The sequence below is a fragment of the Euphorbia lathyris genome, chromosome 3 (assembly GCF_963576675.1).
Source record: "Euphorbia lathyris chromosome 3, ddEupLath1.1, whole genome shotgun sequence".
In the NCBI taxonomy this organism is placed as follows: Eukaryota; Viridiplantae; Streptophyta; class Magnoliopsida; order Malpighiales; family Euphorbiaceae; genus Euphorbia; species Euphorbia lathyris.
The window spans coordinates 76,925,359-76,996,746 of record NC_088912.1 but is presented as its reverse complement, the minus strand read 5'-3'; the positions used below and the strand labels follow the sequence as shown (position 1 = coordinate 76,996,746).

At 34.9% G+C, this 71,388-nt stretch overlaps 6 protein-coding genes across 9 annotated transcripts; 4 read left to right on the top strand and 2 right to left on the bottom strand.

Annotated features, from left to right (window-relative positions):
• Positions 1-26,335: 26,335 nt before the first annotated feature.
• LOC136223392 (uncharacterized) lies at positions 26,336-29,571 on the top strand. Of its 2 annotated transcripts, none has more exons than XM_066011349.1 (9): positions 26,336-26,645; positions 27,551-27,627; positions 27,901-28,129; positions 28,259-28,413; positions 28,505-28,550; positions 28,641-28,732; positions 28,837-28,930; positions 29,006-29,062; positions 29,167-29,571. In XM_066011349.1, exons 1-9 carry the CDS (start codon positions 26,496-26,498, stop codon positions 29,284-29,286), a joined length of 1,020 nt encoding a protein of 339 aa, XP_065867421.1. In that variant the 5' UTR covers positions 26,336-26,495; the 3' UTR covers positions 29,287-29,571. The 2 variants fall into 2 exon arrangements, with proteins under 2 accessions (XP_065867421.1, XP_065867422.1); XM_066011350.1 differs by having other exon boundaries at positions 26,510-26,645; positions 27,546-27,627.
• A 9,020-nt stretch (positions 29,572-38,591) lies between these two features.
• Positions 38,592-46,971, top strand: LOC136222389 (uncharacterized). 2 transcript variants are annotated; one of them, XM_066010107.1, is made up of 7 exons: positions 38,592-38,750; positions 44,243-44,347; positions 44,514-44,695; positions 44,805-45,091; positions 45,300-45,516; positions 45,981-46,185; positions 46,353-46,971. In XM_066010107.1, the coding sequence occupies exons 2-7, from the start codon at positions 44,255-44,257 to the stop codon at positions 46,476-46,478; spliced, it is 1,110 nt and encodes a 369-aa protein (XP_065866179.1). In that variant the 5' UTR covers positions 38,592-38,750; positions 44,243-44,254; the 3' UTR covers positions 46,479-46,971. The 2 variants fall into 2 exon arrangements, with proteins under 2 accessions (XP_065866179.1, XP_065866180.1); XM_066010108.1 differs by lacking the exon at positions 38,592-38,750 and adding an exon at positions 40,837-44,122.
• Positions 38,749-40,755, top strand: LOC136222388 (transcription termination factor MTEF18, mitochondrial-like). Its single transcript, XM_066010106.1, has one exon. The coding sequence runs from the start codon at positions 38,859-38,861 to the stop codon at positions 40,593-40,595; it is 1,737 nt and encodes a 578-aa protein (XP_065866178.1). The 5' UTR covers positions 38,749-38,858; the 3' UTR covers positions 40,596-40,755.
• A 4,931-nt stretch (positions 46,972-51,902) lies between the features above and the next one.
• LOC136224756 (uncharacterized) lies at positions 51,903-52,845 on the bottom strand. The gene is made up of 3 exons (XM_066013178.1): positions 52,770-52,845; positions 52,269-52,679; positions 51,903-52,164 (listed from the first exon to the last, which is right to left on the bottom strand). Exons 1-3 carry the CDS (start codon positions 52,833-52,835, stop codon positions 52,036-52,038), a joined length of 606 nt encoding a protein of 201 aa, XP_065869250.1. The 5' UTR covers positions 52,836-52,845; the 3' UTR covers positions 51,903-52,035.
• A 3,364-nt stretch (positions 52,846-56,209) lies between these two features.
• On the top strand, positions 56,210-62,345 carry LOC136222383 (uncharacterized). 2 transcript variants are annotated; one of them, XM_066010100.1, is made up of 14 exons: positions 56,210-56,365; positions 57,021-57,429; positions 57,668-57,759; positions 58,340-58,498; positions 58,589-58,925; positions 59,223-59,335; positions 59,421-59,493; positions 59,568-59,791; positions 59,896-59,952; positions 60,055-60,193; positions 60,372-60,503; positions 60,585-60,755; positions 61,181-61,240; positions 61,316-62,345. In XM_066010100.1, exons 1-14 carry the CDS (start codon positions 56,319-56,321, stop codon positions 61,460-61,462), a joined length of 2,160 nt encoding a protein of 719 aa, XP_065866172.1. In that variant the 5' UTR covers positions 56,210-56,318; the 3' UTR covers positions 61,463-62,345. The 2 variants fall into 2 exon arrangements, with proteins under 2 accessions (XP_065866172.1, XP_065866173.1); XM_066010101.1 differs by lacking the exon at positions 56,210-56,365 and having other exon boundaries at positions 57,296-57,429; positions 57,572-57,759.
• Positions 62,346-62,390: 45 nt separating this feature from the next.
• On the bottom strand, positions 62,391-69,664 carry LOC136222386 (protein MODIFIED TRANSPORT TO THE VACUOLE 1). Its single transcript, XM_066010102.1, has 5 exons — positions 69,019-69,664; positions 67,613-68,359; positions 67,216-67,371; positions 65,895-66,854; positions 62,391-62,823 (listed from the first exon to the last, which is right to left on the bottom strand). The coding sequence occupies exons 1-5, from the start codon at positions 69,223-69,225 to the stop codon at positions 62,782-62,784; spliced, it is 2,112 nt and encodes a 703-aa protein (XP_065866174.1). The 5' UTR covers positions 69,226-69,664; the 3' UTR covers positions 62,391-62,781.
• Positions 69,665-71,388: the final 1,724 nt, after the last annotated feature.

The window sequence follows — 71,388 nt, the reverse complement described above, 5'->3', positions numbered from 1 at the left end:
AATAGCGAAGTATTCTTACAATGGCTTTCCAGTGAATTTTCCCTAGATTACTTGTGTATCTACTTAAACTCCTGACAGTAAAAGCAATATCGGGCCTTGTATAACTCATGTGATACATTAGACTGCCTATAACTCTTGCGTATTCCACTTGGTCACCACTTTCACCTTTATTTTTAGACAAATGTTGGCTAGTGTGATTGGAGTTCTAGGGGTACCAGAATCATTCTTATTAAACTTGCCAAGAATCTTGTCCACGTAGTATGACTAAGTTAAGATGAGACCATTAGGTGAACGTTTGATTTGGATACCCAATATCACATATGGGAGTCTTATATCTTTTATATCAAACCGCGAGTTTAACATGTCCTTAGTACTCTTTACCATCTTGTCATTACGTCCCACAATAAGTATGTCATCACCATACAAACACAGAATGATATATCATTTATTTGTAGTTTTAACATAAATACATTTGTCACATTCGTTTATTTGATAGTCTTTTTTTGTGACCGTAGAAATGGATTGCACCTTGCAAAATCTTTGATAATGAAATTACTGGGTGGGAGATGTGAAGAATATATATATATATATATAAAGAGAGAGAAAGATATTAGTAATGTTTTAAAAATCGGACCGGATATCGAATTGGCGTGATGATTGGATCAATGGTTCACTAATTCAACCGGTTGAACTGGAATCATTTAACTAGATGATGTCATAAATATATTATATATACAAATTAATAAATATATATAATAAAATTTCATTTAATTAAATATAATATAAAAATTCATAAAATCGAGAAACAAATACTAGCTTCACGCAACACAAATATTAAAGTTGAAGTTAATTAACACAAATCATTCATAATTTATAATTTAATTCAACATAAATATTAAAGTTGAAGTTAATTAACACAAATTTTTCCTATTTATAATTTATGATTTAATTTTTTATCATCAAATCAACTTTTAATTTTTACTTTTTTCTTTAAAAAAATCTTCGAAAAACCGGAGTCAACCCGGTTCATCGATTTGATGATGGTTCCCGATTTGACTCAAGTTTAGTCCGATTTGATATGAATAAATCATATCTATAACTGGATCGGACTCATGGTCAGTTTGCGGTCCAACCGATCAGATTCGGTTTTTAACACATTATGTATAAGTCAATTGGATTTCAACATGCTTTAATGGGCTTGCTCTATAATATGAGTATTGGATGGGTTTAGACAGTTTGAGACCCATCCACATCATTACATATTTTATCATTTATTATTTACATATTTATATTTACATTTAACCTTATAACATACCTACAATATTAATAAAGATTATGCTAATAATAATATTTTTTTAATAAATATTTTGAAATATTAAAATTTAATATTTAGTAAAATTGAAAAAAAAAATAAAACTAAATAGTTATTACTTTTATTAATATTATTACCACATAAGTATAATAAAATAATAGGACATATATTTTATAATTCAATTTAAATTATATAATTTATTCGACTTTTAAATTTTATTTGTATGTATTTAAAGTTTAAATACTAATTGATATCAGACGAATATAACTCTATCATGTGGCGCTTAAAAGAGACGAACAAACTCTCGGAGTAAGAGAACAAATGGTGCCTCCTCAACGAAGTAGAGTAGTACAACTGCGTATTAAAAACCTTGATTCGAGAAATCTCACTAAGACCAAATTAAGGATCCAATCGTTATCATGATCACGCCCGATTCTACTGGGTTTGAGGAATATCAGGCCCCGATATTTGGGCACACATTCACCTGTCAATATGTGATACATAGCACACACCGCTCCTCAACTCATAATCGTTTTATGCAGTTCGATCACAGTATAAATAGAGTAACCTAGCCTAAAAAAAAGGGCGGCCCGGTCGCATTACGCGTCCCCGCTGAGCGAGGGTCCGGGGAGGGGTCCCACCACAAGGGTGTATTGGGAGCAAGCCTTCCCTTGCCAATTTAATTAGCAAGAGGCCGCTCCTAAGACTCGAACCCGTGACCTCAGGTCACACGGCAACAACGTTTTACCGTTGCGCCAAGGCTCGCCCTAGCCTAAAGTACACAAATTCATTCATTCTATTAAGTTTACATTACGACTTTTGTTTACTGATTGTAATCATCTTCCAATCCTTTCAAAAACTAATTTAGGCATCAGAGCAGGTTAGTCGGACAATGCCCCCTCCCCTTTGACCTTGTTTCTATGCAATCGCAGGTTGACAACTGGACTATTAAAATTTGACCATATCATTAATTAAACTTTATTAATATTGAAAAGATAAAATAAATTTTAATAATATTTATTTAAATATAAAACAAAAATAAATAAATAAATCCTAAATAATATTTTAATTATTTAATTTATAACATAATTATATATTTTTAAATAGTTTTTTTAAATGAGCTCATTTATTAACTAGAAGTAATAACATCCTTACAAAGAATAGATGTTAATCAATGTGGTATAACAAGACTCGAAAAATGACTAGCATTGGAATAAGCAAATCTTGCAATTACATGAGCCGCTGTATTCGCTAATCTAGGTGCAAAAATCACACTAGCATCGGGATACTGAGAAACTAAATTTCTACATTCCTGTATAATACTACCAAACTCAGTCATATCACTCTTAGTAGAATTGAAGCTATCCGCTACTAATTTTGCATCAACATCAACGATAATGTTATGAAGGCCTAGAGAAATCACTCATTGGATAGAGGTTCTGAGAGCAATTATCTCTGCAATCTTCGGACTGAACAACCCATCCGCCCATGCACTCATCCACCACACTCCTTCCCCACTGCTGTTTCGTAAGACTGCTCCCACCCCACATCTAGCCACAGCTGTAAAAATAGCCGCGTCCAGATTATACTTCATCGTTCTTTCGACCGGCCGACTCCATTTTTCTCGGCTCCGACCCCTCACAATACGCCCATGCCCGATGCCTTCTTCTCGCAAACGTGCCGCTAAATAATCCGCTAGCATGCTCAACCCGCTAGTGATCGCACAAGCTGTTGGGATATGCTTCTGACCTATAGTTGTTGGTTCCGCTGTTCCCAGATTGTCTAGAGAACGACCGCCACTCTACTAGAGCTTGCTGCTTCATTGCGGCTGCATAGATTCCAGTGACCGATCGGAGGAGCCAAGCCCGCAACCTGCCAACACTCTCTCACGTACAAACAGTCCACAAACAGGTGCCAACCAAATTCGACCTCCGCGTCACAAAATAAACAATTTAACGATACCTCCATATGATGTTCGAACAACCTATACCGTGTAGGTAGACAATTATTCCCCAATCTCCACATAAACATCAGAATCTTAGGCGGTAAATCTAATTTCCACAAAGAACTCCATTCATAATTCTCTTCATGAGCCCTTCTATTATTTTGTAGGACATGGTATCCAGACTTGATGAATAAAAAATAAAATGATGATGCACTGATAAATGATAACTCCGGATTTTCAAATTTTCAAACTCCTTCATAACTTGTTATTATAAAACACTATTACATACTATAAAGAAATTTATAATTATTTATCATTTTTTTTTATATAAACTCAGTTTTTTCGATTTTTAATTTATACTTACCCGTTAATAAATGACTTAAATTGACTTTTTATAATATAAAGATTGGACTTTCAATTGACTCATTTTGTACGTTACAGATAAAATTCAACTTTTTTTTTACCAATCTAGGGATATTTCACTGGAATTGAAGTCTTGTTGGGTTGGGACAATTTCCTAGCTATCACGTGTGATGTTGAATCCGTATGGTTAGGACAATAAATTGTTAGTACATTACATTCACATTAAATAAAGAATAACACAAAAGCTATTTTTTCAATTCAATGAATATTTATTTTTAATTTTTAGGAGAATACATCAAACAAGTTTGAATTTGAATCTTCAATATCATAGATTCTTGTGATATTGAACAATTGTAGACAGTGTTTGAAACTGCTTGTGGCACAACAGCGAGAAACACACTCCACCCATAATCGATCTTATAGTTTTTTCTTGGGTAATTAATTTATTAGTCCCTATATTTTCACAAAACACACTGTTTAGTCCCTGTATTTTTAAAAATACACGGTAAAGTCTCTAACGTTTTTTTCGGTGAACTGTTTAGTCCATAACGTTTTTCTTGGTGAACTGTTTAGTCCCTGCCGTTAGACTCTCATGAAGATTCTGTTAGTCAATTTGAATTTGCATCTGAAATCAACTTTGAGTGTTCTTCTTCTTGATTTTCTTCTTAATCGTTCAAATTCGTAAGCATTGGGTCTGTTCTTTTTCTTGTTCTCTATACAAATAGCTTCTTCTTCTAAATTGGATTTCCTCTTCTGAAGTTTGAAGCTAAATAGTAAAGGGTAATTTAGTCATTTCCGAAGTCATAAACGGTAAAAAATCTAACAAACAGACGGAAGGACTAAACAGTTCACTGAGAAAAAGGTTAAGGACCTTACCATGTGTTTTTGAAAATATAGGAACTAAACAGTGTGTTTTGTCAAAATATAGGGACTAATAAATTAATTACCATTTTTTCTTTAAGATTGACTTTATGATATTTCAATGAGACAAATTTATGTGATGATAGACAAACTCTTATTTTTTTCATGAAAGAAAACAAAATAACACTCATATACGAGACATACCACAATCACCCATAAATAGAGAAAGAACAAAAAATTACAAATAAAAAAGAAACTACCAAATCCAATATAGTAGATTAATAAAAAAATGTATTCAATAATAATAATAATAATAAAAAAGCAAAACAAATTAAAGAAGTGGTTTATCTTTTGACTAAAGTTCGGAAAAAACACCAAAACCTAAATAAAGAACCACAAGTTTCTTGGCAGTTAAGTTACATGAATACGTAGGGCTATAAATGAGCCGAGCCGCTCATGAGCGGCTCGGTGGTCGGCTCCATAAAAACTCGGCTCAACGAGCTGCTCGTAAGCACGATTTACTAGCTCGGTTCGTAAACGAGCGGAGTTTAAGCAGGCCAAAGCTCGGTTCAAAAGCTCGCGAGCAGACTCGATTAGAACATTTATAAACAAATTTTAGTTTTGTGTTAGTTCACAAATATGTAAACTTAATATTATTTCATTTGCTATTAGGTGAGTTCGCTCACAAACATAATAAATGAGTAATAGGCGAACTATTTGTCAAAATTTTGTTTATTTATTCACGAACTTTGCTTGTGAGTTTGTTTATGTACACAATTAAAGAGCTATTTGCGAACAAACTTCATAAAATATAATTAATGATTTACTCACAAACAATTCATGGTTAGATAATTTTCTTAATGGACCAAGTTCAAAGAGAATTTTAGGTTCGAAACAAGCCCGAAGCTCGGCTCGAGCTCGTTTATTTTCTAATGAGCTGAGCCGAGCTTGAGCAAGTCAAAGCCCGGCTCGGGCTCGAGCTCGTTAATTTTACAACGAGTCGAGGTTGAGCATGCCAAAGCTCGGCTCGGCTCGGCTTATGAATATTTTTTTTTTTTTTTTGTATAAATTGGCATTGAAAACAATATCAAAGTAAAAGTTCAATGATTTTTCTTTTTGAAGCAAAACATCATATATGTAATATGTTAGACTAAACTTGAAAGTAAAAATCATTGGTGAGTTTGTATAAAATTAATAAATCAAAATTAAAATAGTTAACAAATTATCATAAATGGGCTTAATTCTTTGCCGCCCTTTAACTTGTTTCATTTTGTCACTTAGTCTCATCTATTTAGTGGTCAATCTATCAGCTCTCTCAACTAAAAGATTGTCATACATCAAGTTTCTTGCATACCTACAGACATTGAATATACCTTCCAAGACACATTCTGCATCTATCCCAATACACATTTTGCATCCTGATATTAACCATTCCTTCATTGCTTTGAGATAGATATAAAAACCTAAGTGGCACAAAGTGTTACATCCAGTGAATTTGAGGGGGCTAATCAAGTCCATGTAGATGTAAATATAAAAAGGGTACGAAATGTTAAATTTGTTGAGTTGATGAGGCTAATAGATTGACCACTGAGTAGCGATGGCTAAGTGACAAAATGAGACAAGTTCAGAAAACGACGGAGTATTAACCCTGATAAATGTTGTTTTGCTTATTTTTTTTATTTTTGGTAAATTTTAGGAATAAGGTGCAAAAATACCCCTAATGTTTACAAGTAGGAAAGTTTTACCTTTAACGTCTAAAACGATGCAATTTTACTTTTAATGTTGGTAGACAAGAGTAATTTTACACATAATGTTTGTAAGTTAGGTCAATTTCAGACAGTATTATAAAATAGTTTGATTCTTATTCTGCACCAATCGATAAGTTAGTTGATTCCAAAAAAAAGATTTCATAATTTTTGTGATTTAATAATAGAATTGAAAGTTAATATTTTTAAATTGCATAAAATATTTGAATTTTTTTGTCCAACTCATACAAAATACAATGTTTTTTTAATTTTATTTACCTTTTTCACGTTTAATCATATGTTTGTGATCTGTTACTAATGAGTATTAAAATGATGCATATTTGAAGTGTAGATAACAAGATTTATAACCGAGAAGACAATTTGATGAATAATTTCTCCAATCGACCCAACTTGTCAACGTTAGATGTAAAATTGCTCTTGACTACCATCGTTAAGAGTAAAATTGCACTATTTTGTTAGTAATAAAATTACACAATATTATGAGTATTTTTATACCTTATCCCTAAATTTTAAAAAATATTAAAATAAAAGTCTTTAATTAAGATTGAAAATTATTTATGTATAGTTATTTATTTTAGAAAAAAAAATCAACTGATTTCTACCCTAAGTAAACATCTTACAACAATTGAAACATACCCTAAAATTATGTATGGAATTAAAAAAAAAAAATCATACTTACAAATAAATAAATGGAAATGAAAAATTGGGAATTAAAGCTCAAAAAGCACGTGCCAAATCAAAAGTAGCACAGAAGGCAATGATGTAGATATTCCAAATAAGTTGTAAAAAAAATATAATAATAATTCCCAATAATCGGGTCGGCACATGCTGGCCTTTCCGGCTTTCCTATCACAATTAAATAGCTAACCGGTTTATGGACCACAGCCATTAAATTCCCATTCAATTAAATTTTTCTTCATATCTATATATAATATAAAACACTAACGATGGAACTGAGGTGTCACTTCTTCCTTTTTTACTGATAAAAAATATAATATAATATATAATATATTAATTTTTATTTTATTATTATATTTATCTTAAAAATATAATATAATATATAATATATTAATTTTTATTTTATTATTATATTTATCTATAAAAATATTATTTAAAGTAAATGTGAAAATCAAATAATAGTATTTAATTTATATAACATATTTATGTCATTAATTGTAATTATTAGATTGTATTTTTATTAATATTTATATATTAAGATGAATCCGTGCATCGCACGGGCCAAAAACTAATTTTCTTCTAAATCATCCCATAACAATCAGATAAATACAGATTATTAATAATTATCTTAAAGATAAAATTGAGTTTTTAATTTAATCGATATGTGGTATTTAAACCAAATGGTCGATAATTCGAGTTCTAAAAACCTCATTAATTTATGAAATTAAAAATTTATCTGTAATCGAAAGATAAAGCTTATTTCTAAGATAATTACTAATAACCTGATATGATATCCACCCGCGGAAGAGAAAAAAAGGGGCTAAAGCAACACTCTATATTTAGGGTTTCATTGGAACAGAGGGGCTTTGGCTCTACAAACACTGAATCATGCATATTTTCATATGGGCAAATAAAATAAAGTAGCATCTGTGAGACCAAAGTCAAAAAAAAAATTAAAATGATGGAAAAAGTGGGTTAATTAGTCAGAGTCGGTCGGGGAACATGAATGGCGATGTTTGTATATGCAAGATATTGGATGGTCATAACTCATAACAACCATATGATACACATTTTCTTTTTTTTAATGAACCAAAGGTCGGAACCATCATTACAAACTATACTTTGACAATCAGGAGAACTAACATCTCATTTTGAACTATATTTACTCAAATACTACCATCTTTCCAAACATACAACACTTTATAATTATAATTAGGCTTAATACATCATTTACCCTCTACTTATTCCAAAAGCTTGATTGGTCATCTGAACTTGCATAAAATATAATCAATTAATCACTCGGTTGCAAAATAGTAAGTTAAATGCGGAAGATGTATTCCACGCATCTTAGAATGTTATTACATAATTCAAAAATAAATTAAAAATGAAGTTATTACTTGCTCAACTATACAACTTGTCTTCTCTAATATTAGAACTGCATACCCCGATTTTGGTCGTTTTACTTTTTTTTAAAGACTCGTGTAATACATCTTCCGTGTTTAACTTACTTTTTTGCAACCGAATGATCAAGTCATTACATTTTATACAAGTTGAGGGGGCTAACTGAACATTTTATGCAAATTCAGGAGTCTATCGGAACACTTTGAAAGTTCAGGGAGCCAATCAAATTTTTTTTGGACAAGTTCAGGGGACAAATGATGTATTAAATCTTATAATTAACATACTTTTTTTTTTAATTTTAAAAATAGCACATCCATATATATATGGTCCACGTTGCCTAATAGCCTACTTCCATTCTATCACAGGTCTAAGTAGGATGTGCAAAGTTGGAGGACCGAAACAATAAAAAATACTCATGAAGAAATAATAGAAAAAAAAAAAAAAACCCCTTGAGAAGATTGTTAACTAGTCTAAGATTGACTGTTCAAAAAAAAAAAAACTAGTCTAAGATTGTTATAGTCTAACTATTGAGACCTAATAAGAGAAATATCTCTTGAGAATCTCACTTGTAGTTAATGTGGAATGGAGGGAGTTATCCCAACAAATCTTCCCTCTACCAACATCCTTGCATATCTCGATAGTTTTAAAAAACCGAACCCTTTTTACAGTATTTTTCCTCTTCATTATGCTAAGAGAACATCCATCCAAATAATAAATATTTTTTTTTCTCATTTCATGTCTTGTAATATTAAACTATCACCATTGAACACTTTACAAAACTTGTCGGTAACAATATACTTGTACTCACGAGAAGCCAACTAACCCAAAGAAATTATATTAACTTTAGTACTAGATACAAATTTCACGTCAGCAACTATTTTGATAATATTATTGTAGAGTTTTAGGTGAAGTTTTACAATACCTTCAATTTTCATCTTTGATTTACTCTCATTACAGATACAGCAAAATATCCATCTAACTGTAAAATATCAAAAAAAAAAAAAAGTTTAATCTCTACAAATATGAATATAAACAACAAAATCCAACACCCAACTAGATTGACCTTAAACATGACTGTTCGCATTAGTTGCCACATTCAACCACATTAGTGGAGAAATCACTAACTTTTTCCTTACTCCTCAGTATTCCTTGTAGACTCTTCAAGTCCTACTTAAATTGTTGACAATGAGATTGCATGTGATCGGGTTATTCACAATAAAAGTATTCAACAGTACTCAAATCTTTTTGACAAGATCTTGATCTTCCATTACAATCACTCTTTCTATGGTTCCTTCTCTTTCTGCATCCTCTGTAACTATGAGTATTTTAGGATTATTATCATCTTCTTATTCTCCTTTAAGACCATCATCACACTATTCCACTACAACGTGTTTTTCTATACTAACATTGTTTATACCAAGGAATCGAAAGACCTAGGTAATGACACTAACAAGAGCAATTACTGCTCTTCCTCCTTGATTTTCTTTCCGCAATTCAACAGATGACAGACCAATCGATTAAAATTATTAATATGGTCATCCGTCCATTATGAGTGTGGACAAGTCCATCTTTAGACACAGTCGGTTAGCCAACGACTTCGACAAATAGGGGCTCTCCAAGTTCTTCTACAAATCTTTATGAGATCACTCATTCAACACATTAATTTTAATCTGAGCAAGAGCTAACTTGATAGTGCTGACAACTTTCCTTTGAATTGTATGTCAGTCTTCATCTTTCTTACCACTAGGCTTCTCATTTTCTAATGCAATGTTAAGACCTTGATGCACCAAAGTCTTGAATCATGATCTACCACATCGTGCAATTGCTCTTTCTGTCAAAGAGGGGAACCTCGGTTTTAAAGGTTGTAGACGACATCTTCTCTATAACTCTGCTTATAATTTTCCTTTATTATCCTCCCTAGACTCGAAGAGGTCACGGGTTCGAGTCTTAGGAGCGGCCTCTTGCCAATTAAATTGGCAAGGGAAGGCTTGCCCCCAATACACCCTTGTGGTGGGACCCCTCCCCGGACCCTCGCTCAGCGGGGACGCGTAATGCGACCGGGCCGCCCTTTTTTTTTTTATCCTCCCTAGACCGAACCATGCTCTGATACTACTTTATTGAGGGGCCAAAAAAATAGCATGAAAAACCTCTTCACAATAGTAAAAACCACGGGACCCTTAGCCACTTAAAATATCTACGGTTTACAATTTTTGGATGGACCAAAAAAATAAGCCTCACTTTCAAAAGCTTAAAATTAAGTTAAACTCTCTCTAGTTAACTAGTCTAAGATTGTGATATTTTAACTATTGAGGCATGAAAATACCTCCTGAGAATTCCACTTATAGTCATATGAGATTTGAGGAGTTATCCCAACATGTTACGGGAGAAGAAGTTGGACTTGAAAATGCTCCTATGAGATTATTGGTTGAATTCTTGACCATTTGACTAAGTCATTTGATTCATCTTGGTTGGATTCTTAGTGCGGGAAAAGAATGCCCATAATTTCAATGTCATTCTAATCAGCATTTATGTCATTGTTGTACAAAAGATGCAGAGTTCGTGCTATTGCAATGCAAAAATCCTATCTAATATTGTAACCAAATGATTCTAATGGACGATGTCAGAGGGAAATACATGAGCCAAAAGCAAACTTAGAGGATGATTATGAGGGTATGAATGAATTGAATACCACGTGATTATATTAGTAAAATGTTTCTAACATATGTGGACACGTTTAAAAGTTGTAACATCTTAGAGTTGGAAAAAAAAGAAAGACAATATCTATATAATATTAGGCCCTGTTCTTTATCACTTAATTTCAGTAACAATCAGTTCAATTCAGTTCAGTTCAGTTCAATTCAATTCAGTTAAGTTCAGTATTCAGTTTCAGCATCCAGTTTCAGCATTTAGTAATTTATCATTATTTATTATATTATTATTATTATTTATCTATAATTTATCAATATTTATTATTATTATATATTATTATTATTTATACTTTATCATTATCTATAAATTAGATAAAAGTCAAGAAATGATAGTTTATTAAAGTATATCATTTAATAAAAAAATTAAAACTAAAGTGTGCATCCATATTTGAAAATTAGGAATTACATCTATATTATGAATTATTTCTAAAATTTACCGAATTTATCAATGTTAGGAATAAAATTGCACCATTTTAGACGTTAGGGGTAAAATTACTCCTGACCCAAAACGTTATGTTTGCACTTTAACCCTTAATTAGAATAAAAAGTTAAGAGCTTATATTCATATGAAAATTTGTATTTAATTTCATAGGTTTTAAATTATATGTAAATTTGTGTTTGTATGTAATTTGTATTTTTAATTTAAATTAGACTCATTTTTATTTAATTTTATAGACTTTTATCGAGTCAATATTTTATCAACCTAGGCTTTTATTTGATATTCAATTTAGTTTTATCTTTAATAATATACTATTCGAAAACCCGTGCGATGCACGGGGCATGAAACTTTTATATAATTTAGATAAATAAATAACTTGACGGTAAAGGCTATGCTTACTTTGTTTTTAACAAAGTAAGTGTTACTTTGTGTGTTTTCACCATTGGATTAATTTTATACTCCATCATCTAATGGTGAAAACACATCAAGTAATGGTACTTTGTAAAAAACAAAGTAACCATAGAAGGCACCATAAATTGACATATTTATTTTTAAATAATTTTAAATCATGCTATGTAAAAAATTTATATTATGTATATTTAAAATTAATATATATTTTTTAATGATAATTCAAATTAATTTAATTTTAAAAATAATTGACTACTTTTTTATAAAATTTTAATTAAAGATGAATGATTTATTTATTTTTATAAAATTCAATGATTTGTACTTTTTAGGAATTTTAATACGTTTTCATATTTTGGAATTCTGTGAAACAATAATAATAAAATAGCAGATTAATTAAGAAATATATTAGAATATAATGAAAACCCAAATTTTTTATTAAACTATAATTAAAATTAAATATTATATTTACGATATAAAAGAATTACAATATATGTTAAATAAAAATTAAATTAAACTACAATTGAAATTAAATATTATATCTACGATACAAAAAAATTACAATCTATGTTAAAATGGAAGCAACATCAATATATTATTCTATAAACTATTACAATCAATACTTTTCTAATATTGCATATGAAAAAACTTTATCAATTCAATATGTTACTCACAAATTCATCTTGATGATAATTATTTTGGTTGATGGAATTTCATGATCGCCAAGTATTCGAATTCAATTATTCATTCTGCTACAATAACCCAATATATTTAATTGAATTAGTTTAAGATGATGATTTCTCCTATTTTCTTTTAATTAAAGGCTGGTTATCGAGGATGAGCTGAAGACGGACATCCCAGCAAAGCTGGCACCCCCGACCTCAACCCCATTTGATTTCTTCTATTTTCATCTCGTAATATCTCATCAAGACATTCGATAAATTTGTTCTTCATTCTTTCACTATATAGAATATCAGTCATACTCGCAGATATCACTTATTTGACTTCATTAATATTTTCTAATAATTATATATTCTTGAATTTTGTAAGTAAGAAAAACAAAAAAAATAATTGAAAAAAAGGGTTTTTTTTGAAATAAGAGACATAAGCCTATAAAGAGGAGAGTGAAAATATTTTTTGCCCATTAATTAAACATTTTATTTTTTCTTAATGAAGTATTAAGTCCATAAATTAATTTTAGTTAAATAGAATTAAATCGCAATTGTAACCACTCAGTACAAAAAAAAACGTTTTATAATCAATATGTGAAATTAATTATATTAATTAGAATCATTATGCTCAACATTTGAGAATTTGAAGAGATTCAAATAATAATATTTTCTTAATTAATATTTTTCAATAATTTGTCATATGATCATATTTCATTTTCATCTTTTAAAAACTCTTGAAATACTAACAATTTTGTATGAACCATAATATAATAGTTAAAAATTATATAAGCCAATGTTGCAAAAGCAATTATCTCAATATACAAAATCTTTGTTTTAGTCATTTTGAAAAATAAATAAATAAAAAAGAAAACATGGATAAGGTAGCGAGAGGTATGGAATCTCGGTAACGACAGAAATGGAATTTCATCTCTGAAAGATGAAACTATAACAACTATTGTTTAATTAAAATAAAACAACAGCACAATTGAGAAAGCCAAAAATTGAGTTCATATAAAGCCGAAAATCTAAATTTTAGTTAAGAGTTAACAATCGAAACGATAACACTTAACAATATATACTAAAAAAGAATACAAATTTACAAAATCTTTATTTTAGTCATTTTGAAAAAAAAAAGGACAAATAAAAAAGAAAACATGGATAAGGTAGCGAGAGGTATGGAACCTGGGTAACAACAGAAATGGAATTTTCATCTCTGAAAAATGAAACTATAACAACTATTGTTTAATAAAAAGAAAACAACAACACAATTGAGAACAAAAATAACTACAACATATGAAAAAAAAATCGAATAATTAGCTTGAGAAACATAAGAATTTCTTGTAATTTTTGACACTTCCCGGTTTTAGTTGTTCATGCATCTTCTATTTCTATCGGATTTCTTCAATTAAAGCTATCAGTTTGGAAAAAAAAAAGACAAATAAAAAAGAAAACATGGATAAGATAGCGAGAGGTATAGAACCTGGGTAACAACAGAAATGAATCTGAAAGATGAAACTATAACAACTATTGTTTAATAAAAATAAAACAACGACATAATTGAGAACAAAATAACTACAACATATGAAAAAAATCGAATATTTACTTTCAGAAATATAATACTATCTATCGTGACTAGGGATGGCAACGGGTAGTGTACCCGCGGGTATCCGGCACTACCCGACCCTAATGGGACTACCCGTACCCTGTATAAAAGGGTATGGGACGGGTATGGGCGTTAGGGTAATGGGACGGATATGGGAATACCCCCTAGGGTACCTATTACCCGCCATAAAAAAAATTATATTAATATATATCATTGTTTTTTAGATGTAAAACATGAAATTTAAACCCCAACCATTTATTTTTCAACAATTGAGTGATACAACTAAGCTACTTTATTCTTATTAATTAAGATTCAATTTATTCAATTTTTAGATTGATGATTTATTAAATTTATAGTTTGTTAAATTTGTAATATTTTTTTTATTTATTGATTTTTAACGGGTAAGGGTACCAGCGGATACCCACGAATTAAATGGGAAGGGTATGGGATGCAAAAAATATACCCGTTAGGGTAATGGGACGGGTAATTAAAAAATAAAAGGGTAAGGGTTTGGGAATGACATTACCCGCGGGTATCCTACCCGTTGCCATCCCTAATCGTGACCAATGAATATAATGGTGGAATACTATCTATCATGCTTTATATAGAAGTTTATTTGTGACTTTTGGATTTCCGTTGCTTTGTGTTTTTTCATCTTCCCGTAACTCTTGTTTTCTTTTATTATTTTAATTAATAGGCTAGTAATTATTTAATATATTATAAATATAAATTTGTTATTTTTAATTAATTAAATATTTTTAAACTGATTTTTTACTACGTTGACAACTCATCAAAAAGACCTCTAAAACACTTCTCCTCATTTCTCTCTGCTTCCGTAATTATATATATAGTATATATATATATATATTTATTATTGATATTATTAAATTTATTAGAACTATTATTATTATTATTATTATTATTATTATTATTATTATTATAAGTTTATTAATGTCCAATATTATCATTAAAATTATTTTAAATTCTAATATCATCATTATTGTTAAGTTTAGTTAAGTTCAGTAGCATTCAGTTAAGTTTAGTAGCATGCAGTTAAGTTAAGTTCAGTTCAGATCAGTTCAGTATTCAGTAGCATTCAGTTCAGTTCAGTTTAATTCAGTTCAGTTCAATTCAGTTCAGCTTTTTTCAGCGATAAAGAACAGAGCCGTAGACTATATTGTTAACCACACTTAATGCATTGATTTTCGACTTTATTTTCTATGATTTTGGACTTTATTTTGGACTAGGAGATACATCAATATCTGTGATCATTCCACAAGATTGGTTCAAAAACATATGGATTGGCTCTTAAATTTGATTTGATAAAATAAGACATCTCATCCAAATGCATCATTAACTATTTATATGAGCCAAAATCATAGTTAAAAATGTAAAAAGCCTAAAGAATGAGGCTATCACAAGTACATAAAAATGGGGAAATGAATTAAATAAAAAGAAAATATTTAAGACCAATGTGACCGCACCGGAAAACCATGAGATTGCAGTAACCTAAACTCTATCATAAAAATTCAATAATTCACTCATTTTCAATGTTGTCAACATGATATAGAATTGGATTTATCAAAATAGTCTTCTTTTAAAAATAATATAAACAATTGATTTTTATCATATCTAATTATATTTTTCATATTCACTTTTTATTTATTATTTTATTATTAAAATTAATAAGTATTTTTTTAAAAAATTAATATGTATTCTTGTTGTTGTTAATTATTAACGGATTAATTATTAGTATTTGGTAAAATTGGCTAACCGCAAGGACTCTGGTTATTTTTAGTAGCAAAAAAGAAAACCATAAGCATCTATTTATAAATTGGTTAAACCACTAAGTTATATTTAGAATTTCCTAATAAAAAATACAATCCAAATCAATAAAAATTATCTAAATAACTAAATACAAACCAAAAATAAAAAATTTATTGAATCAAACAAAACATTGTTCTTTCGGTAATAATATATAGAAACATGTATAATATTAAAGAATAAATATGTTTGAAAATTAGAACGATAATTTTGTCAACATCAAATATATACAAACAATTTTTCACCGAAAACTTCTATTTGGAGTTTTTGTGAAAAGCTCCAAAACTCTGTAGTTTCCATAAAAAAAATGTTAAACGCTATTGTTGTATAAACCTAACTAAGCGTTATATTTTCTGTGGTTCGGATGGAAACAGTTAATATTCCTCCGAAAAGCTGAAACAAACACCTCCCTACTCGATTTTATCCAAAACTTTAAATTTCCATAGATTGTTGGATTTTGTCTTATAATGATAACACATATTCAAACTATCTCACATGGAAATGCAGGCAAGTGCCTACAAATAGAGACATAGTTGTTCATTGAAACATACTTATCTGAATATCAATAAAACCTATAGCCTAGAGTAGAGTAGTGACCACCACTGCACTTGTTAGGAGGGAGTATACTGGTCTAAGTAACATGATTTTTTTCACTCAAAAAAAAAAAAAAGTAACATGATTTTTATAATAATTTTAAAAAATAAAAAATCGGAGTCACTTCGGTTTTCGATTAGACTGCTAAGTCACGGATTGATCCGATTTTTATTGAATTAGTACATTTTTAAAAACCCAATATGATCTATATAAAAGATATGTCCGATTTTTATTTTTAGTGCGGACCAATCCGACTGGCAAGTGCCATCTGAATAGGATAACACTGACTATTTTCATGCATTATGTTTTCCTCTTTTGTTGAAGCACTTCTTTTTGGTTATTGATTCTTGAATCTTGTTGTGACATCATTTTTCCCAAGTTAGAGGAAGTTGAGCCTCATAGTTTATGAGGTGGCATATATATTCATTATCAAACTAGGAATTGAGTAGGCCTCCTTCAAAACCTTTCTTTCTTTCTTTCATCTCCAAACCTGCAATTTCCATTTTCTTCTTCTTCATCATGGCATAAAACAAGAATTGAGTTCAGCTCAATAAAAGTCTTGGAATAAGTGATAAGTCATAATTTATACTAGACATGTTTATAAGCACTTTGGTCGGTTCAAATTTGTTTTCCATAGATTTGGATTTGAATATACATACTTAATATTTAACCCCGTATTGCAAAAACCTGAACCTAGGCTTGACTCGCTCTTACAGAAAATGTTATGGTTACTTTATTTTTGACAAAGTAACCATTACTTTGTTTATTTTTACCATTGAATTGAATTAATTTTCTACCTCATCATCCAATAATAAAAAAAAACAAAGTAACCATAGTATCTACCCATCTTTCAATATTGTATTATCTTTTTCCCTAACTTTTTTATTATTTAATCATCATTTTAATTTTTAATTTATTTTTACTATAAATATATTAGTTGGACAAAGTGGGTTGAATTTAAAAATGGGAAATTTATATAGAAATTCATTTTTTGAAAAACTATTTACAACTATGTTAAATCATAATTTTGAATTATGTCAAACTAATAAAATTATTATTTTTAAAAATTAAAATTTATAAATTAGGGATCTAGAATCTATTGTCAAAAGTTTAGGATTTATGGATTAGGGTTTAAACTTTTTAAATTAGATGTAAAAGCATATTTTATTTCGTATATTTAGAAAAAAATGATATATTTAAAATTAAGTTCGATGATATGATTTAGTTGTAATTTTGTAGTCAATTATGATATTCATATAAAAAATCCCTTTAAAATTTAATTTTTCTAGAATAAAATGCTGGTTGGACTAGATTTGAATAAGGTAATTAAGTGTCCAATACAATTAGGTCCAACATGAGTCTAGTCTGGTCCGGTCCATGAATATGTACAATTTATACATATATTTTTATCTTAATTCTCTATTTTTTTGGTCTAATTTTATTATTTAAATGTATATTTTACTTTCTTTTGTATTTTACAGGTGTTTTAGATATTCAATTCTATTTTTAAAATTAGAAATTAGAGATTGATCTGCAAATTAGAAATTAAAATGTGTTAGAAAACTTCCAAATTAGAGTTTTTGAAATAATAACTGATAACGTTTGCGGTTCAGCAGGCTCATATCTCTAAGCCTTGTGTGTTCTACAGTTTCCGTTGGGCTTTCACTTAACATTTGCTTCAGCCCATCCACCAAATTAACGTGCCTTCCGTTTTGCCTAACTCCAACCTTGAATTTAATTTAGGGAAATTTACATGGAACTTCAAATTTAAAAAAAAAATCTACAATTTTATCAATGGCTTTTTTGAATTATATCACTCTAGAAATACTATGGCAGTTACAAGCCATTTCCCTATATTTTCTCACCGCCAGTTTATAATATAAACTAATTACTTGACATTTGCAAAATAAAAACTCATATTTTTGATAAAAAAATAATTAAATCTCCAATATTAATAAAACAATAATATTCTTAACATATGTGATTTTCATGTAAGGAACCCTTGAATTTACTTATTTCTTTTCCCAATTTCTTAAATTTCGTTCCTCTTCCTTTATAAATTAATAATGTTGGAAGCATAAAATTTTATTAATTTATAAAAATATTAATTAATCTATAAATTAATAATTATCAATTTATGAAGCTGGTGATGATTCGATATTTTTGGAACCAGTAACAAGAAAGAAAATAATTATAGCATCAATCACTCTACAATTTTTGTTACAATTTGATATAAGTACAACAAAACTTTTGAATGCACTGAGAATAGTCAGAGATGAAATGCAACTAGATTTAAATTTCAAAAAAAAAAGTACTATAGAGTCATATTTTACTAAATTATCCTAAATATATATCTATATATACTTGACATGTGTATTTGAGAAATTATTAATTAATAGAGATAATAAAACAATGTATTTATAAAGGGTTGTTCCAAAAAATTATTATCATATTTTTGAACTGGCCCAAGTCGGAACCAAAACAAATTATTATCCTAAAGAGATTATTAATTTATCGAGTATTGACCGTAATGACTTAAATAAAAAAATCAATGATTTTATTGAAATAAAATAAAGTTAAATAACATATTTTATAGATGTTAACCTTTATTCATCATCATGCAATCTACTTCTTGAAAACTCACTGGTCCTAGAAAATTCAATTGAAACTATATATATAAAGTTTTTAAGCTCCTGATCTTTTATTTTATATCATATTAAGTCATTGTTTATCAAATTGGTTAGTTGTGAATATCTAATACAGTTAAAAAAATGTTATTAATTTCATTTTATGTTTGAAATTATATTTTTTTACAGCTCGAAATAAGGTTTTTACAGTTAATCTATAGTCACATTATACATATTAAAAATTGCTTCGAACTATTAAAAATAAAAATTTCTAATACAAGTGAAATGAATAATATTTTGTTAATCGAGTTTTATATTAAAACTAACTTTTTAGGGTCATCAAGAACTTAGTGTAATAATAATAAAAAAAAGGGTAAAGTTCAAATAAAACCCCTGTGGTTTCACTAATTTTCAGATAAAGGACTGTGGTTTACTTTTTGTCAAAACGAGGACTGAGGTTTTCAACTTTAACAAAATAAGGACTTTTTCGATTGCTACTATTAAAATCACCCTTAACAACTTCAAAAATGACATATTTAAGAACTACTAATATTCTAAGTAACTTTAATTCTTCAACTTTTTTATTTCGAGATTATTTAGATGATGTTTGGTAAAGAGATAGAAAGTTAATGTTTAGAGAGAGAAAGTTCCAAAAAAGATGATTTTCTAAAATCGAAAATGTAGTTCCATAGAAAATATGATATTGAACAACTTTAATTCTTGAAAATTTTCATTTTCAGGTCGTTAAAGATAGTTTTAATAGCATTATTAAAGTGCGAAACCTCAGTCATCGTTTTGACAAAAAGTAAATCACAATCCTTTATTTGAAAATTAGTGAAACCACAGGGGTTTTATTTGAACTTTCCCCTAAAAAAAACATAACCTTAACGTGAAAATAAAAAATCAAAAGCTTAATGCACCAATTAAAGATGATTGGGATGTTTTTGCCAAAAAAAAAATTCAATTAAACATGTATAAGCATTGGAGCAGGGGCGGAGCCAGGGGGTAGGGAAGGGTCTTCTGACCCTCCGACCCTTCGGAACACCCTTGACGAACAGTGGTTCAATCTCGAACAGCCTCCAAAATAGTTAAAATTAGTACTTATAATGTAGAATGTGATTATATGACATAAAACTAAGTTTGCATAGTTGGTTGTAGTGATAATTAAAGAAATCTTTACATCCAATTGGTCATATGTTCGAATCTCATTATATTTTTTAGTTACAAAATTCATGACTGAGAAGATAATTTAATGAATAATTTCTCCAATTGACCAAACTTGTCAACTTAGGGATAAAATTGCTCTTGGCTGCCAACGTTAAGGATAAAATTGTTCTTAAGTGTAAACATTAGAGTATTTTTGCACCTTATCCTTACTTTATATTGAATCTCAGTTGTTTTATACTTTAATATTTCAAATTATGATCAAATTTACCCTTATATTATCAAAAATTTGAAAATTTTGATTTGACTACTATGAATCAAAGTCTTAAGTCGTTATTAAGAAAAAAAAAATCTTAATGCAATGGAGCCCCTCCGGACTTTGAGCTCTGTCTCCGCCATTGCATTGGAGCACCCATGTCTTTGACTACACCCATTAAACACATTTGACTCTCATATTTATCTAAATAATTTGTGATGTAAATAACCTTAAAGTGGAGTAGAGAAGGACACGGGGAAATCTGGTTCTGTAATGAGTTCGTTCACCTAATATTTCCATTAAAAAAAAATGATGTAAATAAGGTTTGTTTTGAGGAATGTCAAAACCAGTTGCCCAAACCTTTGATATGCTAAAGTTGGTCATCTATTACTCCTATAATATCTCTACTCAACTTGGTAACATAGGATATAAAATTAATATTTAAAAATGTGCATTTAACAAAAAAGAGGGGGGAGTGGTTTTTATTGCATCATTCACTTGTATATTCTCACCAACTTCATTTCTCCCTTTTTCATGTTTTCATTTTATGTCATTAAGTTAATGTAATCCATCCATACCTACATATCCTAACAAAATCTAACCATTACTTATGTATTTACCAAATTTTACTTATCATTTTTTAATTATCTATATTAAACACTTTTATCAATTTTAACTTATTAATACTAACTAACCCTTTATTTTGTTAGTCTACCATAGATTGTAAATCAGATATATAGGATGACATATATGTATGGCAATGTTTCAATAAGTTCATAAAAAAAAAAACCATTGTCTTAATAAAAATAACATATTTTTAATATTTTACTTGACGTGGACGCTTACTCAAGTAATCTATTTCACGTGCACCACCCTTTAACCCAAAAAGCTAAATTTGATTATTAAAATTAGATATTCTAATAATAGAGAAAAAAGAAAGACAGGTGGAACAAACTATATATCACATGATTTTAAGTAAATTTACACGATACTTACGTGAAATGAATTACTTGAGTAAGCGCCTGTATTATTACTTTCTGAAGTTCAATAGGACTTTAACTACATAAAAATGAGTATTTTATTGAGATGGGATGAATTTTTATGACCTTATCAAAACATTACTCAAACATATGTACAATATGTGTGATTTACCGTTCTTATAGTAATAACGAATGTGAATATTTCATAAGACTCCATTTAAATAGTTGTTAACCCGATCCTACATACCTTTTCTAGATATCGAGATCTATCATTTTAGAGATGTTATTCTTCCTAATTAGGGTAACTCATTTTGTTGGTGTGCCCTAGTTCATAGGCATTGCTTCTTGTAATGTGTATTATACTTTGAGTTATTTTGCATACATACACTATTTGTGTCACATTAATAAATGCATTAATCCAATTCATTTATATCTTGTGTTATAATATGATTAGAGTATCTATTGATTAACAATCACAAAACCTTTTCCCAAGTCTATTCTAATCATTGGAATGAATAGAACCACAGACATGTATATTCGATACCTGCATGGTAGTAATTCCCACTAGACATAGTACTTGTAAAGTCAGTCATGAACATGGGTACATGTTGCAAACATGTGACTGGATAGATCCGCCCAAAAAAACAAATGGTGGTCGTGTCATAAGTTTTCTTGAGTAGGTCTCTAATTATCTTCAAACCAGATTTCATTATAATATCATTGTGGAATCCTGTTCATTTTAATATATGACCAACAGGTCTGTAACAGGATGTCAAATATGGGTATGATTGGACGAACCGATGAACACACTAACATTGATAGTGAAGTGATGAAATTACCACTCATATAACAGTAAGATGATATCACAGACCACTTTATAAGTGGGATTGATAAGTATATGGCCATACCCTGATAAATAATTTACTAGTCCACTTAAGATCAAGAAATATTATAAACAGCTGAGAGGATGACAACTATCATGCCTCTTGTTTATCATATTGATATCAAAAGGTAAAAGACGATAAGAGATAACTACCGGGTCTCTGCATGCTTTAGACTGCTGAAACTCTGTCTTATTTGATGTTGTAATTGTTTGCTAGAACTCACTTACAATTTATGGGTCTTTGGGCCTACTGCCAACTAAGGACAGACCTATATGATCGTGCACATAGAACATCTGAGTTGAAACTTATAGAACTGGACACTGAGAGAGATAATTAATTACTTAATTGACAATTAACTATCAAGGTAATTAATTAGTACTAAATTAATTGATTAATTGTTACTTTGTATCAATGTGATCAATTAATTAATTTAGGGATTGATTATGTATGATTAATTGGTTTACAGAATGTACTTAATTGATTGATAAATTAATGGAATTTATTATGTAAGTCTGATTTATTTTATTTGAATAATGAAATTTAACCAAATGTATCTACTTGCATAGTATAAATTATTTTGGTATTTATTTGCTTAATTGAAATAATTTTGGATTAAGTTTGTAATTAACCAAATAACCCTAATCCAATTAGGACTACAAATACACTAAATAATAAACCCAAATTTCCAACCCTAATACATTAAGAATTTCGGTCAGCCCCCTTTCCTGACTAAGGAATTCAGCTAGCCCCTCTCTCTCCCGTCTCTTCCGTTCTTCGACTAGCATCGGCTCCATCTCGAGTGGTGTTCGTACATCAGACTATGGAGATCACCTGCTTTGTGGATCCTGCAGCAGTCTCTAGAAGAGACAGAGCATGTAAATTTTTAATTCTTTGGTATTGAAAACATTTTAATTTAAATTGATGGTTAACAGACAAAGATCCATAACTCACGGATTCTAGAAAATTCTAAACCGCAATTCCATTGCGCACAGTTGATTAACTGTTTAGAATCCCTTACACATTCCTATTCTAGTTGGAAGACTTCGGTAGATGTGTTTATCTCTTGAAACTTCGGAGTCTTGCCTCTTTAAGGATTGTTTTCTAAACAGATTAAAGTCTGATTGTTTCTATTTAGAATAAGATTCTCCACTTCTATATAAAGGATCATACTCCCTCAAAAGATAATTCCTATATACTTTTACTCTTTGAGTAATACTAATTTTTTTTGATAGAAATTGGGATGAGATAGACCTTGAGCGGTGAGAGAACCCATGGCCCAAGAACAAACAAGAAAAAGGAGAAGGAGAAAAGTTTAGGAAAGGTCAAGAAAAACGCAAATGAAAAAAATTACAGATGTCATCATTGATAAACCTGTGACAAAAAGCATGAGCTGAAGGCCACCAATTGATCACTGAAGAAGAGACTCCAAACTTTGCCAAAGCAACAGCAACGCGATTTCCTTCCCTAAAGATGTGTGTAAAAATAATGTTCATCCTAGAACAAATGTCGAGACAGTGCAACCATTCTTGTCGAATACTCCAAGGAACATCCATGGAACGAAGTCGAAGTAGATTAACTACGTACATGGAATCTGACTCAACCCAGAGCTGATGCCAATTTTTCTCCCAAGCAAGTTCAATTGCGAATATAGCAGCTCTCAACTCAGCCATGTAAGCAAAAGAATGAGGGGTAGAAAAAGCAAAGCAACCTTTGGAAAAGCCTCGATAATTACGAAAGATACCGCCCGCTCCCGCCTCGCCAGGAGTACCAAAAGCAGAGCCGTCCACATTGACTTTAACCCAACCCGGAGGAGGTTTAAGCCAATGAACTGGAATAATGTTGGAAGCCGGAGGCGACCTTGGAGAAGCCAGAAGATGGGATAAGATATCAGCATCTCTCCTCGAAGAGCAAAAACCTTTAGAAGAGGCCAAGGACTCTCGAATCATTCGAAATAGGGTGATCTTTGAGTAATACTAATTACAATTGCCTTCTTTCTTTATCTTAGATCAAAATTGACTTAAGCGTCAGAGTCCCTTGTTGGTACCCAAGCAGCCTTTCCTCTCTTTGTCTTGCGGACATACAAAAGTAGCTCTCAATTGGATGGTCTTCCACGAAGCAATTCCAATAAGTTTTACACATAAGTTATCATTGGTGCAGTGAGCATGGACCTGAGAAATCATCATGGTTTCATTAGTTACAGACAATGGAGTGAACAAAGCTATTACCTTAGAACCAACAACCAATGCCTTCGTCATTCCCCCAACATCTGAAGCTCTTCATAATCTCATATGAATTACTTGTGTTCCTCATATTATTAAGATGAATGAGCAACTTATGTTCCTCTTACATTTGAGCTCAATCTGCTTTCTCAAACTGTTTTTCACTGAACACCAGTATTAGAAGTTTTAACTAGTCAAACTTCTAAAAGTGGTATAAACCTCTAATTTTACACCAAAAACTTTATCCATAAAAAATGACCAAATACTTACTGTTTGATGTTTCTCGAAAGCATAAGCTCGAAGACGTAGAGATGGCAATAATTCCTCTTGGATAACAACACTAAGAAATGAAAAAGAAAAGAATCCTTCAAGTCATTTTAAATAGAAAAACCAGGAAAGGTTTCATATTCTCTGAATCCTAGACACGACATGGGTCATGTTATAAGAGAATGAAAAACATTTTCGAAGAGAGTTTTCTTGAAAACCGCAAAGTGTATAAAAGAATTAAAATACTATACTAGGTTTGTAGGGGGCTTTTGATAATGAATATGAATATTTCGGATTCAAAATCATATACCGGGATTTGGTATATGTAGTTGTTAACTGGATCCTACTCACGTTCATTGGATATTCAAATACATCCTTCTAAAGAGGCAATTTGTTTCCGATTAGGGTATCACATTTCTAATTTAATTAGGAGTCTTTGACAGATGTGTTTATCTCCTTAAAACATGGAGTCATGTCTTTTTAAGGATTCTTTCCTAAACATATTAGAGTGTGTTTGTTTGTATAAGGAGTCTTACTCCCTCAAAAAGTACATTTTATATACTTTTACTCTTTGTGTAATACTATTTAGATTGCATTCTTTTCTCTTTATCTTAGATCAGAACTAATTTGAACGTAAAAAAAAATCACGCATCGAGACCTGACCCGTCTCTATTTCTATTTTGCAAAAAATAGAGAAACATAATCTTTCACAAAGCCATCCAAATTCTTTTAGAGGAATTTACACTTCCGAAACTTCACATGTCATTAATAAATAATAAATATCACTTCACAAAGAAATATGCTTATAAAATATCATATCGTTTTTCTGATTACCTATAAAATATCGGTCATGTTTGACAAATATCTGTTAGCTGTTAGCTAATGACATTAGCTGTTAGTTGATTTGACTAGTGGATTGTGTAAACTTGTTTGATAAAAGATTGTTAATAGTTGTTTATGTAAAATGACAAATAAAAGCATGATAAATCATTTATTTGAGGTTAAAAAGTAGTAATTAGGGTAAAAATATCATTAAAAAAAGATAGAGCAATAAACTAATTGAAAAATCTCTTAAAACCAGCTTTTTCAAAATTAGTTTCCTGCTCAACAAACCGTATAGTCAAAGCTCTAGTGCGTCTCAAACCTCTAATTTGATGACAAGAATCTGTTTACCAAACAAACTGGGTCATCAAATAACAAACCTATAGGATCATAAAATATGTTTAACATTTATTAATGTTAATTAACCTCAATAAAAATAATAATTAATCAATAAATAATTTCTAAAATTCAAGAATTAAATGGCAACTCTATTTTACTTTTTGGTAAGCTAAATGGCAGCTATTAATATCACCTTAAATGGTTGAGATTAGCTGATAACGTTGATTGTGAAGAATTGTAATCCATGTCTCCCAAGTACCTGCATACGTATAAAACCAAATTCGGACAACAGAAATCCCCTAACTAAACCAAATTTCAAAAGTTTCAACTTAATTTATCAGAATCACTAGTTTCTGAGTTTCAAAAGATGGATGCGGCGGAAGGTATGGCGCCGTTCGCCGTCCAACTTGACGAATCGTATGGCCCTCTTCCTTCTGTATACCTTGCTTTACTCTTTGTCTGGTTGCTCTCTGCTTTTTCTTGGACTATCAACACCTATAAAAAACGCCACTTTCAGGTCCATAACTTCTCTTACTTTAACTTCCATTTCAATTTAATCATAACTGTATATTGTTTCTATCAACTGTTGGATATATGGGCTGTTTAAATTGTTATTTTTCTCGTTTGAATTCAATGTTTTTGGTCTCTTAATTTGGGTGTTGAGGAAGCTATGAGAGAACAAAATATAAGTAGGAAGGAAACCCATTTTGAAATTCTGGGTTTGTGGTCTCTTTGATTGCTGTGAATGCAGAGAAAACCCAGAAAGTGTGAACAATTCGAAGAAACGAAACTCCCATTTTGAAATTCTAATTTCAGGTTATTTTTGGACTTGGTTGACATAAATTTGAGCTTACATATTGAGTATTGGAATTTTGATACTCTTCTTAATTTCATAAGTTTTCCCAAAAACCATACAATATTAGTTATTACCCTTCCCAATTTGGAGTTCATTTATGTAAGGGCTCGGTCTCGAGTGGGTGTCGCTGGAGTAGAAACCTGAGCAAGTAGGATGACAATCGGGACAAGAATAAATTGAATCTCACCTATCGGAAATGGAGAGGGAGTTTCCGATGCTTATTATAGTTAGGTGGATTTCTAATACATGTAAGCGCGTTTTAAAGCAGTGAGGTCCTATAATTTAAATTTTGATGAAAGTGGATAATATCTATCCTTCAGATACATGTGGCGTCAAATTGTTGACACCGCAGGTCGGGCTTGTAGTAAAATCTCTCCTACATACTATTAGACTAGGCTGTTACAAATCATTTGCTTTTCTTGTTCTGCATCTTTATTGTCATGGAATTTTTTTATTTTTATTTTTTTAGGATAGTTTAGCTTATTCTGCAATTTAATATTTTGAGTATGATATTATTAATTTGATGATTATTATGTCCTTTGCATTATAATTATATACTAGAACAGACGAAGAATCTGCAGTGGATGCTGGCTTCTGTGCCATTGATCAAAGCCTTGCACCTTATGCTTTCATTCCTCTTCTGGTATGTTTCCTTTTTCCTGCACAAACAAATGTACATGCGACTGAAACTAAGATACATGCTATGTTGCACGGAAACTCCTCTTCCATAGTGTTTTCGCATTTTGTGTCTGTTTCAGTTTCATTTCTGTTTCCATTTCCGTTTCCTGCTATGCTTTATGTTTTAGAATTACTGTTTCCCAGTGTCCGTTTCCGTTTCAGTTTTCTGTTTTCGTTTCTGTGCAACATAAGATACACATGATATCAACTTTTTCGTTTCTCTGCTGAATTATTGCAGGTATTCATGCTTTTATCATGAAATTTGCTCATTATGGTTGTCATTTGGGGTGTATATAACTGGAGTGTTCTTTCAAACAGCTTCTTTTGTATCCTTCTTACTCATCTCTCACGGTTACTGTATCATGTGTGAGCGGCTTTCGATAAATGAGAGTCGTGTTATGGCTGCATTGTCATGTGTTTTTTACTTGACTCTCGTAGGGTACAGAGCTTCAGTGCCGTACTTTACAGTAGGTTTTTCCTTTCTTTCCTGGTCCATTTCCTTTTAAGTTGTGTTGCATATTTCTGACTTATAGGAATTAATTAACATCCGGTTTTCGTATATAAACACTGATTTCCTTTCATATGTTCTTGTCCAGGTCCTGTTGCTGCTGAATTATTTGATCTCGTTCTATCTGATTTTCTACCAGATATCTCAAAATCTTTCATTGTTGAAAGAGCAATTAATTTTTATAGACCATGAGGATGTTCGGGATATGCACGATGCAGTTTATTCCAAGTACATTATGTTCAAGTATGTTCATAAAATATTGTTCCATCCAATAAACTCTGCATTGCTAATATATCTATATGTGTTGATATAGATTATTTCTGTCATTGTGTAGGAAATTTCAGGCTGCAATGCAATTAGTAGCCATGTCTGAAACTGTGGTAGGAATCTACTATTTCGGCATTCACCATATTTTCTTTGGAATATGCAATATATATAGCATTAGCCAGTAATTGCACATTGATTTTCAGATACACATTAATATCGATACATCTTCCGATTACTATTGGCTACGGTTATTACTTAAAGAATGGGCTCAGTTCTGCATCTTGCTGTATATTGGGTATGTATGAAGTCCTTTCTGTAGCTTTAACTTTGTTCAGGCCGTTTCCATAATTGCATTAAATAAAAATATCATAAGGTTTTACAATCAGTCTTCTTTAACAGGTGGACTTTTCGCTCTCAAGATTTGGGGCCTCGATTTTATGTCATACCAACTGTAAGAGAAGGAGATATAGCAGTACCTCCAATTTACAGCATCGTAAGTTCATATCCGATCTTTGGCCTTGCAACTTTACATTTGCATTTGCTTATAATCTGGAATCCTTAATTTCAGGAAATGGATGCGGCAACTTTTAAAGATTTTCATTGTCAGGAATGGCGGATTGGAGTTGTAAGTAAATTAAGCTTAGTTTTCTGCTCGAATACGATAGCCTTAAGCAAACTACATTTCTTCAATTACATATTTGGTACTAAAATGTGTTCAAACAAGTGCAGCCAGTTTCTTCTTCTTGCGAGAAAACCTCCCTGGATTCAGTCCTAGTAGTGATTCAGCAACCTCATTCGCTCAGACTGCCTAACACAACCGCCTGTTCTCCTCGCAAACAGCTTGCATAGTTTCTTATACTGTAGATTCGGATGTAGATTGATGTTCATATATGAATGGAAGAGGATCCAGTTAAGGAATGTAGCTCCAAAAGAGCTTGGCTGGGTCCAGTTTTTGGTGCAAGATAAGATATAGCAGCAAAGTTATGTTAGAGTTGAACACATCCTGTATAGAAATTTAATACAGCAGGAAATGGTTCTTCATTTGCGGCTGAGTTGGTCCCTGCACAAAATATATGTATTTAATCAAATACTGTAAATCTGTCAATCAGTAAAATGAGAAAAGGAAAATATACTATTAATATTTCCCAGTTTTACTTTTTTTTTTTTTTCATGAAATGATTTCTATACAGTAGATAGTATTGATATGTTGTATGACTAAATTGAAATATTAATAAAAGAAAAGAATCAACAAAAACAGCTTCGGATAAATTATCCGGGATAAAAGAAGAACAAAAAGAGGGATGTGAGTTCCACTATTGTAAAGAATTACTATGTTGATTGAAGTGAGTTAAGACGATTCCGCAGCTCTGTTGCCTTCCCTGGAGATATGAGAGACGATAAAGTTCATCTCAAAAACATGTCGTAAACACTGAATCCACTTCTGACAAAGAATCCATGGTACTCCTGAATTGGTTTGGAAGAAAAAATAATGTCCTAATCTTTAGTTCCATGAATGTAGCGAAGTACACGCTTGATGCCTCTCCAATGTTCATCTGTGAGACATGTTAGGAATAATTGAAATAACGATAAACGAAAATAAGCAAAAAAAAACACAAGAATTGGTTACCCAGTTCGCCACTCAATATGAATGACTACGTCTGGGGGGCACTACCAAGTTGGATCGCTGCAGTTGGGCCCATCGCTTCAGTTGGGCCTATATATATTAGTCTCCATAAGCCCAACAATCTCCCACCTGGAGACTAAATCCGTCATCTGATGGTAGTGCCATGCCTTTAACCTAATTACCAAGGTCAGCTGAAGCCATACATAGCTTCAGCTTTTCTAAGGTTACAACCTTAGTCAACATGTCTGCAGGATTCTTTGTGCCTGGAATCTTCATCAACTGCAATATCTTCCTGTCCAAGAGATGCCGTATGTAGTGATACTTCAACTCTATATGCTTTGTTCTTGAGTGAAAGGCAGGATTCTTTGCCAAATGAATGGCACTCTGACTGTCGCTGTACAGAATAGGATCCTTCTGCTCCTTTCCCAACTCACGCAAGAAATTCTGCAACCATACCATCTCCTTACTAGCCTCAGTCACTACAACGTACTCAGCTTCTGCAGTAGACAAAGCCACCACCTTATGCAGCTTTGAAGCCCAAGAGACAGCAGTACCACCCAATGTGAAGACATATCCGGTTGTACTTCTTCTCTTGTCAAGGTCACTAGATGCCAAATCTGCATCCACATATCCTGTCAACATAACTTTCTTGCCCTCAAAACATAGGGTCTGTTCAGTGGTTCCCTTCAGGTATCTCAAAATCCACTTTACTGCTTCCCAATGCTTCTTACCAGGGTCTCCCATGAAACGACTAACAACTCCCACAGCATGTGCAATATCCGGCCTTGTGCACACCATTGCATACATCAAGCTGCCAATTGCTGAGGCATACGGAATTCTCTCCATCTGGACTCGCTCTTCTCTGCTCTTGGGTGAGTCATGTTTAGATAGCTTGAAATGGCTACCCAAAGGAACCGTAGCTGGCTTGGCATCTTGCATGCCGAATCTAATCAAGACCTTCTTGATATACTCAGCTTGTGAGAGATACAACTTTCCAGCCTTCCTATATCTGTCAATCCTCATGCCCAGAATCTGCTTAGCTTCTCCGAGATCTTTTATAGCAAACCGCTCAGATAACTGCTTCTTCAGTTTTCTCACTTCTCGAGCACTCGACCTTGCAATCAGCATATCATCAACATATAACAGTAAAATTATGTAGCCTTCATTCAATTTCCTGAAGTAACAACAATGATCAACTTCACTCCTCACGAACTCAATTTCGTGCATGAATCCGTCAAATTTCTTGTACCACTGTCTTGGAGCTTGTTTTAGACTATACAAGCTCTTGTTCAACTTGCACACAAGCTCAGCGTTATCAGACTCATAGCCCTGAGGTTGCTTCATATAGATGTCTTCATCTAAGTCCCCATGAAGAAATGCCGTTTTTACATCCATTTGCTGCAGCTCCAAATCTTCTGCAGCTACCATACTCAACACTAAACGAATAGTAGTCAGCTTCACCACTGGAGTAAAAACGTCAGTATAATCTATGTCGTACCTCTGCTGAAAGCCTTTCACGACCAGCCTTGCCTTGTAGCGTTTGCTACCATCAGCCTCTTCTTTGATTCTGAAAATCCACCTGTTTTGTAGAGCCTTCTTACCCTTTGGAAGCTCAACAAGTTCCCAGGTGCCATTGGTCATCGAGGAATCCATCTCATCATCTATTGCAAGCCTCCACTTGCTCGCATCCTCTCCACGAGATGCTTCCAAGTAGCTTTTTGGTTCACCACTATCTGTCAACAGCATGTAGTTGCTTGTAGGCGTGTACCTGTCAGGTGCTCTACGCTCTCTAGTGGATCTGCGCAGTGTAACCGGTGGAGTTTGGGGTTCTTCTACCTCCTCCACAACTACCTCCTTGCTCCCACCAGAATTCGTGATGTCTAGGTCCATGACCTCTGGTCCTGCATCACCAGTATCAGATGCGCCCAGACTATCTTTGTACATTATCTGCTCGTTGAAAACAACATGCCGACTGCGAATAATCTTCCTGTTCTGACTGTCCCAGAACCGATATCTGAAATCATCACCACCGTATCCAATAAACGTGCACTTAATAGACTTCGCATCTAACTTACTTCTCTCAAGGGGAGCAATATGAACATATGAATCACATCCAAATACTCGTAGAAAGGATAGATTTACCTGTTTGCCACTCCAAGCCTCTTCAGGAATGCCACTCTCCAAGGGACTCGATGGCCCTCTGTTGATCAAGAATGCTGCAGTGTTAACTGCTTCTGCCCAGAACGTCTTCGGAAGTCCACACTTCAGCCTCATGCTTCTAGCATGCTCACACAGAGTTCTGTTCATTCGTTCTGCAACTCCGTTCTCCTGAAGAGTGCCTTTCAGAGTCTTCTCCATGCGAATTCCATTCTCAGCACAGAATTCCTTGAATTCCCTAAGCTCATACTCTCCACCATTGTCAGACCTCAAGCACTTTACCTTCAAACCTGTCTCATTCTCAACCAGGGCCTTCCATTTTCGAAAGGAATCAAAAGCATCAGATTTCTTTCTCAGAAAATAGATCCACACTTTCCTAGTGGAGTCGTCAATGAGGGTCATGTAATACAAAGCTCCACCAAGAGATTTCACAGGTGCAGGACCCCATAGATCATTGTGAACTAACTCCAACTTCTCTTTCTTCAAAGTTCTGCCACCCTTAGAGAAACTAACTCTTTTCTGCTTCCCAAAGATGCAATCCTCACACAGCCCAAGATCAGCAGATTTCAGACCCGGCAACAGACCCTTTGAACACAGCACTTTCATCCCCTTTTCACTCATGTGACCAAGATGATAGTGCCACAAATCTGCATTGACATTCTCCCTCACGACATCAATGCTATTGAAAACGTTGTCTGTTAAGTACAACGATCCAACCTTCTCACCACGGGCAACCACCATGGCTCCTTTGGTCATTTTCCAAGCACCACCTGCAAAGATTACACAATAACCTTCATCATCCATTTGCCCAATTGACAATAGATTTCTCTTTAGGCCAGGAGCATGCTTTACTCCAGACAACTTTATCACAGATCCATTCGGAGATTTGATCGAAACATCTCCCTTCCCTACAATCTCCAAAGGCTCATCATCAGCAAGATAAACCTTTCCAAATTTCCCAGGGGTATAGTTTTCCATCAAATCTGCACTACTACATGAATGAAACGAAGCTCCTGAGTCTAATACCCAAGACTCCAGAGGCCTTCTTACACTCAATACCAGGGCTTCTGCTGCTGTTTCTGCAGTTGAATTACTCAAAATCAACGCATCACCAAAATCCTCGCTGGCTGAATTCACTGACTTCTCCTTCTGCGGTGCCTTGCATTCACTCTTGTAATGACCATTCTCATTACAATTCCAGAACTTGATGTGGTTCTTGTCCTTCACAGGTTTCCCTCTCCCTTTGGACTTAGACCTGCCACGATTCTGCTTTGACCTGCGATCTGACCTGCCCCGATTCTCTGCATTCAAGGCTGATCCAGATGTGGAACCTGACTCTTTCCTGCGAATCTCCTCGCTTATAATCAAGTCTCTAACATCATCAAACCTAAGTTTTTCTTTCCCTGTTGAAGCACTTAGGGCAGTAACCGTGCCACTCCAACTTTCTGGTAAAGAAGATAATAGAATTAGGGCTAATACCTCTTCGTCGAAATCAATATCCACAGAACTTAATTGAGTGATCGTCATATTAAAATCATTCAGATGCGTCGCCACTGCTATATTCTCCGTCATCTGTAGATTAAACAGTCGTCGCATCAGATGAACTTTATTGGCCGCGGAAGGCTTCTCATATAACGAACTCAAAATCTCCAACATCTCCTTCGTGGTCTTTGCCTTCACCGTGTGATGCACCACGTTTCTGGATAGCGACAGGTGAATCACGCTCATCGCTTTTCTGTCCAACAACTTCCACTCTTCATCATACATATCCTCCGGCTGCTCACCCAAAGGCTGGTACAGATCTTTACCGTACAGGTAATCCTCGATCTGCATCTTCCAAAAACCAAAATCCGAACCATCGAATTTCTCCATAGGGGTTTTTCCGTCTCCCATCGTAATTACCCTCGCTCTGATACCAGTTGTTAGGAATAATTGAAATTACGATAAACGAAAATAAGCAAAAAAACACACAAGAATTGGTTACCCAGTTCGCCACTCAATATGAATGACTACGTTTGGGGGCACTACCAAGCCAGGATATTTACTATAAGCCCAACAAGACAGTGCAAAAATTGATATAGTTTGTTGACGACGACGGCAATATCTGGACGTGTCAAAGTAAGATACTGAAGTGTTCCACCAGTGTTGCGATACTCGTCCCCTGATGGAAGAGTCGTGCCATGCTCCTTGGATATATTCAGAGTGGTGGCCATAGGAGTGGAGCAAGTTTTGCTATCACCCATCTCCACCCGCTCAATGATATCTCCAGCATACTTTGCTTGTGATAGGTGAATGCCTTGATCGGTGTAGGCAATCTCAATACCAAGAAAATAAGAAGCCTGGCCAAGATTGCGAATATGAAATTCAGATTCAATGGCATGGATAGTATAACTAATGAGAGCCGAACTCGTACCTGTGACAAGAATTTCATCAACGTAGCATAAAACGTAATAAAACGTAGATTTTGTCTATACCTGTATGTCGGGTGAACAAAGAATTGTCTGCCTGTGAAATGGAAAAACCCAAGATACAAAGGAATTTTTTGGGACGTAAAAACCATTCTTGCGAAGCCTACTTGAGCCCGTAAATAGATTTATGGAGCAAGCACACATGATTGGGATGATCCTTGTCTTGAAAACACGGTGGTTGCTCCATAAAGATTGTTTTATTAAGATTGGCATGAAGGAAGCCTTTGAAACATCCAGCCGATTAATATACCAATTATGAGCGGCAACAAGGGAAAAATTGATATAACCCGGACTAAAAATTTGGATTCTCACATGGAGCAAATACATTTACCGGATGGGCCAGTTACTCGAGCACGCGCAAAGAAGTTCAAAGAGGAGCTTCAAACATATATTGTACAAATATTAGATATGTCGGAGTAAAATGACACAAATGAAATTCAGGAAGCTCTAACTTTTTCTTACCTCTCGGGTTATTCGGAAAGCGGATACATCAAAAAAACCGAACACAGACTAAACAAAACAAGCGGTGAAATTGAATCAAAATCACCATATGAATTTTAACCATTTGGATTTATGGGAAAAATAAAATCAATTCAATATGAATTGATTTAATTCCTTTTCAATGGTCAAAATTACAACTTCCAAAAAAAAAAACTATGTGAACCTAATAAATTCCATGAGAATTGAGTTTTGTTTTCTCATTTGCATTATTGTCAAATTATGGTATTGATTTTCTTTGTCTTAATGGTTGATTAAATCAAGTACTTAAATGTCCTTGTATTATTGTTGTTATCAAGATATTTCAAGGGCAATTCAAGTCATTGTTTGTATTTTTTTATCTATTTAAGGATGGGTTTTTTCATAGGTAACACAGAAGTTTGATATTAATAAAAATATTACTCTTAAGAGTTTGTGAGTGGTTTCTTTTGTGTTCTTTGGGGCACTACTTTGAACAGTTCGGGATTAAATCCTTAATTGTTGGAGATTGGGATTGGGTCTTTACAACCTAGTTTTGTAAGGGTTCTTTTGTGTCTGACCCTGGTTCGTTAGCTTTCCTAGGGATCAAATCTAGTTGTCGGGTTTTCGAGGCACTGTTCCTCGTGGGTTCGCATAAAAAATGATACGAATAGTGGTTGCCTTGACCACATAACTGATTGTCTCTTTATAGTCTAAGCCGAAGTATTTTGTAAATCCATGAGCAACCAACCGTGCTTTGTAACGTTCAATAGTTCCATTAATGTGTTTCTTCATATAAAAGAGCCATCGACAAGTGATGACGCGACGATCTGACGGGTGAGGAACCAAGGTCCAAGTGTCATTTTCCAAGAGAGCTTTGAGTTCGAGAGACATGGCCTCCCTCAATTCTTGTGATTTGATTACTTTGGAGAAGCAACTAGGATCAGGCACAAATACTTCTTTAGAGGAGTGAAGGGCCGAAAATGTTCATCGAGAATGCATCAACAGAAGGTAAGTTAAACCTAGAAAGTTTGCCCTGAGGACAAGAGCAACACATAGAAGTAGTTTTGGAGGCTGGAAGATCATCTTGACTGATGACTTAATTGATGGTGCGAGAATGATAATAACCAAGATGAGCATGCCACTGTGAATACCTCCTTCAGTGTACTGGGAAGAGTGTATAGGCCATCTTTACTCGGGCCGAACAAGAGGGTTTCCTTGCAGACCTGATCCTTAATAAAATAATGAGAAGGCTAAAATTCAAAGTAACATGAGTTATCACGGGAAAACTTTTGAACAGAAAGCAGGGATTTTATAAGTTTAGGAACCATAATACATCTTTAAGTTTAAATCTATGAACAGTAGAAGTTCCTAAATGAGAAATTGGAAAACCTTAACCCTTACCAAATTGAATATTGTCAAACCTTTGATATGGTGCAAGCTGTTGCATATTCTGGGCATTATTCGTTATGTGATGGGTAACACCCGTGTCGGGATACCAAGGTTGATTAGTGCCATCAAACTCAGAGAACTGAGGATATCCAAAGGGTCCATATGTCCAAGTTATATGAGCTTATGGGCAAAAGGATTTTTTAGGGGCATCTCCATCCTTAAAAGGGACGAGAAAAGCCGGAGTGTGTTGATGAAGGTCTTTGATACTAACGTTTAGAGGTGCAGTGATCAACCTAGTGGTGAGTATCACTATAGAGAAAGCAACTGCTTCTTTTCTTCTTGCTTTTGACAAGTGTGGAAGTCCCATCAACCGTCTTAGTGGAAATATTCGCCATATGAAGGGGGTCGGTGCTTTTAAGAAGAAGTTCATGACATACCGACTTATCATAAAGTTCATACCATTCGACTAGAGACATGCGACAAACATTGAGTGCCGTGAGAACACCCTGATATTCTGAACCGAGATGTTTGAACATAGTAGTAATAAGTTGAGTAGCACTAGCAAGAGTACCGGCTATAGTAAGTTCATCAACAATAATCTTAAGTTTCTGAAGATACACAACCATTGACATGTCATTCTCGCGAAGGTCATTGAGTCCAAGAGTCAACTAGATACGCATGTTTTCAGAAACTGTTCCATATGTGCGTTCAAGTAACCACAACTATCGAGCAGAGTCAATATTGGTAAATGTTGAGATTACATCTTCAGATAATGATGTCAGAATAGTAGCAAGTGCAAGATGATCATGTTGTTCCTAGTGATAGAACGTTGTATTATACATGAAGCTTTCTGAGACATTACAATCAACCCCAACACCACGAGGCACATATTTAGCTAGTGGTGGTGTAACACCCGAGCAATGCTTATCAAAAATGTGTATGGCCTGAAGGGTAGCAACAATATAAGTTTTCCAAATGTGATAGTTGGTTAGTGTAAGTTTGATTGAGATTTGAAGGATGTGAGTGGAGGCGAATGGTAGAAGATACTGGATTGGAAGTGTATCTGTAAATTGAGTAGGGGAGACAAACATATGGGGACAGGTAGTATGGTCCTGAGGGGCAGTAAGAGAAACATGAGAATTAGAATAGATAGACGAAGGCGGGATAGGGTTCGAGTGATGCGTCTGGGATGGCTCAATAGGGCGAAGTGTGGTTGGAGGAATAGAGGTGGGATACTGCGGATGGTGCCAATCTATGTAAGACGCGGGTCTATAAATACCACTCGGGTTCTAGGAAGAAAATAAAGAAGGAGAATTAAACGACTAGGGAATGGAAGATTGAGGAATGGTGGATTGAGAAGGCAACAACATAAGTTCAGGCAAAGGGGCATGAGTTCAGATCAGCGGAGGCATAAAGGAATGGAGAGGGAATGAACGATCGGTAACCATAGTGAACAAGTTGTTGAAATATGAATTAGACTGTTCCGGAGATGAGACAGAAGCCATGGTAGGTTTAGAGGATGTCGTGATCAACGAAAAAAATAGTTGAGCAGCCGGCGCCGCAGAGATGAGGTGAGAGGAGGCCAGATTATTGAGCCTTAAAATTGAATTAGCCATGACTCTGATACCATGTAAGTGCTAAATAATTATTGTAAAGGTGTTTGATAAATTGTACTAAGGTTTACACACATTTTTTTATCACATGAACCTTAATAATCATGTAGTCTTTGGTCATTCATCATTAGATCTCGATTTATTAGAATTCTATTATAGAGATTTAAAGCATTATAAGACTTAAATTTAATAAGCTCATATCTAAGTTAACGGTGGATCATTCATTTAGTCGTTAAAGGCTATACAAATAATGTTACACCAGTTTTATACAATGAAGAGGACTATATAATTTAGGTTACTTAGGTTAAAAAAACTCAACTATATAATCAAACTTTTTTTTTTTTTTTGGAGAAAACTATATAATCAAACTTGTTCAGTTAATTTTGATTTTGATTTTGATTTTAATATTAAATATATATAAAGTTTAAGGATTTTTAGGTTACAAAATAAAATTTAAAGGGTCATATAGTCTGCGAAGGACAAACAGCTAAAATAGCGTCTCAATTCAAGCCTCAACTGAACCAGCAGAAGTAGAAGAAACCCTGAATCTCCATATCTTCATCATCAGTCATTTTACTCAACTAACCCGCCATAAAACCCAAGGTAAGAACCAGAAATCCCTCTATTCTCCATTTCCGTCGATTTTATAATTCCTGCTTCCATTTTTCTGAAAACGAATTCTTTCTTTATGTATTCATCACCAACCTAACCATGATCCGTTTGCATATACTTCGAACACCTGCTATTCTAAAATGGGCTTCTATCAATTTTTTTGATAGCTATAAAATTCCAGTATGGCCATCTGGGTCGTTGTTCTGCATTGCAAATAACCCTAGGTTTTATAGGAGAAAAGAGGTAGTTGATAATGATATGGATGGCGAAATCACTCCCCAAATCGGTGAGGCCACGATAAAACGAGCTCAGGCTGCACTTATAGACTACTTGCATTCTACTAGAACCCTAGAGCTTGCTGATGCAGAGCATATGAGTAAAAACTCCCCTGTTTTTCTTGCTAAGCTATTAGAAAAGGTTGGTTGTACTACTCTTTCAGATACTGGACGTTCTGTAACTCGTTTCTTGCGTTATCACCCTATTAATGAATTTGAGCCTTTCTTTGAGAGTTCTGGTTTAAGACCTCATCAATATGAGTCTCTTCTTCCACGTGATTTGATGTTTTTGACTGATGATGATTTGCTGCTAGTAAATTATAGCGTTCTTTGTAGTTATGGGATACCAAGAAATAAGGTGGGGAAGATTTACAAAGAAGCAAGAGAAGTTTTTCAGTATAACTATGGGGTCTTGGCATCGAAACTTAAGGCTTATGAAGAGGTGGGGCTTGAGCAGTCTTTTATAGGTAAAATGGTGATTTGTAGCCCCAACCTTTTGACTGGAAATGTCAATGTATACTTTATTAAGTCAGTTGAGATATTGAGGAAAGGAGGGAAAGAATGTTGTTGGATTGAGCAGCATTTATCCGATAAGATTTCTTATAATTGGAGTCGGTTGTATGCAATTCTAGAATTATTTAGCAACGCAGGTTACTCTGAAGAAGACTTGGGCAGGCTGATGGGCAGGCATCCAGGAATTCTCTTTGAGAGTTCAGGGGAAAATACATTATCACTAATTGGGTTTCTATTTAAATTTGGATCCTCAATAAACCAGATGCATTACATGTTTCTAGAATTCCCAGAGATGACAGTTGGAAAGTTCCTTTCGAATTTGAAGCAATGTTTTCTTTTGTTCAATGAGATTGAGATGGAGACAGAAGATATTGGGAAGATCATCTGTTCTCATTCACTTGTACTGGGTTCATGTTCATTGAAGAAGACAAACAGCTTACTTTCTGCCTTAAATGTTGGAAAGAAGCGACTTTGTGATATCATCTTGCAGAACCCAGAAGAAATGAGGAACTGGGTGATGGGATCAAAAGTCAAACCGATGCCAAGCACAGGAGAGAGGCTGACATCACAAATGCTGAAGACTAACTTCTTGGTGGACTTGGGATTTGTAGAGAAGTCAAAGGAAATGGAAAAGGCACTCAAGGTTTTCCGAGGCAAAGGAGATGAGCTCCAAGAGAGATTTGATTGTATCATGCAAGCTGGTTTGGATAGGAAGGATGTTATTCAAATGATTAAAATAGCTCCTCAAGTTCTTAACCAGAGAAAGGAGGTTATCCAAATGAAGATCGATTATTTTCTAAATGATTTGGGTTATCCTGTATCATCATTAGTCTCATTTCCTGCATTTCTTACCTATACAATACCTACTATAAAGCTTAGATTGACTATGTACAATTGGCTGAAAGATCATGGAAAAGTTGGATCCACGCTTTCCTTGAGCTCTTTAATTGGATGCTCAGATAAATTGTTTGTCAAGCGGTATGTAGAACTTCATCCTAGAGGCCCTGAAGTTTGGCAGGATCTGAAGAAAAATATTGTTACTAAATAACAGCATTTTGACATGTTATAACTTGTATGCGATAAGTTGTCTCTGTGAAAGAGAATTAATGGAGATCCTAGTTCTGTTATTTCTGCAGGCTGGGAATGGTTTGATAATCTTTCTTTGCATTAAGAGCGATTTTGCTATAGTTAGCTAGTAGAATATAAAAATTGGTAGCAAAGGAGATTTACAACCAGGTAATGATTTGTTGTCTCGATCTGTATCTGTCATTGCTTTGATATTAATTTTGCATGTCTTCCCTGGTTTGTTAGGCCAAGGTAAAAAAAAATGAATACATGTAGAAAGAGCTATTGAGGGCGAGCCTTGGCGCAACGGTAAACGTTGTTGTCGTGTGACCAAGAGGTCACGGGTTCGAGTCTTAGGAGCGGCCTCTTGCCAAATAAATTGGTAGGGGAAGGCTTGCCCCCAGTACACCTTGTGGTGGGACCCCTCCCCGGACCCTCGCTCAGCGGGGACGCGTAGTGCGACCGGGCCGCCCTTTTACATGTAGAAAGAGCTATTCAATTGAAGTCTAGAGAATAAATAACCCTGGCCTTTGGATAGTCATAAATTTATCATGTATTCCTTGGCATGATTTAATTGTATTTAGCACCAGAGCTTAATGCACTAACATATTACTTCGGGATAAGGGCCAAATTTGATCTTAACGTTTTCGGGAAAGTGCAGATTTGGCGCTAACATACGAAATGGTCCAAATTTAACCCCAACGTTTCCAAGCAAGATCATATTTAGTCAAACCAGCCTTTTCAAATTTTCAGTAACGTAAAGCTAAAATTGATCTTGCTTGAAACATTAGGGTTAATTTTGTATCATTTCGTGCGTTAAGGCCAAATTTGCACTTTCCTAAAAAAGTTAGGGTCAAATTTGACCCTTATCCCTATTTCTTCCTGTTTTTTTGTATTGAGTTCCTGTATTCATGTTTCATGGAAGAATTTGTTTTCAGTTGCTAAAAGAAGAGGATAAATGATGCTCAGTCTGTCTCAAAATAAATCTCCCAAGTTCAAATCAATTGATTGGCAGTTAATTTAGATTAAGTTTGTGTTCTGATTAGGTTTTGATCACTTGTTAAACAAATGAAATTTTGTGTCAAATTGCCGGAAGATTCTTTACTTTTCCTGTCTCTGTGTTATGGGAGAGTGTTCTTAAACTAACAATTAAAAGCATATACAACTGATAAAAGAATGAGAAAAATAAAGTCAGCAGAATTTCTTAATTATAATATTGTCTTACTGAATATTTTTGGAAGAGAAAAGTAATAAATGTTCTCTTTATTAATTTTTTTCCAATAATGTTGATTACAAAATTAATAAAGTAACTCGTCTTCCAAAATATATAAATTTTGTACACTTAATTACTAAAATATATAAATTTTGTACACTTAATTACTTGGCATAATGAAACCTACTGAATAAATGCAGCTGTCACTTTGCTGCTGCGTCACCTATCCTTTGCCTATATTGTTACAAATTAAATAATAAGTCTCTAAGTCTGTATTTCATTATTGTCTGTTGAGTCTGTTATCTTATTGAGTCTTCTGTTATCTTATTGAGTCTGTATAGGTCATGGGTCTCTTCCTACACCCATACTTTCATCACTGTATATATATGTGTAAAGCTTACCTATCAAAATCATGAAGTAAGAAATACTTTCATCATTTCATGGTATCAGAGCCAGTTTGGTCAAGTGGTCCAAGGTTCGATTCCTGGCAGCTCCATTTGTTGATTTAATTGTAGGACATGGTAATATGGGCCTGTGTTGTGCACGCTTCAAGCCCAGTGGGCATTCGCGTGTGGTAGTTCAAATGGTTCATTGACATGATATCAGAGCCAGTGTGACCAAGTGGTCCAGGGTTCGATTCCTGGCAGTCCCATTTGTTGATTTAATTGCAGGACATGGTAATATGGGCCTGTGTTATGAAGTGGACCATGAACTATCAGCTTGAGCTTTTAGTTCAAATGGTTCCATGACACTGAGAAAGCCGGTGACCCTCAACTTGCCGCTGTTTTGAGGTCTAAACTTTTTTTCCTTTTTCCTTCTGTTTTACTAGTCAGACTATTTCAGGAGCAGAAGTTGTAGATTTTTAGTAGCTATCATCCTCCTTTTTTGAGATTGAATGTGGTTGCCTTGTTCCCAATTTAAAATTGTAGTAGCTTAAAACTTTTTTCCCCCTAGCATGTTTCTTGCTTTTTTTTTTCTTTTTATTAAAGTTGTTATAATAGGTTTCTCTAACATTTTCTATCTATTAATCCATATGATTATGTCTCCAGAATTTGAGTTAAAAAATCATAGTCTCTGGAGTTCTAGAATTTTTCAAATTGAAGCTCGTGGATGTTGTGAATTCAGTTCTAAAATATAATCTTTGAGGTTTCAGAGAGTTCAAATATGTATGAGAGCAGAAATTTGTTAAGAGGTAGTAGCATCAATAGTCATCATACTTTTAGTGGATGATACATATTCATTGTACCATCTGCAAAATTTTACCTTCATTTTCAGCCATTTGATTTTATAGTTGGAGCTTGTGTGTCACCAAGACCTGTTCCGGTTGAATTGAACCAGCCAGCTCCACATCAAAACTTTCTAGTAGGGATGCTTCAACGGAATGAGGTTTGTCAGCCTTCTTCAACATGGAAGCATATGGGGTGTATCTTTGAGTGTGTTGGAAGTTGCAGCTCATAAGCAACTTGACCAATGCGTTTTAGCACTCGAAATGGCCTGTAAAAACGAGCTGCTACTTGTTGGTTGACACGCTGGGCTACAAATTGTTGCTTGTGAGGCCTCAGCTTTAGATACACGCAGTCTCCTGTTTCAAAGGAAACATCTCTACTATGCCTATCTGCCTCTTTCTTCATCAGAATTTGTGCCTTTTCTACAATCGAGCCAAAGCTTATGTGCAATTAGTTAGCTCTCGTGCTACCCGTCCCACCCTAACCTCTCCCGGAACATAATGCAAGAGAGTTGGAGTTTTTGTGCCATAAACCACCTCAAACAGTGTGACTCCTGTTGACACGTGGAATGCGGTGTTATCCCAATATTCTGCCCAGGGTAACCAGCTGTTCCACAGGAAAACAGCACAGATACTTCTTGAGGCATCTATTGATGACTTCTGTCTGTCGATCCATTTCCGAATGATAAGCTGATGACATATTCAGCTTGGTTCCCTGCATAACAACTCTTTCTAAAGTCACTAACTATGGCTAGGGGAATGCCATGTAATCTGATAATCTCCTTCACAAACATATTAGCTATAGATTTGCAGATTAGGGGGTGCTATAAGAGGATAAACTGAGCATTTACTTAATCTTTCAACCATGACCAAAATTGCATCGAAACCCTTTGATTTTGGAAGTTTAGTGATGAAGTCCATTGAGATTTCATTCCAAATCATTTCTGGAATATTCAGTGGTTACAGTAAGTCCGCAGGAGCTAGCAAGGTTTTTCTGCAATTTCCATATAGAACCCTATCAATTTTTGGCTTTGATTGGTATTATTATCCTTGTCATTCCATATAGTCCAAGGTAGATAGACTAGCCTGAGTTCTTAGTTTCTTTCATTTTTCTTCTTTCTCATTATCATTAGTACGGACTATATACATTTCTAACTCGATTCTAATATTGTAGTTTGTTTTGTTCTAACAGTCAAGGAAAATTATGGGCCGAGTCCTACTTGGCATGCCTGGACCATGGGCTGATGATAATCATGAGCTATCTGACTATTGTACAACTAAAATTGGTGGAATTCCGGTTGGTAACTATCTTCTTATTTCAATTAATTTTGTTTATTGACACTTGTTTTATGTAAATTCTTATATTTTTTATTTACTGATATGTTTTATATATTTGTTGTTGACATTTGAATTATTTAATGTAAATTTCTATTTTTTTTAATACTTCCATCCACTTTCAACAGGATTGGCCTTTTCCTCATCAGGGCTTAACAGCAAATCTGCTTAATTGTGGCGTCTGTGGAAGAAAGCTTTGTCTCGTTGCTCAGGTTTATGCTCCACTTTCCAATGGAAACTTCGTGGTTGAAAATCGTCTTATTTTGGTTTTTGGTTGTATAGTGCCAGAATGTGGCACTAATCCTAATAGGTATTACGCATATCTTTGAATCTCTAATTGCCTGATTATTCTTTTCCTTTTATCTATTAGTTTAGTTTTCCTTTTATATATTTTCTTTTGGATTTGTGTTGATTCTCAGCTGGCGTGCTCTTCGCCTTCAAAAATTGGATAATGAAAGAGAGCAGTTTACAAGTTCTGAAGAAGTGCTTCCTTCAGCTGCTCCTTCTGTTTCAGTTTCAAAAACCAACTGGTTGGATGATGAAAGCGATGAGGATATTGATCTTGAGGATTTGAGTAAAGCACTTTCTGAAGCTGGATTCTTGGCTTCTAATTCAAAGAAACCGCAGAAGAATGTGCAAACCGAGTCCTTTATCAATTCTTTGTCTCTGAGTCCAACGAGAAAATTGGTAGACCTGGATATACCAGGTAAGTTGCTATCTTCATCATTAATTGCTTATTACTAATACCAATGTACTTGCTATTTTCTTAGACTTTCATGTTTGATACCTATTCCAATGTTATTTGAATTTTTGAATTAGTTCAACGTTGTTATTTTATTGGTTTCTTTGGTTTTTCTCAAATTGTTGTGATGTTCAAAATTCATGACCCAGTTTATTTTTTCTGGTTATTGCAGTGGTTCCTTGTTTTTACATTTACACTCAGGAAGAACCATCTTTGAGGGATGTTGCTAACTCCAATCTTTCCATGAAGGAGAGACATATGGATAATGATAATGAAGAACAAGAAGTATGGGTCGATGAAGTTTATGAATATGATAAAGCTTTAACTGCAGACAGGACATATCTTAAGTTCAAAAAGAAATTGGATGCTAACCCAGAACAATGCTTCAGGTATAGAGTCTGGAAATAAGATATTGTTGTTTTAGGCATTTGATTATAGAGATACCTTACTATTTTAGTTATGGAGGTTCGTTCTTCTGCCATTTTTTCAATTTATGATCTCATGTTGAATTGATGCTTGGTGGCAATACAGTAAAGGCACAAAAGCTAAACCTATAGAATCTGCCAAGATCTTTTAAGCTTTACGTTGAAGTGTTGAGATTTAACTCTATCCCAAGAGCATAATAGAATTTCTCCCCAAACCCCTCACATGAAAATGTACCCCTAACGTTATTAGCATGTCCTGGAAAAGTTGTGATTTAAAGCAGCTTCTTTTACTATTTTGTGCCCAATACTTTATTTATTTTCTTGTTCACCTTGGGGCTTATGTGGAATTTCATTTATTGTTTCCTGATTTCATAGATGGTTTATATCTCATTTGTAGTCTTCAATTTTCGTGAACACACTTTATTCAGGTACCTCTACGGAGGAAAGCCTCTTATAGCAGCAGCTGAGGTGGGAGACCCCGGGACATGCAAGCTCTGTGGTGGATCAAGGCATTATGAGATGCAGCTGATGCCCCCTTTAATATATTTTCTACAAGATGCTTCTGATAATTGTCAAACAAGTTCTCTACACGATTGGAACTGGATGACACTCCTTGTATTCACTTGCTCAAAGGTTAGTTTCTCAAACATCTATTGTAGGAGTTCATTACTATAGTCTCCATTAAATAGGGTATAATAAACTTACGAAAAGCTCGATCTCCGATGCAGTGCAGTACATTTAAGGTTGGTTTAATATTTGAATTAGGAAGAGTTTTATGATTGTTCAATTTGTTATTTCAGAGTTGTTGTAATCAATCTGGTGAAGAAAACTTCAATGGTGAAGGCTGGATTGTTGCAGAGGAGGCTGTTGTCGTACAATCCGAGAAATCGTTCAATGAATCAACTCATCTTGGCTATTTCTCATAATCTGAACATTTTTATTTTCTTAAAATATATCATAGATGAGAGAAGAGGGCGAGCCTTTGCGCAACGGTAAACGTTGTTGTCGTGTGACCAAGAGGTCACGGGTTCGAGTCTTAGGAGCGGCCTCTTGCCAAATAAATTGGTAGGGGAAGGCTTGCTCCCAGTACACCCTTGTGGTGGGACCCCTCCCCGGACCCTCGCTCAGCGGGATGCGTAATGCACCGGGCCGCCCCTTTTATATCATAGATGAGAGCTTTAATTTTTTCTATTGGAAAATTTTGTTCTGTTATTCCTTGATCTATATATATATTTGTTTTGATGGTTCACAGAGTTGCTTTAGAAAAGGTTGCAATAAAACTGTGGAGTAGTTGTAAAGTTGTTAGCAACCACAAAATTAGTATATTCGGGTGCAATTTTTTTTTTTATTAGACATCAAACTATATAATTAGGACATTGTACTTCAATTTAAATCATTTTAATTTATTTTTCTTTTCCATTTTTAGAGCATACAAGTATTGAAATAGTTGAGAAAATACAAGTTTAAGTTTTGATCAACTTCACATTTGTATGGTTTTTTTTATTAATTACTTTTACTTTGATTGAGCGAATTCAAAAATTAGAATTGGATTACAAATTTTTCGTTCTTGATTGTAAAATTAATTTATAATGTTATTTCGAGTTTTGTTTCCTCTGGTCTTTTGAGGCTCATTAATGTACTTAAAATAAGGGTATTGTTAAATACCGCCCTTAATTTCCGTTTCACCGCACTGTTTTGACCATTTTACCCTTGCCACTTTTTTTCCCCTAAAACCTTAAAAACTCTCTTTAGTTTTCTCTCCCGAGCACAAATTCCGGATTTGAAAAAAATGGATCAAAATATTCCCGAAGACAATGAGTTCGAACACGAGGTAATATTACGAGAATTAAAAACGTTATTAATCATTTTTTTATTTTTTTTTTATTCGAATTTTGCCTGGGCGGGTGGCGATTACCACCCGTTCCTTAGGCCGATCGGATGAACTACCCGATCGGCCTAAGGAACGGGTGGTAATCGCCACCCGCTCCACCCATGGAACGGGTGGTACGCGCCACCCGTTCCACCTTTGGAACGGGCAGTACGCGCTGCCCGTTTCCACCTATGGTGGAACGGGTAGCCTGCCCGTTCAGGCAAAAGTGGGCAGAAATTGCCCCGAACTAATTTCGAACGGGAGAAATAGGCCCGAAGTATTTTTTTTTGTAATTTTAATGTAAAATTTTTTCGTATATTCAGGTAGCGATAGAAGATTGGAACCCCGATAACATTGATTATAGTTCGCGTTTTATAACGGATACCGTTTTCCCCTCTAGTCAGGATGCTATTGATTGGGCAAAAAAGATAGCTATTCAGAATGGGTTTGAGCTTGTAATATCTTCGCACAAACATGGGGGTAAACAGAAGTTGTTGCGCTGTTCACGGGGTGAACGATATAGAGGTGTTGTGAAAAATGATGAAGATCCTGCAATTAGAAAAAGTAAAACTAAAGTGTGCCGATGTAAATTTCAGATTAAAGCCTATCAACATGCAGACCTTTCGGGATGGGGGATAAAGGCTAAGGCTGGGTTAACTGGAATGCATAACCATACAATGCGTATGTATCCAGAGGGAAGTCGGCAAATGAGCGGACTCAGTATCGCATCTAAACAAATTGTGCGTGATATGTCTTCAGCTCAAGCAAAGCCTTGTGCTATTTTAGCAGCAGTTAAAGAAAAACACCCAGAGGACAACTCAGTAATTAAACACATATATAATTACAGGGACAAAATGAGGAGGGACGCGTTTGAAGGTAGAGACCTGGCTAGTCAATTCTACCATATTGCTGTGGAGAACAAATATGTCAATTACACACAGGCTGATTCAGGTGTGATAACGCATGTGTTCATGGCACATCCAGAGTCAATTGATATGTTCAGGACTTACCACTGGTACATCGGCATTGATTCAACGTACAAAACAAACAAGTACAAAATGCCGTTTGTTGAGATTGTTGGGATGACGCCATGCAATAATAACTTCAAGATAGCGTATGCTATTGTTAAAGACGAGACCGAAGGGAGCTATCGTTGGATTTTGCAAAGGCTGAAGATTTTGCTTGGGGATGATCTTAACCCGACCGTTGTTGTTAGTGACAGAGAGCTTGGGTTATTAAAGCCGATACAAGAAGTTTTTCCACAAGCAGCGCACTTGCTATGCACTTGGCATATTAATAAGGATGTGGAAGATCGTGTGTATAGAATCATTGGAGATAAAGGCCTTGCCTCTAAATTCAAGAATGGCAAATGGAGAACAATATTAGAATCATTAACCATTGAGGAGTACGAGACCAATCTTATGATGATGAAGGAAAAGATGAGCAGGTTCAAAGGAGTTATCTCGTATGTTGAGGAGACGTGGTTGGTGCATAAGGAGAAGTTTGTTGTTGCTTGGACAAAGGAGTTCCTACATTTTGGTAACACAACTACTTGTCGAGTGGAGAGCGAACATGCTAGTCTAAAGCAATGGCTCAATACGGCAACTGGGTCCCTTGACACGGTATGGCAGAAGGTTCACAAGCAGATTGAATCACAAGCAACCAATATAAGGTATTTGCAATTTCTTCTACTGCGATTTTGGAATTTGCATTTAGGGTTGTATCATTTCACTAACTAATAATAATTTTGTCTTCGTATCAGGTACATGCTTGAACAGTCGCGGCTTCGTCAAGCAGTCACTTTCACCGGACGCCCATTAAGCCAACTTGTATTCAAAGTCTCTCATTATTGTCTGCAGTTGTTGAATCAAGAGTTAGAGCGTATGAGAGGGTTGAGCCATGAAGTGTACGTGCGTTGCGGTTGTGTATTGAGAACATCGCATAAGATACCATGTGCATGTGAACTGAAACGAGCTTGTGATCTGGAACAAATGATCAGTTCTGAGAGTGTTCACGTGTTTTGGAGAACACTTTTAATCAATCATGGTCACACTGATGAAAATGACGGGCGTAATGATCTGAACGAGGAGCAGCGATATTTTAAGTCCTTAGTGGACCAAGTCTCTAAAGCCGACCCATCTGTAATGCGTAATATTTCAATGTTTATCCATGATCAACTACACCCTGATCAAGCTCAGTACACCGAACCCGATGTCAAAATTAACGTGCGGGGGCGACCTAAGGTGAGCAAATCCACAAAACGTATGCCGAGTTCTTGGGAATATAATGAAACTCGTCGTGGACGGGCTCGTTCTACTAGTTCATCTAGGAGTCGTGGTAGAAGTGGCAGAATTAGCTCGTCATCCTCGGTACATAATGCTGCCTCATCAGGTAAATTATATCTGATAAACCTAACTTTTTTTTATAACTGCTTTGCAATATAGAGTTGTTTTACACTAATATACATGAATGCAGATGGAAAAACGTATCATGGTTCTGAATTCGTACATTCCGATAAAATAGTTGGCATAATTAAACCATACGTCGAATCATACTACGACGTTGTAGGTGATGGAAATTGTGGTTTCCGTACGGTAGCAACTTACATTTTTGGTGACGAAGAAGCGTGGCAGACAGTTAGGCATCACATTCGAAATGAAGTAATTGCTAACCGTTGTTTGTATCAAAGAGTGTTTGTTGATACTGTTGATGCAGCTCTTCGTAGAGTAAGTTGGGACGGTGCAGGTTGTACGCCGGATTATTGGATGATCGTTTGGGATGACTTGTGGCCGGTTGCTACCATGTACAATTCTGCTATCATGTTATTTGGCTTCTCAGGTGGGGACACATTAGCGTTGTGTGGTACTATCTTACCATTGTATACCGCATCGACTGCTACAAGACCATCACGTGAGATTTGTATAGCTCATTTAGGGAATCACTGCCAGCACTACATACGTTTAAATTTATCGCCTAACTTTCCGGTGCCCCCTATAGTACACTGGTGGTTTGTGCACCGAGGCCAAAGCGTTGTAGGATGGGAGCGCTTCTATCAGGATAGGGTGACACAGTGGACCAGATTGGCCCAACTTAGGGGATATTAGTGGTTGATATTCTGTAATGTTACAGGTGAATTCTGATGAATTATGTGTGGTTCTGTAATGTTACAGGTGAATTGTGATGAATTATGTGTGGTTCTGTAATGTTACAGGTGAATTCTGATCAATTATGTGTGGTTCTGTAATGTTACAGGTGAATTCTGATGAATTATGTGTGGTTCTATCAGGATAGGGTGACACAGTGGACCAGATTGGCCCAACTTAGGGGATATTAGTGGTTGATATTCTGTAATGTTACAGATGAATTTTGTGTGGTTCTGTAATGTTACAGGTGAATATTGATGAATTTTATGTGGTTCTGTAATGTTACAGGTGAATTGTGATGAATTTTGTGTGGTTCTGTAATGTTACAGGTGAATATTGATGAATTTTGCTACTTCAGTTATCCACATTCCAACGTCTATATTCCAACGTCTATATTCCAACGTCTATATTCCAACGGCTATATTCTCCATCTATAAAATTAAACAATGTTGCTACTTCAGTTATCCACATTTACTCTTTACATTACGATCAACGAAAACTCTCAAACATAAATGGCTTCATCTGATTTTACCAACGAGTTCCCTAATTTTCCTCCCGAGAAAAGCATAGTTTCAACTTTGAATAAGTCTGATTGCACGACGAAGATGCTTGATTATCAATACTACGCAATCCGTGTATATGGAGAGACATTTGTGAGTCCAACAATGTTCCATCCTGAATTTCCATTTATGTTTTGCTTCAAGCTTCCGTCTGCTGGTGAGTTTCCAATATACTCACTACACATGCTGTGGTTCTTATGTTATATGTATTACATGCCTTTTGAATTTGCTCTAGAGGAATGGTTGAACAATTTGAATGAAGGAAATATTCCTAGTCATATTCAAACATTTCTGAAGTGGTTTATGCCTATTGATGACTGGAAAGCTATGTTCGCCAGACTATTGCGTGATAATCAGAGGGGAATCATCCCTAAAAAAAATTTCAACTCCATCATCTTTTTAAGATGGACAGAGTCTGAAATTTCTCATGAGGTTCATCGAACTTATCCTTACTCGATCGTGAAAAATTGGGATCGTTATAAATTAGAGGTTCGAGTACTACAGAGTATCAGCGCTTCAAAGAACGATTACCTGCCAGGACGAGCTTGGCCAAGAAATAGAGGAAATGCTCCATGGAACATTTTTCCTGTGGAATATGAGACGAATATTGCAGAGGAGAAAGAGATATACCTTGCAATACAGTCAGGTGTACCAGCGACATCTTCACCAAACATTCAGGTGTACGAAGAAGATAGTGACTAATGTCTTTTTTTTCCGGTTTATGTCGTTGTAATGTCTTTTTTCAGTTTATGTCGTTCTAATGTATTTTTACAGTTTATGCAGTTTATGTCGTTCTAATGTATTCTTAAATTTGCAATAATAACAAAACATACCACAAAAAAGTACTAAAATATCAATCCACCAAATTCTGTCAAAATAGTACTAAAATACTACAAAATACAGTCATAACTCACTTGGCCAAATGCCAAGCATCCATAATCTCCTCTAACGACTGCCTATATACAATCGCAGCATCCTCGTCCAGATGACTCATGTGATCCAGCACAGTTTCACCCCAGCCAGATAATCGACTAACCCACTGTAAAAAAGTAAGGAACAAAAAACAAGGTTAATATCATTTCACATTTCAGTAAATATCATTTCACATTACTAGACCAGTCAAGAAAACCAAAAATAACTTACAATCTCACTGTTCGAGCGAGTATAAACAGCCGGTCCGGGTGCAACAATCTCCGGAAGTAGACGAGGGTGTGAGTGACGGGTGTACCAATGCATGTACTGATCCTCACAATCTGATGGAGTATGTGCTGGAGTGAATACAGACAGTATAAGGACGGACGACTGGGGAAAAGAGTCCCAAATACCCTGCACCATCACAGCTGGCACCTCTACACGATACTTCAAACTGGTCCACGGGCGAACAGCCTTAGAAAGCTGCAATATCGGTCTAGGAATGGTCTGCACATGTCCAAGCTGTCGAAGGCATCGCCCCGGCATGTACGGCTCGATCACATCCCGATACCGTATCCATCCAGAATATAGAGTCCTCGGGGTCTCAGTAATGGCATCAGGGCCATACGGCATCCACATGACCTACAGATGTATAAAATTACATTAACACATACAAGTAATACACAAATTTGTTTTAATTGAATAATATTTATAATTATAAAGCAAGTATACCTCATCTGCTGTCAACACATCAAGCCGGGCACGAAATGCTCTCAGCCGCTCATCGCTCTTCTCCATCGATATAGATGGCCACAATGAAGCCCTAGGAAGATCCGGGTCAACTGTAACTGCCTCTCGATGTGGCCTGAAGCAAGGAAAATACTCGTAAATCCAGGACTGGAGCAATGTCATACAACCCGTCATCTGCCCACAATCTCCTCTGGTAGCAATACCAAGATGACGGTATAGATATGCTAGTGCAGCTGATCCCCAAGAAAGTCCAACGGCTCCAGCCGCCGAGTCCTGCACCTCTAACAGACAAGAAGGTCGGATGCGGTCACCACTCTTGTCTACGAACAAGGTGGAACCGAGCATCAGCCACGTCCAAGCTATAGCCTGGGTCTCAGGAATCCGATCACCTCCACAGCGCTCCATGACGGAAGTGGCTCGTATACCACCAGAAGCATAATGACGGGCATCTAACTCAACCCGAGTCACCCCAAACAAATCCATCACGCACTCCTTAAGCTCATCAACAGTCGCATCAACAGTCACCATGGCACCATCTACGGGGATGCGCAATATCTCCCACACATCATGCATCAAAATGGTCATCTCGCCAAATGGCATGTGAAATGATGACGTGTCTGGCTGCCACCGCTCAACAAATGCCGTGATCAGTGCAGCATCTATGTGACTGTGCATAATACCAGGTAAATGGAACAAGCCAGATGACTCGATACGCGACTGAATCGTCCGGAAAGAACCACTGTACCATAATCTCAGCTTCGTGCAATACCCTGATCTGGTATGACACCTAAGGACGCCCCTGTCCTGACCGGCCCATATAGCACATGCAATATGTCCCAAAAAGCTCAGGATCACAGCATCATCAAATGGACCCCCGGGGACGGGGTCCTTCACAACCCAGTCATCTTCTACACTCCTCGATCGCTTGCTGCTACCTGAAATTACAGCAAACGGTAGACATTAATTTTTTAGTATATTTTTCAATAATCACGATTAACACAAATACAAATAAACACATTTTTTAATTTCTCTTACCAGAAGAAGATGCTGCGGTAGAAGAAAATCATCCGTCTCGACCCCTCGTCACAACGCCACGATCTATGGGGATAGTATCAGCACTAGGACGATGCATAGAAGCATCCCCGTCCATGTCTATACCAGCCGCCTCATCCCATCCCTCAGCACGCTCCGCCTGTGCAGCATGTGCCCTCCGGGCGTCCGCCATAAACCGCTGCTGCTCCTCCCGGTCCCGCCGAGCAGATGCAGTAACAGGACGTGAAGACGTGCGTCTAGGGTCAGCTCCCTCCTTATCCTGTAATATTATTTATTTATAAGGTATATTCAATTTAACATAATTTTTTTTTCTATACGTTCGGGTTTGCCTACGCCCGGTCCGTGCAATTTTTTTTAAAAAAAATTCAAAATTTGCCCCTTTTTGGCCTGGGCGGGTGATTTACACCACCTACCCTAAGGGCCAAACGGGTGCGGCGCACCAGTCGGCCTTAGGGCCGACCAGTGCGCCGCAAATGTTTGGCCCTTAGGCCAAACGGGTGGCGCATGCGCCCCACCATAAGGTGGAGTGCATGCGTTGTACGCGTTCCACCTTAAGTGGAACGCGTACGTCGAGCGATCCACCCTAAGGTGGATCGCATGCGCCGCGCGCTCCGCCTTACGGTGGAGCGCGTGCGCCGTGCGATCCACCTTAGGGTGGATCGCTCGACACGCTGCATCTCCACCTACGGTGGAACGCATAGTTCATGCGTTCCACCGTAGGTGGAGATGGATTCCGGCGCCCGCCTAGGCGAAATTCTGGGATTTTAATCCCGAATTTTGGCCCGATTACTCACGATTTTGATAATTTTTTTTATGGAAATACTTACCGTAATACCCATGTATCCTTTGCCGATGCCTCCTCTTCGTGCCATCTCGTTTTTGGTCGGTTTTTTTTAGAATGGAAAAGATGCTGAGAGGATTTGGAATTTCAAAACTTATGTTTGAAATAATGAGAAGGCCAAAAAGGTCAATACAGGGTGGTGAACCGGAATTTTAGTGCGGTATATAGTCGCCCACTAAAATAAAAGTTATGAAGTGTAGATGTGAAGCTGTCGGTTGTGCCGCTTTTGATGTTTCTCTTTTTACAGGTTCTAATTTTGATACACTTGACCATTGTACTTCACATCACCATCTCATTTTCTTGAAAAAACAATAAACATTAAATAATGATCCAACCAACTTTTCAGTAGCTTAAGACAACCTTTTTCCTACAATAATTTTAATTAATAATCAACAATTTTAGGTTTAATTCCAATTAAAAGTTCAATTATGAGGCTAACATTGTTGATAATTATTAATTAAAAAAGAAAAATAATGGTTTGGCGTGTGGAGAGCATGAGCAGAAATTAAGTAATATATTGAGAGATGAGTGCCGTGTCTGAAAATGCAAGCAGAGCAATGAAATTGGTATGAATAGCCGCCACACCCTAGTAATTTAGCCGGTAGAAACCGATCCGGAGGTAGCTAAAATAAAATATTATTGAAACTCGTTTCGTTGAACCGCTAAACCGGAAAACCGGTTGTGGGTTAATGGGTTTCACATTTCAAAATTTTAGCCTTATTTTTTTTTAATCTAATTTTTTTTAAGGAAAGAAAATCTAAATTTAAGTTTGATTTTACTATTATATTTTTAATAACTCATTAATAAATTAATCGCTAGATAAGTTTTTTTTTTTTTTTTTAAGAAACTAGATAAGTTTTTTTAGGAAATTGAGAATTTATGCATTATAAGAACTTTATTAATTTAGTCCTTAGTCATATTTTCAATTTTTTCCATATTGATAGAGATATTACAATTTTTTTATTTTCGAATTTATAGTTTTATAATGCTTAAAATTTCTAATTTCTAACTCTATACTTATAATTTCCAATTGAGTTTCACTTTATATTTCGTATATCCTATTTTCAATCTACGAAAGTATATTTTAGGATTAGTTATGTACTGTAATTTTTATTTATAAATTACTCTTTTCGTCTCTCGGTGGATTTCAAGTTTCATGTTGAGTTTCTATTGAATTTATCAATCAATTAATTAAGGATTTGAGAGGAAAATTTTAATTTCATTAATGTTTTTCTATGTTAAAATGTTAAATAAAACTAAAAACAATAATTTTTAGAGAATTTTTTTGAACTCTGATTTAACATTCGGTTGATTCCATAACCTTTTATCCCTACTCGTTCTTTAACCGGTCCGGTTGCTATAACCATGGTAAAAACAATTAATTTTCCGTTCTTAAAACATAGCCCAAAATCCACAGTTTTGCACAAGAATCCAAGAAACTTGAATACTACTACTAAAAACGGCTGGCGGGAGATAAATCCAATGCCTATTGCCTCTTTTATCATTATTAACTACCAACCAACAATTTTGATAAAACCAAACCAACCCCTTCCTCGATTCCTACGCTCACTCTTTAAAAGCTTCGATGCGTTCCATTCTACTTTCTTTTTTTCTTCTCTTCGTTCTTCTATCACTCCATGGCTTCCCATTGCTCTCTCCAATCCCCCAAACAATTTCTCTTCCAGTAAGCTTTCTCCCTCTTTATTTACTTTTTACTTTCTTTCTGCGCAGGATCACATTGATTTATTCTAACTAACTTATTGTTTTCTAGTACTTCGTTATTGTCTGCAATTTTAAATACTGTTGGCTGCGTCCACATGTGAGCTTGGACTTTTCCTTTTTCCAAGATTTTAGTAGGAACTGATTTGAATGCAACTTGAATTCTATCCTGGGCTTTTAATTACTGCGATTGTTCTTGATACATTTTAGGGATCGGGAAATGGAGTCAGTAATAGTAGAGAGGAACGATTTCTACGGGCTCACGCTCAACAAACCATGTTTCTGGAAAGATTGTACTATTTTGAAGTTATTTTAGGATATGTAATGTACTTTGTTAGAACTAACAAAGATAAATGTGTGACATCAGAAAAAGTAAATATTTTAAAACTGCTTTCTGTTGCTTGAAGACCCTCAAATTGACAGATTACAATAGATATTTTCTTGTTTCTGCTCGCAGTTTTAAAATTTTAATAAAATGAACAGTTTGTTTCAACAAAACAAGAAGAAACTTAAGGTTTACATGCTTATGCCCTACGATGAAAGATCCCAACAAATTGTTATTGTAAATGAGTGTGCTCAACTATTCTCATAATTGATTGGTTGTGCTTCTGATGTCACAGAAAGTCTTTCGGGTCAAAAATCAAAAGGACCAAGGGTGATCCACCTAAGTTGTTGAAGTTAAACAAGAAGGAACTTGGGGATTTTCACTACTCTAAGAAGAGTGTTTCACTTCAGCTTTTGTTTGCAAATTACACTTCTTCACGCTCTGCTTATTTGAGAGCATTATCAACTATGGCCTCTTCTTCTGCTGAAGAAACTAATGATGACAGTAGTCCTACCACAGCTATAGCTGAGAATGATGAAATTGAGTTCAATCGAGTTAATTGTCTTGTGTGGGTCTTGCATGAGTCTGCTGCAAGTTTTTCCCAAGCGGTTCAGTCACTTGAACTGGCAGGAAGTAATGCAGAGCTTGCAATGGCCTGGAATGGGAAAGATGTCCATGAATGGCACAGAAATATCGCTTATCAGGTACATGCATATCGAATCAGGGAATTAAGAACTTATATCTCTTCGTTTTTTACGTAACAGGCTTTTTAGACTGATATCATAATGTGCATTCATTCTCATGTTTCTGCTCCTATTTCTTCTTTGCATTTAACAATAATCACAGAGGTAATTTAATTGAGTGGAGGTGGAACAATCTTTATGAATCATTAGAAGGCATGAAAAATTGGATCAAGAATCATTGACTATTATGGCTGTCCAGGTAGCTGTTTATGCTTTGTTGAAAATGGCAATTGATGTAGAGATTTTGCTTTCTCTTGACCGTCGCAACAATGCATCCCCAGTTAAAGACATGTGAGTGATTTTTTCTCCCTTTTCTTCCAATATTCTTCATCTAATGGAGACATGTAACACCAGAGGATGCTTATCCCTTCAAAAGATATTTTCACTGGTGCTTTTGCAACTTTTGAAAGATCACTTTCATACTAAAGTTAGAAGTAAAATTTTGAGTTTTAGGCCACGTTCGTTTGCTTAGTAAAATAAGTCAAACCGAAAATTTTAGGTAAGTCAATTGGAAAATTTATGAAGAAAATGAGGAAAATATCTTTTGAAAAGAGAAACATTCTACTAAGCTTTTGGAGTCCTACTCCATTCCTTCTTAGCCTTCGGAAAACATTAGCCACCCACCACTTCTTCATGTTTTCCGGTGTTGTAGCCAAACACCGGGAAATGTTTATTTTCCAAAACAATACCTTCCATTACCCAATATTTACTCAATATTTTCCGACAAACAAATGAGGCCTTAAAGTTTTGACCTGACCAGGTTGTTATTTTTATTTTTGAACCAGCATGATGTCTCATTTCAATGTAATGTAACCATTGATAATAAAGATAGCAATGCAGTCTAATGCTTTTGTTCCTTCATTTACTTTAGCTTGACCCCAAAGATAAACTTGCTGGGAGAGTACATTGAAAGCGAACTGAAGATGAAGCATGTGGAATTGGTTCAATGGTTTAGAGTGGTGGAATTGCCCCGTATAGCTTGTTTTTTTATTCCCTTACTGAAGAAGTGGACTATGGAATATGCTGGAAGGTTTGTTTAGACAATCCTCTGCTCTTAGCTTGATGCAGTTCACATATTGTTATTGAGTTGTGAATTTAGCACCTAGATATATGTATTCAGTGGTGTAGCAGGAATTATTGTAGCAATAAGCTGCTGTACTGCTGTCGGAAAGCTGAGTTCTGGAAGAATTTCTTGTCCTATGTGTACACTATCAATTGAGGATGTATTGGTAGAGCTTATGGATCTTTCACATAGTCTTGTTGAAGTCAATAAATTGCACCAGTTAGCAACTGAGGCGGGATTTGAACTTGACTTCCTATCACATTTTGGAGGAAAGGTTCTTCCTTGCAATGAAATTGAAGAGCTAGAATTCTGGATTGGCCTGGCTCAGAAAAAGCTCTCAGCAGCATTCTTCAAAGAAAGTGTAGTTGTCAAAACAGAAGATAGTCTTCAAAAGGTCAAATCTCTGGTCCATAAAAGTTTCCTGACTGCTGTTTGAACCAAAAAAAAAAAGTTTCCTGACCAATTTTTTTAGAAACATTGATTTATTTAGAGGACTGATGGCTCATTTCCAGGAGACCAGTTTTAAGACATAAAACATAATGATAAAATCCAAATTCTAATCTGATATATAGAAATTCCTCCGTAGCTAGTAGGTTTCTAATGTTAGAAAACTTATGGCAGTTTGCAGTTTCTAAAGTAGATCATCATTCTTTCATTTGAGCAATGGATTACAGTTTCTTAAAAGTTTCAGGCGGATAGTTTGGCAACTCTTGGACTCTTTGCATATTTGGGAAGAAAGACTAGATTGTTCTTATTAAGGTCGGGTGTCAAGGATCTTGACGAGCTGGTTAAAGACTTCCTCAAGTAACTTCACACTTTTGCTGTGTTGAATATTTGATATATTTTTTCAATATAAATCCTATAACAAGTCGAATAATTTGCCTATCAGTTATATGGAGTGTGGTATCCTCTTTACTTACCCTGAACTTGCTTCTGTATCAGCATATGAAAGTTTCATGGAGGTAAGCATGTTGTATCATGATGTTGATGGAAATGAGTTATTTGATGTGTCCTGAAGTAGAATAAATCCCTGTAGGTAGTAACTGATGAAATTGGATGGCTTGAGTTTTATGATGCTTATTTTCCTCTGAGCAATCAAGAAAGGAAAAGGTCAAAGCAGTATCCAATTCAAGCAGAGAAAGATATTATATTATCCACAGTATTTACAGTTTGCTATGATTGTTTCTCCGGATTTGCTCACTTCATTCGATCAGCTCAACAGCCCTTAAAAGCAGAATCACTAGAATTTTTGCTCCGGAGGTTGTAAATAATGTTGTAACTTAAGCTTTACTTGTTTGTGCAATTTTTTCATCTGCCGCAGTGGCAAATTATTTTATAACATTCTGCACTCTATTTATTTTCAGCCAAAGCCTATTGACTGTGTGTCTGGAAGATTACCAGGCGGTTTATGCTAGACCTTGGTAATGCTGTCTCTTTTGAATGGTACATCATATTCAAAGCATTAAAATTGAACTATGATGCAAATATTTACAGTAACTGTGCTTTTGTAAATTCTATTCCAGTGAATCACATAAGATTGCTGAAGCTGGTGTTTCTGATCACATCCTGGGTGTGGGAATAAAGGGCACAAGCAAGTATTCTATGGCACTGGAAGCACAACAAAAGCGAGGAGTTGAACATGAAGAAGTTAACCTGAAAAAGGTGTCATTTCCAGATAATATCAAAAGATTATTTCAGTTAAGAAAGATGTGCAAATTGAAATTTATCTGTGCACATAGGTCGGTCTGGGTCCATATATGTCTGCCAATTTGTTGAATAGTTGTGTATTTCTAGTTGGTGTCCCATGTTTCTCTTAACTTCTACATCCATGTACTTGTAGGAGCATGCTGGAAGCTCTAATATGACAAACGTAATAACCTTGGCGGAGGCACCTACCACCTCAACCCAATCAAATTCTGTGCATACAAGTTTAATAAGGAGATACAGAGTCAAATTAGCATCTACAAGTTCCGTAAGCACAATATTACTGCTTTCCATGTAGACGAGCATATCTGAAATAAAATTGGTCATTGCTAACTGATTTGTTTTAAAGGATGTATGGATGGGAACTCAGTTGCTCTTTGAAGATATCATAGATGCTTTGGAACTACTCCTAAAGCAATTGAAGGGTCATAAAGTTTCAAGAAGGGAAAGAGGGAAGTTAAAGAGAACAATGAATGACATTGCTACGCTTGTTCCAATTACAATCCTAATGCTAATTCCTGTAAGCCCTTCGTCCACCTTACTCCTCTTTTCAAATTCTAATCTTAAGATATTTGACATCATGATGCTGCAACTACTTGCTTATGTCAGGCTATTCTAAAAGTAACCTGGCTAAATTTTCTTTGAAGATTACTTGAGTCATTGGAACCTTCCTTTTTTTCTCTTTTTTCGTAAAAGAAAGTACCTACTCCATAAGGTTACCTGTATGTATCATTTTCTCATCTGCATAAATTCATTTCTTCCTTCTCATCCTCATACATTTCCGGCTTAGCAACAAACAATCTGCACACCCTGTACCAATGATTAGATACTCATATGATATTGTACATGATGAACACGAAGTGGATAACATGAATCCAGAATTAGAAGTGTAGAACAATCCTTGAAAAAAAGTTAATTCTTCCTCATCTTCGTCATTATGATCAGGTCTCTGCTGTAGGCCATGCAGCCATGCTAGCAGCCATCAAAAGATACTTGCCACAACTGGTAATCCCTTGTACACTTATTCCTATTCTGCTAGTTCTGACCTGTGCTAATCCTATTTTTATTAACTGTGATTAGATCCCTTCTCCGTATTCTTCTGAGCGGCTTGATGTTGTGAAGCAACTTAACAGAACTAAGAAGATGGAAGTTCGATCATGGAGCAACCTTCAAGATCCATCTTCCAGAATCAACTTCAATGATCAACCGTCTAAACCTGTTGTGTAGTAAAGGTTTCTGTAATAGTTGCTCACAGGAATGCAAATCCAGTAGAGATGCTATGACGGTCGCTTAACTTTTGATTATTGTTTAACTACCGTTACTAAACTTCAAATTGTACTATAAAAGTAACTGAACATTGAATTTTATTCCACTTTAGCCACTGTTATAACTTTCCAAGTCTATGCCAGAGCGGACAAAGTCCTGTCAGAGTACAAGAGATATTATGTCAGTTCTACTAATACCATGTCAGCAACATAAACACTTACAGACCATGATCGGAGAGTATGTTGCTGACATGATATTATTGGATTTGATTTTGAGTAACTCCGGATCTGACATTCTGAGTCCATAGTGAAAGTAATGCCACATCATATCTCTGGTATTAATTTAGTTGAAAGTTTATAGCAGTGACTTTAGTGGAACAAAAACTATCAAGTTATTTTTATGATACAAATTGAAATTTACTGTACCGTAATGAAACAATAATCAAAATTGAGCAATCTATGTTGCATTTACCCCATGCATGTAAATAGTAAATAAATTTTATAATGTGTATATAGATATATAACATAAACTTATAACTTGTTAATGAACCAGACTTGTAATTTGTAAATACACATACTGATACATGTAATAATGTAAATTGGGAGCTTACAGAGTGCCTTGCTTCCATTTTCCTTCCAAATCTACTTGCCAAAAATCTGTAAGAAATTTCTACACAGACATGCTTTTCTTCAATACTTTATGTTTAACTAAACTTGAAACAACAAATTGCACTTATGATCTTCTAAGTATAAGTTTTTTTAACAAACTCATCTTCTCTTTGATTTCTCGATTCTGGCAATAACAGTTACCAGTTCTCAGTTAATCCTTTTAACACGATCCTGGCAATAACAGTTACCAGAATGGACATATGGACGACAGTACAAACAAATTACAGCTCAAACAGGGTCTTTTATTGACTATGTTCAAATACATGTACCACAAATATTCTCGTGAGAGTGGGGAAATAAAAACACAAGCTCAGAAGGGGGGGCAAAAACTAAACTATACAAATCCATGAGGGAAAAAAACAACATAGAATTGACACTGGATAAAACAACTAAAACCACATGATCTCACTTCCTAATCTCCAAACAGATAATCTAGTTCCGGGATCTCCCCACGCCATTGTCGGCAATCACATTTTCATGGAAACATGCCACTCTGTTGATATTCCATTATTTGCAAAGAATGTTTGATCTGGTTGTATCTATGCTTCAAATAAATTATCGAACCAAGTTCCAAGGTGTCCGATAAAGGTTCAACATACGAAGATTGAAGGTTCAGGCCACTTTTCTTGGGTCACGAGCTGCTGCAAGGTGGTCCTACAAGGCAGAGAGAGAACATGAACATTTAGCCGCAAATATGCTTCATAGTAACAATAAAAGAAGAAACTCAGGCACTATGCAGAAGATCATGGCCTTGTCAGGAGCATCACATTATGTATTAATTGAAAATAAAATACTTACAATAGTGCCTAAGTTTTGCAACGATAAAAAAGTTCAAATGAAGAGTGGATGGGTGAAGAACTAAACAAAGGGAAAAAGATGTCAAACAGTTTCTGACACTCATAATAGTTAAGGGCGCACTAAGGCGCTAAGGGGTCCTGGAGCCTAGGCGCAAAGCGCGCACCTGATGAACATGAGGCGCCGAAAATAATAAAAATATATATAGAAAATCTACATATCAATATTTGATACTAATATCACTAATACTCCATTAATAGTTAAAGCATAAGTCATGGTGAACCAAAAAACACACTTATAAATAATATTAAATGTCAAAAACACCAAGTTAAGTGCATAGAGACATATACTTAACCTAAGTACCTAACTAATGCTAATAACCTAATAAGCATTCATTGTCAATCGAAAAGAACTAAAAAAAACTAATAATCATCATCAAGATCCTCCTCGAGGTTAACACCATCCTCTCCAAAGTTTCCACTATCATTTTCATCTCCAATTTCCTCCTTTTCACATTCATCCTGCTTCTCCTCATCTATAACTGACATAGATGGTCTAGCTCTCACATGACGAGTTATTTTTCTTTTTCGTTTTGCTTAGCCTTAACACCTGAGGTGGAAGCAACACTTCTGCTTCAACTTCGAGTTGCATATATTTCATCCTCAAAACCACTAGCTCTAGCAACTGCCCCCCAAGTTAAATCATCATCCTCAAACACTAAATCATCATCTTCATCATTATACCTATCAACCATTCATTACTGTCATCTATATTCTTCAAAGACATGAGATCAATGCGATCTTGCGTCTCATATCGATGTATGAATGCCCGATTATATTTCACAAGTACCAAGGTGTTCGAACATTGTTGGGCTAGCTTATTTCTCCTCTTAGATTAGATCAATGGCTGAGATTAATCAACCGTTCAAAAACACCCTAATCAAAACAATAAATGATACTGAGCCACACCTTGATAAGAGCCTCCTAAGCCCAAGTGAGGCGCACAAGGCTTTTAAACTGCGCCTCCCCTAGGGAATTAAGGCTCACTACCTTGAGCCTTGCGTCAGGCCGCGCCTTTAACAGCTATGCTGACAATCACCAATCACTTTCTCAATTTCTCAAAAGGTACCTTTTTTGTAGCACAAGTTTACACCAGAGTAGTAAAGCATCCTTCTCCCAATTTATAGACACAGAATCAACCTGTAGCTATTCATGAAACCTCACTGCTCAATGCTGGTCAACCTTAATAATTCTCCTTAATTAATATAGCAACTCCTACTTTCCTTACAAGAGTGCAAGGACAATTAAAAAAACTAATCCCCCAGCTCAAATATACAGGTCTGGTTGGTTTCAGATACATACTTGATTCTTAATTTGACTGATCTAGCCAAACAATTTTATTCAGCAGTTCGAAAAGAAACAAGATGATTTACAATGTCGATATGTAGAAGCAGCTTGAACCTCAACCATAATAATTCTCCTCTAGCAGACCGTTGCTCATCTTTCAGTTCCTCCCCAGACCAAAGACATTCCTTCCCTAACACATTCCCCAAAAAAAAATTCTATCCTATGATTTTTCTAGTATTTTTTTTTTTTTTTGGCATAGCTTCGAGATATTTCATTAGTTGATTGAGTCCATACAGTATCATGGAAGAGATCCCTATCGGTCAGATACTTGGCATTTGATTTGTAAAGATGCTCAGCAACAAAAACTATGTCAGAATCTTAGTCCTGACATTAAAACCCTATCCAGTATCACAACAGTTTAGTGACGGTGTTTGGGAAATATGGATACCATCCAGAAGCAACAATCATAAGGCAGGGAAACCTAACCTGATTATCATAGCTCGAGCCTAGTAGGTTTTTGGTTGACTCTAAATCAACCCAAACTCTTCTATTGTCTGATGGAAATATTCTTAAAAATAAAGATTATTCCTTTCAATTGATGCTTATATCTTTTCTATTGCATAAGATCTATATGCTTGAGGACAAGCACGTGAGAAAAATGGCTCTGAACACAAGTCTCAACTACCAAATCAGGATTCAACACTAGGAATGGTTATGTTAGCATCCCATTCCTCTCAACACTCTTCTTTCCTTTTTGTCTCTATCTATTCTATTTCAGAGAGCTAGTATCAGCCACTGAAATCAAAACATTCTAACAAACAGAAGAGAGAGTGCACTTTACAACATAATGTGAAAACTAGAATAATGTATTTGGCAATTGAATTGAAAAGTTAGAGCCAGGGAAATCCACAATGACATCACATTATGTACCATGAGCAAAATGTCACAATTTCCTAGCCATTGAGGATTTTATATATGCAACATCTTCAAACCAATTCCAACCCAAGCCACTCCCACACTAAGCAAAGAAAATATGAAGTCTTTTCATCACTCTTACCTACTGCTCTCTCCTCACCATCCCACTTCCAATGACAAAAACTCAATACTAACATCAAGAAAGCCGGAAAGGGAACAAAACATAGACTTTTGAAAAGCCAACTAGGAATTCTATTAAGAGCATCTCCAATAGAGGTTGCTATAAAGATTGCCCAAAATTAACACATCATATTAAAATAAAATATTTTATTTTATAACTCATCCATATCACTTTTGGGCAACTTTTGTTAAAAAGCACTCCAATAGTAAGCAACTTTAAAAGTTGACACAATGACCCCACAAACCATTACTTTATATATACATTTATTTTCATCATAAATGTTGTCATAAAAATGGACCAATAGTAGACAACTAAATCATTTTTTTATATTAAAAAAAAGGTAAGCACCCTTGTTAGAAGGTTGCCAAAAAGTGGTAATCTTATACGAGACTTTTAACTACCAACTTCAGGAAAATCAACAACTATTCATGAATTTAAAGAGAAAATTTACACAACAGCCAAAGATCAAGTTTGGAGCTAAGACTTACAGAGATAAAATCAAAAGCTCGGGTATCTTCTTTCTTTGATTTGTTCATTGTTGAAGTAGGAGCTTGATTTGGATATTGAAAAATGTCAGGAAGTGGTGAGGCATTTACATCACCAGTAGTTCCAACGGAATGATTATATCCAGGATTTTGTCCATTCATGTTATTTAAGTGTTGGAAGTTGGACATTGTTGCCAAATATTGTTGTTGAGTAAGGAAACCTCCCATAGCAGCAAAATTTATTGGCTGCATCTGATAAGCTGGATTTAACATGTAGCCAGGAGGTACATTGAATGGCACAGTACCAGAAAACATTGGATTTGCATTCATCCCGGTAACTTGAGAACCAAGTGCGCTAGTTAAAGGATCATTTGAGAGCTGATGTCCAGAAGGATTACTAGAATCAGAAAAGATACTATCAGGAAGCATCACAGAAGCAGTTCCTTGCTGCTTCACCTTTGAAACACTATCATTAATGGACATGCCTGCCATTAAATCATCAACATCTGTTTTATTATTTTGTTCCTGCAGAAGTTCAGAACTCGAACCAAATATATCAAATGACTCCAGTCCGCTTTTACTTGGCGTATGATTCTCGTTAGTAACTGGCTTACTATCCATTGTCATCCCAGAAAAGAGATCATCTACATGTTCTTTGCTTTCATTAGTGTGGAATGAGACGTCGGCAAAAGGATCATCATCACTTTTTTGTTCCTCGGAATTGAAACCTGGGCTATAACCATCCCCAAATAGATCATCTATTAAAGGACTTTTCATGGGTGCTGTCAGATCCTCTGTCTTTTGACCATTTAGGTTCTTCATATCATCTGTTTCGAAGAAATCATTTGTATCTCCTGTATCTATTAAGTCAGGCATTTGAACAGAAACGGTCTCAACCTTTACGGACTTTTCTGAATTGCCCAGCACACCACCTGTTGGTTTTCCACCCAAAAGACTTAATACCTGTTAAAAGTTAGTATTCAATTAGAAGCCAACTCTACTGATTTTTCCAAAGCAAGAAGCGCAACTGTGATCTAGATATTTGATAAAGAAGTTGAAAGATAGAAGTTTCATGGCAGCAATCTCTAACGCAATGTATAATTATGCATCAAATATATTGCACTTCTCTATTAATAAGAATTTGTCCTTCATGAACCATGTTTACAGTGATGCTTGAGAAAAGAGTTGATAAGTGAGGTTGGCATCAAGAGAAGCATTCACAACTTATCACATCTGCATTAACCACAGTTTTCCCTCTCTTTGCCCAGTGGGCAAAAAAAGGCAAATTGGAGGAAAGAAGAGCAGTATCATAAAGAATGGTTACCTTAGCAGATTTTTCCCTGAGTGAAGACTGGGGAGACTCTGAACATCTCTCTACAGTATCTTTATTTTCAATAAAATATGAAGCTACAATTGCAAAATGCTCATCTTCTTGTTTCCTTAAAATTGACTCAAGTACACACACAGCTTTCATGCGAACCTGACAACCAAAAAAAAAAAGAATCATCAAAAAAAATTTAGAGCATGATATTGAACATATGATATAAGAAATTCAAAATGCAACCGGTCATTCATTTATTTATTTATTTTTCTCTAAGAGGACTTTATGACCATATGCCAAGAAATTGATACAGTGCAACAGTAAATAAGCCTGCATTGAAGCTCAAGAAAAAGGGGACTGATTCTCAATTTATAATTAATAGACAAAAAAAGGACCATACCTGCCACGCAGGAGATTGGAGTTTAGACTCGAGGGCATGACTTAGGGCCAATTCATCCAACTTTGCTGCCTCCACTAGAAAAACTTGAATGGCATCACGGGTGGGCTGCAAACGTACACCACCAGATGTAACAATAGTTTCCAACAGCCTCTCCTCACGAGTCTTACCCCCTTTGTAACTTCCACTAGAGTGCCCATTTTTAGTTTCTGAATTTGACACCATATTGTCTTGGCCCCAGGGTCCACTTGCTGCACTATTTGAAACACCAAGACTACCCTGAGTTTCATTGCGTAACTGAACAGGTTCATATCTATCTGAGTGATCATTTTCTAAGGTCAATGACCTCCGTAGATTTGGACTTTTGTAGCTCCCATTATCATTCTTTCTCAACGAATTCCCTTGGGCAAAGCTACTCAGTCCCTGCTTAATAGACGCACTTCCTATACCCACTACCTCGCTGAGAAATGATTTCCTTTCTTCTGATGGCATTTCATAATTCGTGCTCCCAAACCCTTGTATACGTCTGTTAAGATCTTCTGCAGTTGTTGGCTTATTCTCCTCTGAAAAAATAGCAGATATAGCCTCATGAGCTGTGTCCCTCACAGCCTTATTAAGGGCATCCCCTTTCAAAGGATCTGTCTGACCCCTGTAATGAAATAACTGACGAACAGCAGCTGAATGTCTTTGCATTTCCCTCCTGAATTCCACACCAGACTTACCCACAGCATATTTTATCAACCTCAGAGCCTGCAGCGGTTCGAGCATCACACGATCACAAATTCTGAATGATTTATATTAAGAGTGACAATTTACAAATTCTATAACAGGTTAAAATGAGCATGAACAATTTATTCAAGAAATGGTAGTATCATTTCATATAACCACCAGCCAAAAAAATATTTTAATGTAAAAGAATTCACTTTGGGAAATTTCAGCACGAACAGTATTAACCCCTATTTTATATTTATGAACACTTCATAGACACTGAAGTACATCAAAAAAGAAACAAAACCTTGGAATCTAATTAAAGAAACAACTCCCCGCTCAAGTAAGCCTGAGTGCTTTCCTAGTTCCGAGATTAAAAAGGCAAGAAGAGAACGATTTCAAATGCCCGTATTCCCAACATTTTCCAGAAACCCGAAGGACAAACCAAAATATCTACTATTAAACATCAACACTAATGTTTCCGTCCTCCAATTCCTCACACAAGATCGGCAATACATTGAAGGATAGTCTCTTCCCTTTCTGCTCTTTACAATAAATGGCAATAAGAAACATTTCAAATAACTTCTACATGAATAACGGACTAAATTCTTTTAGCAAATCTAACAATATTCCCCTAAAACAAATAAACTAAAGCATCATCTTCGATACCTCCACCCTAAACAAGAAAAAGTTAAGAATACCTTTTGTATAACGATGGGGCTCTTATGTTCAAGCCGCTTCAAGATAAATCCTGATACCTCTTTAACGATACTGATATGAGAAGAGCGCAAGAGCTCACAAACCTCCTCCAGTTTGTAAACAGGCGTAACCTTATCTTCGTCAGAGGTTACCCCGTCGATCATCTTCGATCTCCAGTACGATTCCACCGCTCTTCTACTCGAATCCATTTCTCCAAGTAATCTTTAAATCCAAACAAAACCCTTGACTTCGACAATCAATCAATTAATTAGCTGCTAAGCAATCAAATTCAATACACAGAACGAAAATTCAGCAACTAAATCAGTATATTGACACTCGATCCATGTCTTGAGATTGCGGATGCCAAATTTTCCAAAAAACGAAGATCGAGTCTGAAGCAAGGAGATTGTTTAAATTGAATCAAAAGAAATCGTACGGGTTTAGATTGAAATTAGGTTTTCTGATAGATGGAGATTGGAATTGTAAATGATAGGAATAAAGGAAGGGAGGAAGGGAGGAAGGAAGGAAGAGAGAGAGTAGTCTAGAACAAGTTTTTAGAATCAGAAGTATGAACCAAGATACAGGTCAGCGGGACGACGGAGTGTATGGTTCAGGATTGATATATGCGCTGCCTGTGCATGTTAGCTAATAGACGCTTTCTACTCTTTTAAATTATATTGAACTTTGTTAGCGTTATTAAATAAAAAAAAAAAAGTAATACACGTTTAAAATGCCAAAAGGTTGAATCTATACTATATATAATTACGGAAGCAGAAAGAAATGAGAAGAAGTGTTTTAGAGGTCTTTTTGATGAGTTGTCAACTTAGTAAAAAATCAGATTTAAAATATTTAATTAATTAAAAATAAATATTTAATTAATTAAAAATAACAAATTTATATTTATAATATATTAAATAATTACTAGCCTATTAATTAAAATAATAAAAGAAAGCAAGAGTTACGGGAAGATGAAAAAACACAAAGCAAAGGAAATCCAAAAGTCACAAATCTATACTATATATAATTACGGAAGCAGAGAGAAATGAGAAGAAGTGTTTTAGAGGTTTTTTTGATGAGTTGTCAACGTAGTAAAAAATCAAATTAAAAATATTTAATTAATTAAAAATAACAAATTTATATTTATAATATATTAAATAATTACTACTGGTCTATTAATTAAAATAATAAAAGAAAGCAAGAGTTACGGGAAGATGAAAAAACACAAAGCAAATGAAATCCAAAAGTCACAAATAAACTTCTATATAAAGCATGATAAATAGTATTTCACCATTATATTCATTGGTCACGATAGATAGTATTATATTTCTGAAGGTAAATATTCGATTTTTTTCATATGTTGTAGTTATTTCGTTCTCAATTATGTTGTTGTTTTATTTTTATTAAACAATAGTTGTTATAGTTTCATATTTCAGATTCATTTATGTTGTTACCCAAGTTCTATACCTCTCGCTATCTTATCCATGTTTTCTTTTTTATTTGTCTTTTTTTTTCCCAAACTGATAGCTTCAATTGAAGAAATCCGACAGAAATAGAAGATGCATGAACAACTAAAACCGGAAAACACAAAAGTGTCAAAAATTACAAGAAATTCTTATGTTTCTCAAGGTAATTATTCGATTTTTTTCATATGTTGTAGTTATTTTTGTTCTCAATTGTGTTGTTGTTTTCTTTTTATTAAACAATAGTTGTTATAGTTTCATCTTTCAGAGATGAAATTCCATTTCTGCCGTTACCCAGGTTCCATACCTCTCTCTACCTTATCCATGTTTTCTTTTTTATTTGTCTTTTTTTTTCAAAATGACTAAAATAAAGATTTTGTAAATTTGTATTCTTTTTTAGTATATGCTGCTATGTTTTATCGTTTCGATTGCTAACTCTTAACTAAAATTTAGATTTTCGGCTTTATATGAACTCAATTTTTGGCTTTCTCAGTTGTGTTGTTGTTTTATTTTTATTCAACAATTGTTGTTATAGTTTCATCTTTCAGAGATGAAATTCCATTTCTATCGTTATCCAGATTCCATACCTCTTGCTACCTTATCCATGTTTTCTTTTTTATTTATTTATTTTTCAAAATGACTAAAATAAAGATTTTGTATATTTGCATTCTTTTTTAGTATATGTTCCTAGGTGTTATCGTTTTGATTGTTAACTCTAACTAAAATTTAGATTTTCGGCTTTTTATGAACTCAATTTTTAGTTTTAATTGAAGTTAGATTAATTTTTCTAATTCGGATGTTGAAATCCACTCATTTTTTTAGTTTGAGTTTAACTAATTGATATGGATTGTATTTTTTATTTTTATGTATTTTGGTACAAATAGATATAGAGTTTCACACGATAGTTGTTCA

What these genes read in the sequence shown, in the direction of transcription:
- LOC136222388 (XM_066010106.1), top strand. Translation starts at nt 38,859, where the DNA reads ATGATCCGTTTGCATATACTTCGAACACCTGCTATTCTAAAATGGGCT.
- LOC136222383 (XM_066010100.1), top strand. Translation starts at nt 56,319, where the DNA reads ATGGCTTCCCATTGCTCTCTCCAATCCCCCAAACAATTTCTCTTCCA. An exon ending in ACAGAAATATCGCTTATCAG is followed by an intron (nt 57,430 to 57,667) that starts GTACATGCATAT and finishes ATGGCTGTCCAG; the next exon opens with GTAGCTGTTTATGCTTTGTT. An exon ending in CATATGAAAGTTTCATGGAG is followed by an intron (nt 59,494 to 59,567) that starts GTAAGCATGTTG and finishes AAATCCCTGTAG; the next exon opens with GTAGTAACTGATGAAATTGG.
- LOC136223392 (XM_066011349.1), top strand. Translation starts at nt 26,496, where the DNA reads ATGGATGCGGCGGAAGGTATGGCGCCGTTCGCCGTCCAACTTGACGAA. An exon ending in ATAAAAAACGCCACTTTCAG is followed by an intron (nt 26,646 to 27,550) that starts GTCCATAACTTC and finishes ATACTAGAACAG; the next exon opens with ACGAAGAATCTGCAGTGGAT. An exon ending in ATGCTTTCATTCCTCTTCTG is followed by an intron (nt 27,628 to 27,900) that starts GTATGTTTCCTT and finishes GAATTATTGCAG; the next exon opens with GTATTCATGCTTTTATCATG.
- LOC136224756 (XM_066013178.1), bottom strand. Translation starts at nt 52,835, where the DNA reads ATGGAGAAGAGCGATGAGCGGCTGAGAGCATTTCGTGCCCGGCTTGAT. An exon ending in ATGTGTTGACAGCAGATGAG is followed by an intron (nt 52,680 to 52,769) that starts GTATACTTGCTT and finishes ATACATCTGTAG; the next exon opens with GTCATGTGGATGCCGTATGG. An exon ending in CTCGCTCGAACAGTGAGATT is followed by an intron (nt 52,165 to 52,268) that starts GTAAGTTATTTT and finishes ACTTTTTTACAG; the next exon opens with TGGGTTAGTCGATTATCTGG.
- LOC136222386 (XM_066010102.1), bottom strand. Translation starts at nt 69,225, where the DNA reads ATGGATTCGAGTAGAAGAGCGGTGGAATCGTACTGGAGATCGAAGATG. An exon ending in TCCAATCTCCTGCGTGGCAG is followed by an intron (nt 67,372 to 67,612) that starts GTATGGTCCTTT and finishes TTTGGTTGTCAG; the next exon opens with GTTCGCATGAAAGCTGTGTG. An exon ending in TCAGGGAAAAATCTGCTAAG is followed by an intron (nt 66,855 to 67,215) that starts GTAACCATTCTT and finishes AACTTTTAACAG; the next exon opens with GTATTAAGTCTTTTGGGTGG.
- LOC136222389 (XM_066010107.1), top strand. Translation starts at nt 44,255, where the DNA reads ATGGGCCGAGTCCTACTTGGCATGCCTGGACCATGGGCTGATGATAAT. An exon ending in CTAAAATTGGTGGAATTCCG is followed by an intron (nt 44,348 to 44,513) that starts GTTGGTAACTAT and finishes CACTTTCAACAG; the next exon opens with GATTGGCCTTTTCCTCATCA. An exon ending in TTGTATTCACTTGCTCAAAG is followed by an intron (nt 46,186 to 46,352) that starts GTTAGTTTCTCA and finishes TTGTTATTTCAG; the next exon opens with AGTTGTTGTAATCAATCTGG.